This window comes from Pogona vitticeps, chromosome 2, assembly GCF_051106095.1.
Source record: "Pogona vitticeps strain Pit_001003342236 chromosome 2, PviZW2.1, whole genome shotgun sequence".
NCBI lineage: Eukaryota > Metazoa > Chordata > Lepidosauria > Squamata > Agamidae > Pogona > Pogona vitticeps.
The window spans coordinates 68992193-69064281 of NC_135784.1; the positions used below are offsets into that span (position 1 = coordinate 68992193).

Here is a 72089-nt window from a genome sequence, read left to right on the forward strand (position 1 = left end):
TTATACTACGAACTGGGATATTACCAATATATGAACATTTTTAATATCCCCAGTAAGGTAATCCTTTTTGTTTAAGATGATTAACTTTTTTGGGTAACCAAGGATTTATTTATATAATTTGTAAATACCACATGTTAAGCATTTTTTTTACAAAATTGATCTGAGACTTAGTCATCAGATTAATGCAGCTGTATAATTGAATTTGTTGCCAGTTTCCTTTTGTTTGCAAAAGTATTTATGTATGCAAATAAAAATCCATGCCATTGATTTCTGAGTCAGCTACTCAAAATACAGAAAGATTTAGGTTAGGGCTGGAGAACTAGTGGAACTCTAAATGGTGATGGACTACAATAGCCCAGCCATCACATCCATACCTTGGGATAATGGGAGATGCAGCCCAGCAACAGCTGGAGGGTCCCCAGTTTCCGAACCCTGATTTAGATGAACATCACAGGTGCAGAACATGTTCCTTGGAGTCCGTCATTTAGTCATACTGTCCTCCTGAATTTTATACCATCCTGTTCTTCCTTCCTCGCATGGGTTTGCCGTACCCAGCACAAGTTTCCACAGTTGGCTATGCCTTCCCAAACACCTTATGCTCTATCAGTCAAGACAAAATATCTCTTAAAATGAAGAGCCAAGATGAGAGAAAATAGTATGCCACCTTTTGCAATGTGGAATGGGGCAGCTGCCTGGTAGACATCTCTCTTACTGTTCTTTGAAGAGCAACCTTTTCTCAAGTGAGACAGAAGAAGGGAAAGGGGGGGGAGAGAGAATTGTGCAATGCTGTATATAGAATCATGTGGTCCTGAAGCCATGACACTTGTTGGGAAGATAAGCTGCTACTGGAGTAGATGGCTTATAGTGTACACTGCCACAGGCACGGAAAATTGGGCTTAAGCCATTTGTAGTCTGCAGTATGTATATGTAAGAAAAGTGAGGAGGTAAGCTTCTAAGTAGTGCTTCACAGGTGACAAAACCCAGCAGAAAACAGAAATTCATCCACCTCTTGTCAGAATTGTGTGTATTTTGGTTGTTTAATATAAATATGCTATATTAAATATACCAATTCTGTTTGAAGTGCCAGCAAATCTGATGAAGCATGCACATGAAAGATAGCACAATACATGGTGTTAGAAACATCACAACATTTTACTTTTATTAATTAGTCATTTTCCTTTGATGTTGGCAAATAATTTTACTGATACTTTCCACTACTGAATCCACACAAAATGTGAAAAGAACGTGAGAGTGGTTTTGTGATGAGTAGTGAATAATTTACTTCATTTGAGCATATGTAGGTGCCCTGAATAAGTCCAACAAAGCACAAAATAATTATTGATTTAAGCATTTACTTGAATGTACTAGATTTGTGAAATGTCCTATATGATTTAAAACATTGTGTGCAATAATGGATTCTACCTGCTTTTCAAAACACATCCCATTTTCAATGTATTTCTCCTGTTTTTTTTTTCTTTCTAGCATCTAAGTAGTTTATAGTTGAAGATTTTCAAATAGTACTGACCCATTTTTCCATTTTATAGTAGGATAGCTGTTTCTCCCATAGCTCAACCCACTCAGCTCTGTCCAAGAACAGGACCGTGGCATTGGTGATGGGAGGGAAGTGACTCTCTTATTATGTCATAGAGCTTCTACAAATGTTCATGCAGAATTTCATAGTACTACAAATTAAAATAAATGTGTAGCTGTTCTTTTCCCCACCTTTTAATGGTGTGTTTATGTGAAGACGAAATGATTGAACAACCCCCAAGGAAACACATGATAATTGTGTGCTGTCAAGTCACTTCTAGGGTTTCCTAGCTATGGAGTACTCAGACGGGGTTTATCATTGTGTTCTTTTTCTGGGACATACTAGGACTGTGAGCTGAACGCATGGTGGAAAATTGAATTCCTCAGCCAGATACCTAACTCACTGAGCTATCCAGTCAGCTCAAGAAAATACAGAAGTATAATAAATGGAAGATGGCAACGTCCATAAAATTGTGGGGTTTTTTTGGTTAATTAATTAATGAATGAATTCAATTTATATCCCACTTCTGTTAGTGCCAAGGCACTACTCTGAGCAGTTACAATAAATATAATACAAAACAAAAAATAAGCATTAAAAGCAACTACAATTAACCCTTAAAAACAGATGACACAAAGCAATCATGTAAACCCATAGTTGATGGAGGAAATAAGGAGGTGTGTGTGATCAGTTATTGTCAATGTGGAAAGCGTCTCTGAAAAGCAATGTTTTTTATTGCTTCCTAAATATCAACAGGGAGAGGGTTAGGCGGACGTCCTCTGGAAGCTGGTTCCATAAGGTTGGATCCATTGCACAATAGGCTAATACTATGGAGGGCTTTGTATGTAAGTATCAAAACCTTGAATGTGATCTGGGATGCAACGGGCAACCAGTGGAGGCAAGCCAAAACCAGAGTGATATGGTCAATTTTACTCATCCGTACCACCAGTCTGCCTGCCGCATTCTGGACCTACTGAAGTCTCTAGATCAGGCTCAAGGGAAGCCCACATAGATAGCATTGCAGTACAATAGTCAGTTCAGGAAATGGCCAGGGCCTACACCAAAGTCCATAGGAGGCCTCGTCTAGGTACGAGCAGAGCTGGGCAATCAGCCTAAACTGATTAAAGGTTGATCTGCACACAGCTGTAATCTGGGATTCTCAAGAAAGAGCTGGGTCCAGAAGAATGCTCATGTTGTACATTTGGTTCCTAAATGGGAGGGCAATGCAATACAGACTAGGGACCATCCCCCCCCAACCTTCTCTCTCCCCCCCCCCATGAGCCAAACTCTCTGCACTGGCTGGGTTCATTTTGAGCCTGTTAGCCCTGGTCCATTCCAATACTGAATCCAGGCAATGCTCAAGATAGAGGGAAACATTATTAGGCAAAGTATTTTTTCAAGGACATACAGTATGTGCTCCTCTCCCATGATTGTTTTCTGCACCTGTTTGATACTTTGGAGAAAATTAAGTTCCCAATACATAACAGCATCCCCTATGACATGTATCAGGAATGTGCAGAATCATAGCAATATTTAATCACACCCTCTTCTGTTCCAACAAGTGTTTTGTACTTCATAAAAGGAATCTGAAATCTCATCTGAGCTCTCTTTTATGCCCTAAAAATCTGTGAAAGAAAATTATTTGGGAATTGCAATTTCGAAATGTAACCAGTGGCATATTTAACCAGTGGGGGGGGGGGGAGAAGGAATCTTCTGTATAATATGCCGAACATCTTTGTCCATGCTTCAAACAGAAATGATACACCATAGCAGAGTCTGACATTAGATAAAGGGGGAGAGGAGAAGGGGAAAAGAAAATGTATAATGAGCCGTAAAGTTAGTTACTAGTTGCTTATATATTACAGAAAAGTCTTGTGAAATTAGTGGAATTCTATCTCCTGAAGACATACAAGAAGCTAGTAGTAGTAGGCATCCTTCAGTCTCGAGAGACTATGGTATCGTGCTCTGTATGGAGGACTGGGAACAGCGTCTAGTGTGGCTGAGGAGGCCAATTCGAGAGTGGCAATCTCTTCCACACTGAAGACAAATCCAATCTGTCCCCTGTCCAGCTCCCTGCTTTTGCTGCTTTTGTGACTTCCTCTTTGCCTCAGCCTGCTGGGCAAGGGTCTCTTCAAATTGGGAGAGGCCGTGATGCACCGCATGCCTCCAGGCTGAACGCTCAGATGTCAGAGTTTCCCATCTGTTGAGGTCTATTCCTAAGGTCTTCAGATCCTGCTTGCAGATGTCCTTGTATCGCAAGAAGTTAACGTACACAGTAAATAGGTCAAGGGTAGACATGCAATGTTAATCTGTTGTAGTAAAAGCAGCGAAAAGTACTTTGGCACCTTTATCAGGCATTAACATTTGTGGATTACAGCACTCATCAACAGATATATGAAGTGTCGTCTTAGCTGACAGACCACACACTCAGCTGACAGGTCGTACACACACATACACTGGAGTAGGAATGGAAAAAGTACCAGTAAGTTATGATATTAATCACAACTTACTGGTTGACAAGGGCATCCTCACATAGAAAAGCAGACTAACACCTGCTTGGTAAGCAGTGCATCTAGAACTGCAAAATAATAAAAATTGGGGATGAATGCAGTTTACATTGAACTATGGGGACACGGGTTTGCTTCACAGCAAATCAGAACATAGGTATTTCTAGCTCAGTATTGTCTCCTGGCTGTTTGTCATTCTCCAGAGTTTCACACTGGAGTTTCCTCCAGCAATATCCAGAGATACAGTGGCAGAATGCTGGGCCTTCAACTGCAAATCATGAACCTTTCTCGTACACATTTGTACCACAGTTGAATATACATTGACAGCTTACATTTAGGAAAGGTGACTAAAGAATGAGTTTCTATTGGCACGACAGGACTTTGCCTTCCTCTCTTTTTTCACAGACCACTCACAAATTGCTCCATAGGAGCTGAAGGAGAAATCTGTTCTGCTCCAGTAATACCTGGTCCTACTGCTGCATGGACACCACAAGATAGCAACACCAGTAAAGGCTACAATGGCCAGAATCCTGCTGTCAGCTTATAGTTGCATAAGGGAAATTGTGTAAATCTTGATGGCGAATTGATGAGGTGTTGGTTGCATTCCTGCATACTTGCTCAATTGCATGATTAGGTGTGGACTCCAAAATGCATCAGCATCTTGTGACAGAATGGCAATTTTCCACCAAATGTACACAATACCCCTGATTCATGCATAAACTGGCAATAATATTCTGGCTAATATCTACAGTATTACCTTTCTCTAAGAAGAAGACAATGGGTTGGATGCAGAATTTCTCATGAACAGAAGCGATGTTCTGTTTGCATAAATTACTGCAATCTAGCAGAGGGAAGACAGAACAAAGGAATCAGCAAAAAAAATCATACCTCTACCTTCCTTCATCTGGAGCAGAATTCTGTTAATGGGAACTCTAAATCAAACCTTGTTTGTTTATTTTTTAAAAAATATAAATCCATCCATTTAAAAGACACACCATGCAATAGGAGATTACAGTATGTACCTTTTGTTGCATTTTGAGTCAACCTGCCACTGATTTCTGCTATTCTCACAGACATTCTTCCTGTCCTTGAGGTTGAAAATTGCTGTTGAAACAACTGTATGGCAACATTTCCTTCTAATCCAGAACAGAATAAAAAGAAGAATCTCAGGCTGACCTTGGGGAAGAGCAGACCACCTGGGGACTGAACTGTCATCCTCTCTGAAGAAGAGAAACAATAGATCTATTCATTTGAAGCCCAAGTTGAAAGCCTTTCTCAGCTAAGAAACTTACTGGTTAGCCTTGGGCAAGCTACAGTTTCTCTACTGAATGTACCGTAGTTATGATGTTAAAAACAGTGCTTTGAGTTCCTCCAATGAAGAAGTCCCTAATATATAAATAAAAGCAAAAAAGAAATAAAAAGTTTTAAAAGACCAAAATGTGGTGGCACCTTAAAACATAACTTATATATTTTTTAATGTGAGTGTTTGTGGACAGATCAGCTTTATCAGATATACTTTTATTATAGTGGGAATGAGAGAAAGGCCTCTTCTGATTATCTTAATGCCCCAGCAAGCTCATCAACGGAGATGTGGTCTTTTAGATAGCTTGGACCCAAGTGGTTTAGGGCTTTGCTGTTAAAACCTGTTTAAGAGAAAGAGATTAAGCATGACAAACATTTATACATGGCATCAAAATATAGATATCAAAATACAGAGATCATGCTTGGTTGTCGGTGGGTGTCGGTGGGTGTTCAATGTTGTGGTGATAGCGTCTTTGATATGCAGGTCTTTCATTGAAGCTTGTGCTGTAAAGCAGTGGTCCCCAACCTTGGGCCTCCAGATGTTCTTGGACTACAACTCCCAGAAGCTTTCATCACCAACTCTGCTGGCCAGGATTTCTGGGAGTTGAATCCAAGAACATCTGGAGGCCCAAGGTTGGAGACCACTGCTGTAAAGAATGTTACTAAGGCTGTAATCAACTGTATACCAGCCCCGCTTAAAATAATGGGAGGTAAATGACTTTGGAGCAGACAGCAAGTTTCTAAGATTATTCATAACCAAGAGCTGTGTTTATTACAGACCTCCAGTCTTACATCCTCTCCAATCCTATGTCACAATTTGGCGCCAAATTAATTCTGTTAGCTACCACAAACCTTAAACCTTGCCTTCCGTCCTAAGTGCGGGCCACAACATGATATGGGTTTGTTAGTTAACACTGTCAAAACTTATGCCACAAACTCGAGTGTTTGGCCCCCAAATTCAAGAGTTCAAAATAACAAATTCCAGAGTGGGAATGGGGCCCCAATCCAATGGAAAAAAATCATTCACCTTATTTTGTAGGTGACCCCCCCCCCAACATTAACTAGAACATCTGCAAATTCAACTGGCACAAAACGTTGGCATAATTTTGGAGAGGATACAAGACTGGAGTTCAGACCCGACACACCAACTGGTACTCTTTAGTAGAGATGGGAGCTTCATTTTTGTCTCCGGGGGGGTGGGGTGGGGTGGGGACGAATGTGAAGCTCGCCAGTACAGGCAGTCAGTACAACCCTCACCCCCCCCCCGGAACTGGGCATCCATTTGCTGCTTGTAGCACAGTGCACACAGCCACCATCCTTCATGTCATGCCAATCGAAGAAGGTAGGCTGGCCGGGGCTTCCCTGTCTCTTTGTGCTGCTGACCAATCTGGCAAGGGGGCAGGATGACAGGCCTTCCTACTCAGCAGCAGATCTAGGCCAAGATCTCTGTGTGACCCAGGCGTCATAGATTCCCTCATCCTGATCTGGATAAATTATCTTTCTGCCTCTGGCGCCGGGACAGATGAAATAGGTTACTTCTTTGAACTCCATGGGCATCCACTTCCCAAATGGTCCAGAGTCTTTGCATGTGTTTACTGGTGTCTGAAAAAGTGGGATCTGAAGTTCAGTCCAAGAAACACAAATGGAGACACAGCATTACATGCGAGAGGTCATGCTTTGCAAATGCACAGTGGCTGGAAGGAGGAGGAGGAGGAAGAGGAGAATTAAAACTGCAGAGCTGGAAGGGCCCCTATGTATCACTGAGTCCAGCCCCTGTCATGGAGGCACAGTGGGGAATCACACGCCCAACCTCTGGCTCCCCAGCCAAAAACCTAACTTACTGAGCTACCCAGCTCCATATGCACAACAGGGATGATGCTAATGAGTAGTGACAAATGATCTCTGATCCAAGGCTTCTTTAACTGATTTCTTAGGGCACACAACTTCATTGCATTGTACACAAGCTGTGTGCACTCCCAGATAGCCTTTAATTGTCTTTAATCAGCGATAATTTGACATCATCCCCACTGCACACAAGGAGCTGCACAATAGGATTTCAGCTGTTGTGTAGGCCTTGATGAAAAAGAAATTTAACTGGCATGTATCAAACATGAGTCACCTTGTTGAGGATAAATGAGCAGTTCTACTGCTTACAGACAATGCATTATGCCTACTAGCTTAGATATGGGAAGAGCAGACAGGAAATTATTTTGAGACAGTTGGTGTGGTTTGTCTTAAACTATAGGCTCCTGAGGTAAAGTCTTGAGAAAGAAAATGCCACACCTAGAGGACCAGCATGAGTAGGAGGAAACCACACATCACGGATGTGTCATTACTGAGAAAAGAGAGCTGCAGCAAAAAGCATTGTTGCCAATAGGAAGGAGTAGAAGAACAACATTCCCTCACCGGATCAGGCCCAAATGATCTATCTAGTTCACAGTGTTCTGTGGCTAGTCGTGTGTCCCTTCCAAGCCCAGAATATATTTTGGCTGCACCTGGCACAAAAGCGGCTGCAACTTTTCCATCAATGTCTGTTTTTTTTTTAAAATTCATTCACACAACAAATCAGTACTGTATTTTTCTATTGTACTTATGTAGCTATGCCAAGTCCCTTCCAATGTATGGCATCCTAATAAGGTTTCAGTGTTATGTGAGATGGTCAAGGAGAGGTTTGCCATTGCTACGACCCTAGTGTGTTTCTATGTCTGAGTAGAGACTTAAATCCAGGTCTCCCGAGTCCTCGGCTGTCACTGTGTTCACTATACCACACTAGCTCTCAAGCATTTCATAATCACTCCCAAATTGTAAAATCTGCCTTTGAATAAAACACTTACAGTTATCTGTCTGAAATGTGGCAGACTTTTTTCTCACAGAACTGGCAACTACAGTGGCAAATGTCATCAAATTCTGTCACAAAACAGCACACTTATCAAAATGTTAAAGGAAGCTGCTAACCAAACCCTTGCACCTATTTTTCTAGAATCTGGCAGATTTCAGCCATCCATAAAATTCAGCCTCCAACTGGCCTTCCAAATTGCAGGTTGGGCTTCTGTCCTAAGTAAAACTGGAAAAGCTCCAGTGCAGTTCTGAGGTAAATTAGGGTGTTTTCTGAATTACCATATTTGGGCCTGAAGACTGGAACCTGCGTCCCATTTCCTACCTCTTTTAGATCATTAACTGTAATTTCCCCTCCAAAGATGTGAGTGTTAAAGCTTGGATGCTGAACATTAAGGATCATTATCAAACAAATTGGCCTCACAAAATATATGGCTGGCACAGCTTGGTCTGCAGGCCTAATCGTTTACATCTAGGTACATTACTTAGATATTTATTGCCTCCCTTTATGTAGATTTAAACGTATGCAAAATTGCAGGAAGCATCTTTAACTATTATTGGATGGCTAATATGTTACAAATAAGGCAACATATCAATAAACGGTCTTTTTGCAGACAAAAGCCTGTCTTGGGTCCTTGTAAGTTTTGTCTAAGGTCTTATGGGAAGGTTCAAGCTTAGACCAAAAAAAAAAAATGTGGAGAAAGGTATCATCAACAAAGCAGAAAATCAACTACAGTGGTGCCTCGCATAGCGGTCGCTCCATTTAATGAAGAAATCACTTTGTGACTATGTTTTTGCGATCGCTTAGCGACGGTCCCTATGGGGAAAATTCGCTTTGCGATGATCGCAGGGAAGCGATCATCGCAAAGCCCCCATTTTCGGCCTGCTGATCGGCGGTTCCAAAATGGCCGCTGGGTAAACGAAATGGCCGCCCGCTGTGTTGTCTCGCTTTAGAGGCACCGAAAATGGCCACCTCTATGGACGATTTTCGCTTAAGGTTAGTTTTTAAGCCCATAGGAATGCATTAATGCCGTTTTAATGCGTCTCTATGGGCTTTTTAATATCGCTTAGCGATTAAATCGCTTAGCAGCGATTTTTGCTGCATGGATTAACATCGCTAAGTGAGGCACCACTGTATCAGTTTTAGTAATGTGCTAGTTTTTTTTAAAGCCAGTTACAGCCAAATTGGTAAAACATAGCAAATGGAAGCTTCATTGAAGAACAGTCTCATGACAGCCTTTCCAGGAACATGATGACATGAGGTCACAGCCTCTAGTACTCAGGAAGCCCTGGGGTTTCAGCCCTGAGAGTCCTGGCTCCACTATGTCACTGGTCTTTTGGGACAGAGTTGGGGATAAAAGGCAGAGTGGTAGTCTCGCATTCCTCCGCCTCAAGTTGTCTCTCTATTTTATTCACTGAAAATTGTTTTAAATGACTTTGCAAGCCAACGCCTTCTCAAGTTGGATTCGAAACAAAAAATTTGAAATAATAATATATAAAATTTAACTTTTTACCTCCCTTTCTCCCTTCTTTCTCTTCACACCTAGCTAGTAGCTGAAATAATTAAAAACTGAAGTGCTCATTTGCGAAAAATAAAACATAACAACTGTTTATGTCTAGAGATGTTTGTCCCGGTTCCTTCACCAGCTAAATAGTTGTTCGATGCATCTAAGCCCCACCCCGTCTGGCAGGCACCCACTCAGAAGCAGAACCCAGTGGAGGTGGAGCAGGGAAGCTGGGGCATCGCCTCCGAGTGGGTGCCCACCAGAGAGGGTGGGGTTCCAAAGTACAGAACACCTTTTGGGCTGGTATACAAACCTGGAAGAATTGCCAAACTGCTCGTGTCTGCCCATCTCTCTCTCTCTCTCTCTCTCTTTCTCTCTCTCTCTCTCTCTCAAAAGAAACAGCACTGTTCTCGTGGTTGCATAGGACCACAGGAGCATACCGGATACAGCAAATGTTGCAAAGATTTGATGTTTAAAATCAAATATGAAAAACTTCAAAAATGATAAAAGAAATATGAGCCCTACCCCAAAAATAAGCCCCATTCAAGTGAAACCCCGCCCTCCACTCTTGTGCAGCAACCCGAAGAAGATGACATGATTGTATTTGAATAAATGTAGATTGTTGTGCATAAAAAAATAAAACATCCCCTGAAAATAAGCCCTAATGAGGTTATAGAGCAAAAAATAATATAAGACCCTGTCTTATTTTGGGGAAAACATTGTAACAATGTCCTTGTGGCTAGGATAGCCTACAGTCTGCCAGTCTGGAGTGCCCAGTTTTCTCTCAGAAGAAGAAAATAAAAGATATTTGGTCTGTTCTATCCTGTGTCCTACCATTGTATAAAAGTAGTCAGACAAATCAATTAAATGCTGCAAGCTGTCTCAGTTATCTTGGGACTGCTACTATTCTCCTGGACCTGACTGTACTGTAGTGAAACTGTCAGCCCACTGTATGAGGTCATCTAATTGAGCATACTCTAAAATCTAACTTAGGGAATTAAAAAAGGGGGGGATGCTCCAACATCAGTTTTTATAACCATGCATGCTACCTCTATTAGGTGTGAGTGTAAGGGACCTTTATGGGCTGGGATGACTGTCAATCTATCCAGCATTAACCAGTTGTTCCCTCCTGCCTCTGAATTCAAATAAAGCCCTGCCTCTCTGCTTTTGAGCTGTTTCCTTCTATAAAATCTGTTGAAGTCTGTTGTTGAAAGCACTCACGTTAATCAGTTTGATGTTTGATTTATTCAATTGTAAGTAATGAAACCTTTAACTCTTTCAGTCATTAATGTCTCAAGATGAGTTGAGACTGTAAGTGCTATTTGATGAGAAAAGCCAATGGACTATTCTGGAGAACTTGAAGCTATTCTGCTCTGTGGATCCCTGCACTTCTAAAGGAATTTAACTCTAAATTCAAAACTGTGTAACACCTGGGATTGCAGAAATGCTGGTTCCCTTCTTCCTTTAATACTATTAGTATTTCTACAACTTGTAATAGCAGAATGGGTTACATTTTCCTACCACAGTCTCATTCTCTGATCATCTCCTGTACCTCTATGTATCTATGCATCCTTGCCCCTTCCTCTCCTATCTGTCATGTCCTGCAGCTTTACACAAGTTTTCCATAACAAATGGGGCCAAAATTGCTCATACAGTCTATAAGCAAAGCTTATTGGTAGGCATTATATTACTTACGTATTCTATCCTAGCTTCCGTTCCTTGCTTTTATGTACCATGAAAGCTGCTGCTTTTCTAGCAGATTTTGTGACATGTTAAAACATTTTCTTCATCACTTTTTTTAATAGCCCTTTCAAATTCAGTGATCCATCCAACTGTTGTCAAATCATTCTCCTCAAAATGTGACAGCAAGGGGAACAGAAACGGGGCTGTTGTGATGACATGATTTTAAAGAAAAGTTGGAAGCTTTGGTTTAAAATATTTGATAACCTCAAATAACAGTGTCTTCCCTCAAAGCCTGATCTCATTCGGGGCTTCAGTATCGCTCTGCAGGGGCTAAATGTACATAATGAAAGGACAGGATATATGTGATTGAAAAGGTGGCTTATGGGCACACTTGGTGGCATCAAGAGCAACTAGGACCATAACTCTTCCTAGACAGTGGAAATAACAAAAGTTCCCCCTGTGTTTGATATTCCTTTCCCATTCTATCCACCACCCACCCCTATGCCACACTGAGAAAGAAATGATTCAGGATATTTGGGTGGGAGGGTGGATGGGCAAGGCCGTGTGTTGTGAATGCAAAGCTTTTAGTTACCCAGCCTTAAAGTTAACTCCAAAGCAAAGTGTTGTGAGTTCTGAAGAGTCCTTGAGGTTCTTAGGATTCTTTTTCAGCAGCCATAAGAATTATAACATGCAAATAAAAATGGACATCATCCTGTTATCCATGGGGTTTGCCCAGGCTTCAGTTCTGCGCTGCAGCTTTCTCTTACCTCTATATGTCCTCTAGTATTTCCCTGTCATTCTCATATACTGGGAGTTGTAGTCTAGTATATCATCTGTACAAAATAGCAGCATTAGTAGCAACAATGGATTTATATCTGAGTAGTTATATATAGAAGTGCCTTGCACTCCTTTTCCCAGCAAATGCACAACATATGTGCCAGTGCAAACCAGCCCATCCCCAGAGGTTAAGAAAATGAAAAGCTTTCCCTTTAAAGGGAAAGAAAACTTGATCATGCTAAACAGGGCCACTTGAGGTGCCCTGTGGTCTATCTTCACATACAGATGCAAATATCACCCCAAATGATACACCACACACTTCAAAGCAATGCAGTTTAGCACAAGCTGGGATAATTTGGCTGTCTCGTCACACCCGTAGTCTTCTCAAGTTGTATCATCCTGGTTTCCCATCCAATAATCTGAGAAATGTATTCGCGAAGGCTTTCACGGCTGGGATCTACTGGTTGTTGTGGGTTTCGCCAGTCTCTGTGGCCGGCATCTTCAGAGGACGGGAGTGCTGACTCCTGTCCTCTGAAGATGCCGGCCACAGAGACTGGTGAAACGTTAGGAAGAACAACCTTCAAACATGGCCAAAGAGCCCAAAAAACCCACAACAACCAATCTGAGAAATGTCCATGTAAGTAGTCCGGGAGAGTAATATTTTCTTTCCCTTTAATGTTTGGTTTATAATTGTTCCAGCCATTTTAGTTTATGAGTAATAATGAGTGGCAAACTAAATTGCTACCAATGTGAGCCAAATTTCTCCAAGTTCTTTCAAGTCCTTCAGTCAGATGCTTGCTTTCAAGAATGACCTCCAAGGTTGATGCCTATTTTTCCCCCAAAAGGAAAGGGAGGCAGCCAGGGTTAGAACAGCACTGAAGGATATAAGTCTTGTCAGAGTTCAAATTTCCTTTGTTGTACTGTAAAATATGGGATAAGCAACATTCAACCCACCTTATATAGCATCATTCCCAATATTAAGATGAAAAAAAAATTGGCTATTTTAGCTGGGCATGGGAAGGCAATTTGTCAAAGGTGACTATAGAGACCTACAAAGTTTATTACTTGACTATTTCCCAATGCCCGCTAGAAAATAACAGACACTCATGATAAGAGTAGTACATGCTGTAAAAATAAAAGGCAAACACTGCTTGAAACTGAACTATGGCCAGTAGGGAGATTAGTTTCAGTTTTAAGAATTGTTTTGCTCTTCCTTTTCTGGCATAAATTGTTGTCATGAGTGTTTGTCACTTACAGGAGCATCTCTCCTGTTATGAAAAGCTCACTCGGAAAACTTGATATTTAGAGTGAAGTTCCTGCGCTATACTTAAGATTTAATTTCTCAACTGCTGACATTTCCGTGTGTTCTGAGGAAGCTAGAGAAAGAGTCCTGTAACCTGAATTTCCGTAAATGTTACTGCTTGTGAATTCTGCTTGTGGATGTAGGATCCTTTCATGTTCAGTCTGTTTGCCATGGTTCCTGCAGGGATGTTAGATTGATTTGTTGGTCTCCTGGAACTACAGAAGAGAATTCTGGGGACCTCTTCAAACAAATTCCAGGATTACCTAGGTTGGTGCCATGACACTTGAAGCGGTATCAAAGCACTATAACTATGCAGTGTAGATCCAGGCATTGTCTTTGTAATGGTGTGGCCAGAAAACATCACGACCAACGCAGTGCCATACATTTTCCAGAATATGACCACTCAGAGCTACTTGGTGAGCTCACATGATTGTGACATCCAACACTGATGTCAAGACCAATTGACATGACTCAAGCACAGCAGCTGCAACAAACTATTTGGGTCTCAACCAGGCCACTTCTGACCTGACTTTATAAACTCTTTGGGACTATCTGTGTAGATAAATTTCCCCTCTGAGCAATCTTATAATTACTTGCAGGTCAAAATATCCACAATGCCTTATTTACACATACTGTACGAATTAACAACACCTGGGAGAAGGAGCATTTCCCCCGTTAACTAAACATAACAGAAAGGACTCTCTTTAGATCAATACATTCTTGCTACAGTCCGTGTAGAGTGCTTTGTAATTTTTCAGGCAGAGTGTTCCAAATAACCTGACAAAGCAGTGGGCCTTTATCCTTCAACAAATTTCTCTTTCATAAATAACTCACACTGAATTGAAATGCACTAGAACTGATACTTGATGACTGAAATTGTAGTTGTTGAATAACTCTGTGGTTTCGGTATCAGGCTGTGAAGCCGGAGGCTGAAAGTTCAACGCCCTACTGGGCCTCCTTGACAGGGGCTGGAGCCAATGATCCAAGGGGCCCCTTCCAGCTCTGCAGATATATTATTACCGCATACTGGAGGCAATGAACTATACATTAAGTCTTGCCCCCATCTGATTTCTTTTAGTCACTGATCTGCTATTGTTGTGGGCACCAATCTGAGAGGTAGATCTAAAATTCATTTTTCTTCTCATTTTTCCTTTGCCTTTAGAGTGCAGTTCAAGATTAAACATTGATTATGTATTAGAAGAAGGGATATTTCATTTCTTTAGAAAACTGTTCTGTGCCTGGAATTGTCTCCTGGAACACCTGCCCGATGCCTTTTCTCTGGCAAAACCTAAATCCACTTTGCACTCTGGCACGCCACAGGTACTGTACCTGTGACTAGAATAAATGCTTATGGTTCCCCAGATCACCTCAGTCTTCTTCCCCTCATCTTTTTTTTTCTTCTGGGGGACAGATTTTGGCCTATAAGATCCTAAGTGCTGGGACTTGTCCTCTTATACGTTGTGCAGTGCTGTTATATTGTTAGATGGCTGGATAGCTGAGTGGTTTAGGCAGAGCCAAAGGTTGAGAGTTTAATTCCCCACACGGCCTCCAGGAAGAAGAGCCAGACTTTGTGGTCCAGGCAAGTTCCAGAGAGTACCCAGAAGAGGAGAATGGGAAACCACTTCTGAGTACTTTCTACCTAGAAAGCCCTGAAAACCTGCCTTCTCTGTGGTGGCACCCTGATGGTTGAATTCCTCTAGCTGCACAACAGAAATGCGAGGACTCAAAGGGAAGAATAGCTTCAAGTTCCCCAGTTTAGTCAACCCCTTTTTCTCATCACCTGGCACTTGCAGCCTCAATAACTCACTCTGACACATTAGTAGTATAAAGAATAAAAACCACTTCTTTTACTTAGAGTAGAACAGAACAAGCAGCAAACTGACAAACCTGGCTGACTGACTGTCAACAACAGACCTCAACCGACTCACTAGTTCCAACAGACTACTGAGAGAGAAAAAAGATTGAAAGGATAGAAGGGGCATTCTCTTTGAATTTACAGGCAGGAAAGGAACAATTGGTTAGTGCTGGATAGATTGATAATCACCCCAGCCCAGAAAGGTCCCTCCCAGCCACATCCATTGCAGGCAGCATGCGAGGTTGCAAACAGAAGCATCACCAAAAACACAGATGCGGAGCAGAAAAAGATGGGGGGGAGGGGCAGATAGCATTTTCAAGGCTGGTTTTTTTCTGCTACTACAGCTTGTGCAACAAGAACATTCATGAGCTGAGCCCCTGGTTTTTCATCCCCGATATCCCTCTAAATCCCAGTGAACCAAACAGCCAAGAGAGAAAAGAGGGGATTGGGCAGAGAGGCAGCAGGTGTATGCGTTGGGGGGCCTGTCATGCCATCTGGAGCAACTTGCACACAAACACCTTGATGCTGAGCACATTTTAAAATCTAATCCTTTGTCCGATTATCTGATGAACATGCACACGTGCAACAGGCTGCCCTTCCCTTTGCACAGCCCCTTCTCCAGCCCTCTGAAAATGCTACACACAACCTTGGATGTTCCTGCTAAAAGGGGTGAACTTTGGGGGGGGAGGAAATCTCCCCATATCAGGTAGAGGGGCCTGCTGTGACCTATCTATGAAAGGTCATCCTAGCACCAGGGAGTGAATCCAACAGCACCCAACCCTTGACTTTTCTGCAGCACCTCACAGTTGCAAAGAATCAAGCCGAGGAAGGAGGCTGTGCTGTTAGGAAGAGCTTTTCTCCGCCCCTCCCACTACTTAGAGCACTACAGGTGCAGAAACTGGTGTATGTCTTACTGTATAGATTATTACTGTAATGCAAATAATAAATTAGTTCTGCATGACCTATCAGTACTGTTGAAAATACCTGATAATGTCTGTGCACAGAGTGATGTAAATGAATTGAAACTGATCTGTTGACAAAAGTGTAGCTTTGATCTGTACGAATGGAATTGCTAATGAAAAATCTGTAAACCAAATTATTTTGTGCTAAGAGTAAGTCTTTGGAAAATCTTTTTTTAAAAAAATCTGTTTATTATTCCTGGCTTGACCATGGAGCTTAGAAAAGTTAATGTTTGAACCATTTTAAACCAGCCAATCAAGCAACCAAACAACCACAATAATGGCTATACTCACTAGGAGATTCTGGGAGTAACTTGCCTAGGTTCCATACTAAAGTGGCATAATTGCCAACAGCTGGATTGCATAGTAGTAAATAGGCACAAACTATTTTTTCTTAGAACTAATCTATTCTATTCTTGGAACACTGTCAGTGGAAATGTGTTCAGTGTCTCAAGAAATGCTGCAGGAGGGCCGGCTCATGGTTACTACAGTTTTATTGATCTGTCAAGGAAAGGCTTGCTAAGTAAATCAAGAGGAATCAAAAGAATATTTGAGGAAAGCAACAACAGCAACATACAGAAGGGTTGTCAAACTGCTTTTTTGTAATGGGCTGCCATTTTCTGCCCTCTGTGTAATGCGACATTTTAAGACAGAGTGGATTGTAATATGTGAAGTTTCATGCTAAAATAAATTTGCTGGTCTTAAAGGTACCACAAGACTCTGGTTTTTCCTTTTGGTTGGTTGGTTGGTTCAATTTGTATCTCGCTCCCATTAGTGCTAAGGCACTATTCTGGGCAGTTACAACACGTATAATATTCATTCATTCATTCTTAAAAGAAACTTGTGCACCAGTGGCACGTAAGTTCCTTAAGTAAAAAGGCCAGCTCTACTATTAGGCAAAGTGAAGCTGCCTCTTCAGGCAGCAGACACCAGGATACAGGATGAGGTATTGGAGGGAGGGCAGAGTTGCATGTGCATCACACATCCTGGACTAAACTAGCCAAATTGCTGTTTCTAACAGCCAATTCAGAATTTGGTCATCTGAAGCATCGTGTATAGACTAGGACACCTCACAGTGATTAGCCCCATTTTATACTTAACCTCATTTTGAATCACACCTCAGGACCCGTCATTGCATATGAACAGCCTACCTCTCTCTGTAACACAATGGGTGTATCACTCTATTCACAGGTAAGTCCAGTTCCTATGAACCTTAATGACTAAAAAAATACTGAAGCATGTCCAAATAACCGTTTCACTGCAGATGTAATAAAAGATGATACATCTGCCCAGTGATGTTGCCTCCATACAAATCTTAAAGGTTCCCCTTGACATTTTCAGTCCAGTCGTGTTCGACTCTAGGGGGTGGTGCTCATCCCTGTTTCCAAGCCGTAGAGCCAGCGTTTTGTCTCAAGACAATCTTCCGTGGTCACATGGCCAGTGCGACTTAGACACGGAACGCTGTTACCTTCCCACCGAGGTGGTCCCTATTGATCTACTTGCATTTGCATGCTTTCGAACCGCTAGGTTCGAAATCTTATTGTTATAATAAAATAACAGTTTATTTTAGCTTCTCTATTAATGATAAAGAATACTAAGTGAGCATTATGTTAAAATTCACTGGCAGAAATCCTGTTGCACACCTGTAGCATGAAACCACCATTGATTAAAGGCTTTTTTTTTTGGCAATTTTGGGTGTGTGCAAATTTATCACACCCTATATGATTTGCATGCACCCTGAAATTGCCTTTAATCATTGGTGATTTTAATCAGCATTGACTTACCACTGCTGTAGTTCAGGTCTCTGGGCTGGGAGTTTGATTCCTCACTGTGCGTCCTTGACAGGGGCTGGACTCGATGATCCACTGGATCCCTTCTAGTTCTGCAGTTCTAAGACTATTATATCATCCCCATTGCACACACAGAGCAGCACAACAGGATTCCAGCCATTATAAGGTTGTCCATTTCTTCATCTCTATCAGAAGTCAGGAAATGTTTTGAGCAACTATATTTTCTATATAATTTGCAAAACTGGCTAGGGAACAAAATGCACCTTCACATCACTGAAACTCCACTGTTTGGTACCCAAATCAAGGTAATTAACTTTACAGCATCTCAGGTCACAAGCTGCCCTGTCTGAATTAGCAGTATGCATTGTCATTTCGTTAGAAATATTTTGTTTGTATACCTAGGTGTTTGTTCATGAGTCTGATTTGTAGTTGATACAGCAAAATATGGAATCTTCCATGGTAAAAATGTCCAGAGCTTTTTGTGTATGAAGAAGCTCAACTGGGAAGCATGGGACAAAGTGAACATCCATTTTGCTCCTGAAGGCATAGATTAACAAATCAATTAGCTGAACTTAATATTGTCATGGCACAATCTCAAAGTGAATATTTTTCTATTCCATTTGCAAGCCCAGAGTGAATGTGTAGAGATGGGTCCGTGGAGGCAAAGTGTGCTGGCTGTCAGGACTTGGGCCTTGATGGAACCTGGCAACCTTAGTGCAGGCAGGATCAGCCCCAAATCTCAGGGGAGAAGGGCTCTAAGGATTGCAGGACTGGGCCCTCTCCCTGCAGCTGTTGCCCAGATCCTCAGGAGTGCCACCTGAGGAAGCTGAAGATTAAGCTATATAAGAACAGGCCTTCCCCACAGATCTTTACTTCAGCAATGAAGATCTCTGGCCATGCTGTGGTGATGCTCCTATTCTGCCAGTCCTGCATCCCTAGACCCTGCTGCTTTGATATGGTTCCTCCTGGCTTTGATCCCTGGACTGTTGGAACATGTTTTGAATCATCCTTCTAATTGGCTACTACTTGGACTCAAAACCCAAGTTGGTTGGTCTATGTTTGGGCTGTGGGTTTGGCTCTACCTTTTTCCTTGCCCTGGACTGGGTCTGGTCTTGCCCTGGACTGGGTCCTGATGTTTCTCCTATGGAACCCTGACACTGGCTGACAAAAGGTAAAAAAGTGACAGTGACACATGGGTCATATTTAGTTCCCTGTGTCTTTTAATGGGATTGGATAACAGATTGTAAATCATAGGATATGGGTGGTATAATGTGGGTCCCTTTGGAGAAAAGTGAACTAGTTGTAGCATTTATTGTTGTGAATCCTTAACTTAATGTAGAAGATTCTGTCCTGGCTCTCTCCTCCCCCATCAGCAAGGATCTTTCACAACAATATGTGCTACTGCCTCTGAGTTCTGCTGCCATAATTCAGGTTACTTTACTACACAATGATCTAGCGCCTACAGGAAGTGGGAGCAGCTCCTAACCACATTTCCTGTAGTTGTTAGAGCATCACTTCTCAAGTAAAGCCACACAAATTCAGTGTCAGAGCAGAAACAAGGGCTGACAGAATCCCATCCTGTTTTGAGTGATGTGAGACCGTTGTTCAACAGTTTAAAAAATACAGCAACCCACTATCCCTACACAAAAATAAACCTAGCAAGTAAGGAAAGGGAGGGGTTCCTTACTACAGCAATAGGATTAACATGGGGGGTGGGGGAACTGTTTTATTCCCCTTTAAAACCAACATTAGTATCATCCAGTCAGAAAAATTATCAGTTGCAACTAACAGTGTTACTGTGAACATGTCACTTCCTTAAGTCCAGTTGGAGACTTGTTAAGTCCAGCTGTGTGGGGGCATTCATATATGAATACCCACATCTCTAGTCTCAATGAATAGTCCTTGGTTTGAATATTATGAGAGAGGAAGAAATGTTCTCTATTCATTTTTTTACACTCTGTTCAACATTTGAAAATAATCTATCATGTTTCCTCCTGTACTGTACTAAAAAAGAGTCCCAATAAGTGATGTTTCCAGATGTCAAGTCCTGATTTGGATTACTGATTGCCCTAGGAGTCCTGTAAGATTTACAGACCTCCCAGATAAAAAGAACAGTTTGCTGTTAGCCGCCTAGAGTGGTCTTAACCGACTAGATAGGGGGATATAAAATAAATAAATAAATAAATAAATTCTATGATTTGTCACAGCTGACATTATCTGAGTAAAGGGTTAATACCGGAATGAAACCAAATAATGAGTCACAAGCTGTTTCTAAACTCACCTGGGTTTTTCATTATAAGTGTCCTCATTTTTGCAATAATTCTAGACCACTCCAGAACTTGTTAATTCTATGCCTGGCATATATGGAAACATTATTTCACAAGCCACTTCTAAAGATCACTGAGAAATAAAACATTTGATGAAAATGTGGATGAAAACCTGCAGAAGACCCAGATTCTACTTCTCTATTATCTAATGACTCATGTGATCTTAGGTAAGTCACTGTCTTTTACGCCTCATCCACCAGGATTTAAAAAAAAACTTTAGTACTAAACAAACTGTTGGGTATTTTCTGATCCCCAGGAATATTCCACTGTGTTGAGGCCTAGTGGTGGGGATAAGGTTTAATGTACATGTCTTGTATTTCCCACATCCAATAAAAATTTTAAATCTTCCACCTCAGATAGGGCCAATACACTAAAAACCAAATGTTACTTTTGCTTCTTGGCATCTTTGCACATTGAAAAATGGCATAGAATGTTTTAATCTCATTATGGTACATATGTTGGTTGGGAAGAGGGAAGTACTGCAGCTAGCTGAGTGGTTTAGGTATTCAGCTGCAAAGCCAGATGTTGGGAGTTTGATTCCCCATTGTGCCTCCTGCGAATAGAGCCAGTCTGTGTCATCTTGGGTGGGTTGCGTGGTCTCGGGTTACCCCCAGAAGGGAATGGTAAACTCCTTTTGAGTATTCTCTTCCTCAAAAATCCTGAAAAGGGTCACCATAGGTCAGAACTGACCTGATGACACATGATCATTATATTAATGACAAAATATAAAAGTTGGGATAATTTTTATCCCAGTGAGTTGTTGTTGTTGTTGTTTAATATTAAGAAACCTCAGGCATGACAAGTGGCTGAAATCTGAGAACAATATTTAGAATTGTGCAGGTGGTAACTGAGTAAAATACCTATATTGTAGGCCTAGTTGTATGTGAATTCTGCAACAAAATGACTTCTAATGTGTATAAAATGTACTGACCTGTTATATGAGAGTTAATTTGAACCAGTGATAAGCATTATATGCTATGTTGTTGTATATTTTTGTTCTAAACCGCCCAGAGTAGATGTAGTCTAGACGGGCGGGATATAAATAAATAAATAAATAAACAAATAAATCTAGGTTTGGCATTTTTAATTTTCCAGCTGGTGTAGCTTTGGCTTTAATAGCAATTTGATGCATAGAACTTACTGTGTTTCCCCCGGTATTAAGACAGGGTCTTATATTAATTTTTGTTCCAAAAAATGCATTGGGGCTTATTTTCAGGGGATCTTTTCTTTTACAGTCATGTCATCATCTTCTGGTTGCTGCACAATGTAGCACAATGGTGGAGGATGGGATTTCACCTAACTGGGGCTTATTTTGGGGTAGGGCTTATATTACGAGCATCCTGAAAAATCATACTAGGGCTTATTTTCAGGTTAGGTCTTATTTTCAGGAAACAGGGTAGCAAATATATTCACCTGTATTTTATGAAAAGCTTTTGTAACTACTAACTGCAAATTAAGCTACTATAAAAGGCACAAGAACACACCAATTAGTTTTGTTTCTTATCAAGTAGCAATCCTATTTAAATGATGACTGTGAGAAAGCAGAATAAAAACAAATTTTTGAATCCAAAGTTTTAAAAATTAAGTTTGTTTACAAGTTAAGTGTTCTCTAAGTGTTACTGTTTTTTTCCACTCAAAAGTACATTCTGAATACTAAAAGCTTTTGTCAGCCCGGCTGAGCAATGTCTAACCGATTACTGCCATCCCCATAGCTCTCCATAAACACTAAGCAGGGGCTTGGACCTGATGGTCTTATAGGCCCCTTCCAACTCAACTCTTCTAAGATTCTATGATAATACATCTGTGATATAAAGATTACTTTTGTAAACATCATGTGGTGTTTGCAAAGCTTATCCTTCTTTTTTCCCCAACATAAGATTTAAAAACATAGATATATAGCACAATATGCATTTAAACAGTAAACATAAAGTGTAAGGATCTCTAATCATCGAACAATAAACAAAGATAAGCTAAATGCAAAAAAGAAAAAAAAAGCCTAAGGCCCTAGAAGCAATCTTGTATATTTGAATAATTCTTCTGATGAGATCCTATTCCTGACATCCCATTTTTTATTCATTTTCTGTTCCTTTACTTCGGGATTTTTACTTTCCACCAATTATAAAATAAATTCCAACTTAAATAAAAAGATGATTCTTCTTGTCCCTTTAGCCTCTTAGTTAATCTATTCATTGTTGTACTTTCTAATATTTTTTAATGATCATGTTATCATTTGGTGGATATGCATCTTTCCAAACCTGTGCCCGTAATAAATGAGCTGCTGTCAAAACATGTGGTATTAAATAATAGCTTTGTATATCTACAGTATTTGGTAGCAATCCTAACAAAAATATTTCCGGTTTAAATTCTATTTCCAGTTTTGACATTTGCTTAATCCACATGTGGATTTTAGGCAAGGCTTATCCTTCTATAGCCAGTGGTTGCAATGTAATGGGAGTTGTGGTTGAAACCACCTGCCAGTCACCACCTGAGGAAAGTGCATTCTACATCGTAGCCCAGACTTCCGTTTAATCTCCGGTAGCTGCTCCCTTGCAGGTAACATGCACACAGTATTACATGTTTTTCAGCCACTCATAAATCAAGGTCATACTGTAATTATATAGTATGAAACAAACAGTTGGCAAGGTTAAATTGATATTGTTCAGAAAACTATGTGAGTGCTATTTTAAGTGTGTTGTCAAGGTAAAGGAGATTTGTAATTAACAGGAATATTTTTTTTTCTTTATAAAAATAAGAACGTTGTCTTCATTCAGGCTGAACTGGTATTTGGCTGCCACACCATGCATTTGCAGAATAAATCACATTCTTTCTGTTTCGTCAGGTGAGGTGGGCTGCAATTGATGCCCCCATAAATCTGTTATGGGGCTCTTGAGTGTCGCAAGACCCTGTTGCTATTTGTATATGCACAGTAGATAACATGAAACTCTAATGAGGCAATCAGGCAGGAAGCTGCCCTTCTTCCACCTGACTGCCCTTTTATGCTCTCCATACATCCATCTCTTTGGGATGCTGGAGTCCCCAGCACAGCCAAGGAGGCCCTGTGTAAGGACTTGAATTACCATAAATAAGCCATATTTTTTCATCACTTTAATGTGAAGCTGTGCTATTTGCATAATGTTGCATTGCCTGTATTTTCAAGAAACAACCTTGAGCCAGAGAAGACAGTAAGGGTGTGATCATCTGGCGTTGGATTGCACTGGAAAGAGTTATTTTGCTGGGTGGGATCTCCCTTAAAACCAATTCTTTTGTGTACATATAACCCAGTCCAGATCACTCCAGCCCTGTTCCAGAAGAAAGTGGCCTTGCTGCTCGGTCAAAAAAGTCTGGACTGGGCAGGGAGCAGGGTTGGGCTGGCTCATGATTTCCCACATGTCGTCTGGTCGCTGTGACAAATTGCTTGCACTGAACTGTGCCATGGGCGATCCAAAACACAAGCTATATTATCATCAGATCACACCCTAAGAATATGCCAGCCTTGTCCAAAACATTTCAGGACATCTTATCTAGAACATCTGATATCTGAAAAGCTGCAAGAACATTCGATGGAAGTTTATGGAGAAATGAACGTTAGAAGCCATGGGCAACCAGGGAATTCTGGGAGTTGTAGTCCAGGGGAACAAAAAATCATTTCCCCAGACTCTGGTAAATGTACAGTACATATGTAAAATTACTGGAACCCGCATCAGAAGAATATGTTTACATTTCTGCTTCAGATATCTCTATGGAGCATCATATGCAAGACAACCCAATTAGTAATCTGATCTCAGATTTTAAAATAAAATTATACATCCTGTATCTGCAGGAGATTGGTTCCAGGCCCCCCTGTGGATGCTGAAAAATTCAGATTATAGCAAACACTATTATAATCGGGCATGCTATACATAGCATGGTCTCTGGCTTCCTCTAGTGGCCAGTTCTGGGAACTTCAACATTAGAAATGTATGGTATTTTTGGGGGATGTCTTTTAATATTTTTAAAATTTTCAGTGTGTGGATAAGTGAATTAGTGGATACTGATCCCATGGATAAGGAAGTCCTATTGTAATTGCAGGTAGATATGAACTGGAGCTTTATTCCTCTCAGCGAGCTTGGCTGGCTGTGATATTTTGTGGTAGTCCAAATGGACATTCAGAAAGATCTTTTCTCCCTCTGTGGATGGAAGCAACACCAGCTACAAGTGCAAGAACTGTATTATCTAATCCAGGCTTGTCCAACCTGCGGCCCGAGGGCCGCATGCGGCCCAGGTCAGCTTGTAATGCGGCCCAGTGGCACTTGTGGCTGGAATATGTCACAATGGTAGAAGGGGAGAGAGGGAAGGAAGAAAGGAGTGGGAGGGGAGGGGAGGGGAGAGGAGAGCTGCGTGACTGCATTGCGCTGTCCCCATCAATAGGTGGACCCCCTCCCGGCCCCATAAAGCCACCGGAGTCGAAGCTGGCAGCCTCTTCTGTCTGAGATCGCAGTTGCCAGGAAGCACGCTTGGAGCGGGGCTGTGGAGGATGGCTAGGGCTGCTCCCCCATGCGGCCCAAACCAAATTTATGTGCGGCCCAAACCAAATTTTCATCTACTAATGTGGCCCAGGGAAGGTGAAAGGTTGGACACCCCTGATCTAATCACTTTAAAAATTAAAAGAAAACACAAAATAGATATTGTGGAAATTTGCTGCAGGGGCACAGATGTTAACTATTATTTTACCAATAAATCAGTGTAGATGCATTCTGGCACTACGTTTTCCTTCCCATTGGCCCAAACCATAAAGATCTTCACTTTTATATCAGCTTTACAAAAATGCATTTTATGATACTGATAGGCTAGAAATAGGTTAGCGTACATTGTGCCTAGCAGTTAAAGAGACACTTGTGGCACTTCCTTTTAAAGGAAAAATAACCTTCCCTGAACCATTCCATTGGATAATTTCCAGCCAGTGTCCCGTGTTCTCCTCTTGGATCAGGTGCTGCTGCTGCTGCATGGGGTGACACTCAGCATCTCTGACAACCATTTCAACCTTCAGGTTTAGCTGCAGGACCCAGACCGCTCGGTCACTCTGTTAAGCAACCTAGATTAGGAACAGGACAAGGCTGTGCATTCTTGTGGGTTTTGCCAGACCTCAAGGCAACTTGATGGCAGTCTTCTGTGCGGAAAATATGTTTGATGGACTGCTAGATCTCAGCTGTGCTGTCCTTCTGAGTCATCTGTCTGGGCTGTGATTTTTAAACAAGGACCTAGATGATAGCACGGTGATCCTGTGTTCTCTGTTACTGAGTTGCCGTTTCATAAGCCTCCAACACTTGGTGATTCTGTCTCCCACCTCAAACACAATTGCAGGCACTAGGTTGCCCAGATGTGGCTTGGCAGTTTGCAATCCTGGGTTTTTTGCCCCAACTGTGGTGCCTCCACTTAGAACATTCCTCCTCGTGTCTTCAGCTCCCAAATGGATTTCAATGCAGCAGTAGCACTGTTGCTTAATTATCTTTAAATTGGCCCTTAATTAGTTGCTATTCCCAGTCTTTGACTGGGTTAATTACTGCTGTCCATCTGTTATTTTTTTTTCCTTTGAAAGGGATTAAAAACCTCATTCCACATAGAAAACTGGACCTGACTAATTAAGGGGCAGGCCATTTGTAATGAATGGTCAAATGCGCAGAACAGGAAACAATCAGAAACAGAAGCCACACGGAGGAATTGTGTAATGGAAGCCTTTGCTCAAAGGACTTGTTTGTGAGTAAACGTTATAGAAGGATTTTGGTTGTGGGAATGGCATTGTTGAGCACAGAACTACAGGAAACACTCTGCAGAATCTCCATTTTAATCCTTTTTCTAGAAGGCTGCAGAAGGCCTCCCCCCCCCAAAAAAGGAGCATATCAATAGAGTTAGAGCAGGGGTCAGGGAACTTTTTTACCTTTTACCCCCTAAAAAATTCATCCACCGTGGCTCAGTTGCAGCTGGGCTGCAGAAGGGGGTGAATAGGGGGTGATCGGGCAGCCGGGAACCCCCCCCCTCCAGGCAGAGTAGGAGGAGGAAGGAAGGGGGTTAGGGTTGCGTCCTCATTACCCCCAGGATTTTCATTTTTACCCCATTTGGGGTAATTTACCCCTGTTCCCTGACCACTGAGTTAGAGGATAGTGGGAGAATCCACACCACCTCCCATACTCATCAAGGCTTGTTACTGAAAAATGCAGTTAAAATTGTGTGACCCAGTTAAACAGAGCAGTGTGTGTGTTTAAATCCATGTCAAACTTGTGAATCACTGTGCGCCGGGTGGTCCACATTACTGTTGTGTCCTCTCCAGCTTGGCACCAGTGCTTCCCTGCCAAAGGGGTGTTCAAGGCAAATACCACCCTTTCACTCTCCTTTTGTCTTGCCCATGAAATGTTAGAAACAACAGTGATGGGGAACTGGCATGCTGCTGCAGACAAGTACAGTGGCTGCCGGGATTTCTTCTACTTCTTCTTGTCTTTTCCTTCTTTTCCCCTCCTCTTTGAGCCCTAACTGTGAGGGACCAGGAGAAGGTATCCAGAATGCCCTTTCCCCAAGAAAACAAACAAATATTAAACAGATGGTCTAATTTTTCCGTAATGCACAGCTATACCACCTCCCATAATGGGATTTGCCTTTACTTGCCCCAACAGGGCATCTAAGCAGAGGAAACAACCAGTTGTTGAATTTTAGTTCCAGAGAGAAAAATGGCACCTTAACCTCACAGATCCTCTGTCAAGTTGAGGCATGTGTCCTTTTAATTCCGAATGAACAAGCCAAACGCTGTGCTCTCAAACAGCAGTGGGAAGGAAGATATAGACCCCCATGTGGATTCCCTCAGTGAAGGTCAGTATTTTCTATGGCCACTATCTTACCGTGTGGAAAATAGTAATGCAGGATCATGCTCCTTGAGCAAGCATTGCTGTTGCGCAAGTAGACAGCCGGTTTTCTTAATGAAGACCGCCACTTGTGCAACAGCAAGGCTTGGGCAAGCAGACAGATCATGCGTTCCTACGCTGGCAGGGCTGTCCACTCAGTGTCAGGTCAGCAGGACCTGAGCCTATGAGTTTGATGAAGCAGAAGGGTTTGTGAAAAGAGTGCAGGTTTCAGGAACAGAAATACAGAGCCATGTCATTAGGAGAACTGGAGCTATCTGTGGTTGAGGTGTTCTCTCTGCATGTCTAGCTCTCTGCATCAGGGTTTCTCAAGAACTACATAGTGGGTGGATTGATACAAGCTGCATTCCTTGTCTGGGGCTGCCATTAGACCATACCTCTACTATCAAGAGATGAGACACACATTTTGGGTGCTCCATAAGTAACTTTGTAGGGGATCTGTAGTGAAGAGACTGAGGCAGAGGAACTTCAGTGGGTGACACACCTACCCACCCCCTGGATCTGGGCCAGCGGGTCATCTTTCTCCTGCCCATGTCTTATTGTCGTCACCAGCTCAGTGTGGTAAAAAGTTCTGCCCTGTCTGTCAAGGAGTTGGATATGGGGGAAGGGAAAGCCACTTCTGATATATTATGTTTCATTGATAAAAGAAATAACATGACTGTTCTGTCTTTCTACCTCTGAAACTATATGTGATTCTTGGGATTCTTTTTAGGAAATATTGTTAATAGAAAGATGATACCTGGCTGGAAATGAGAAGTACAACTAAGCAGGGAAAAAAAGCTCAGGTTTTGAAATCAGGGCTCCCTGGCACATTTCCACTTGTTGGACAAATTGCATCATGCCAACTCTCCTTTGCTGATTCAGGCACTTCATGGACATTTCTACTTCTATGTCTGTTGTTATAAATCAGTCATTTCAAAGCCGCTTAATTATCTTGCCCATTTTTACCACCCTTTGAAATACTGAGCATTCTTCCCCGTCATCTCTGGTGCCTGCCAGACAAAATGTGATGTGTTTATTCACTGAAGCATGCACCACTTCCTGCTCTAGGAGAGAGAAGTGAACGGTGTCTATGAGAAGTGGATCAGTTTCATAGCTTAGAGCAACACGCCGGCGTTCTGCTTTGCCGGTAGGTGCGTCGTGCAGCAGAGGCCTCTCCCTGCCAAAGAAAACTGATGAGAAAGGAGTCCTTCAGGTGCAACACTGTAGACTCTTATACAGGCTTTAGCTGGGACTTTGTACTCCATGGTGGCTGACACTGACAGTTTACAGACCTGAGAACCCATCATCTTCCACACAAAGTATCAGAAGGGAAGGGAATCACTGAAGGAACAGAATTAACAGTCAAACTGAACAGGACCTTCTGAAGCTGATTCACTGACTTGCAAATCAATGGGGAGTTCACCTCCCAGGAACTAGTGACAAATCAAAGGAAGCTAGTTTTGAGGAGGTTATTGCTATGTTCCATCAAGTGGCTTCTCCCTTCTGTGACATTAATGACTTTTTGACCTCCAAAACGTCCTGCTGTTGACAGCCTTGCTCAGATCTGGCAAACTCAAAGCCATGGCTTCCTTTTTTGGGGTCAATAAATCTCAAATACTGTATGATCTTCCTCTTTTTCTGCTGACCTCAACTTTTTTCAGCATTGCTGATATTTTCAGGGACTCTTTTCTTCTCATGATGTGCCCAAAGAATGACTGCCTCAATTTAGTCATTTTTTAGCTTCTAGGGAGCGTTCAGGCTTGATTTGATCTAGCATCCACTTATTTGTTCTTCTGGCAGCCCATGATTATCCATAAAGCTCTCCTCTAACATCACATTTCAAATAAATTGATTTTTTTTCTTGTCTGCCTTCTTCACTGTACAATTTTTACATCCATATGAGTGATCTTGACCTTCATCTCCAGTGACATGTATTTACACTCTCAGATCTTTTCTAGTTCCTTCATCACTGCCCTTCCAAATCTCAGTCTTCTTGTGATGTTTTTTACCTGCAGACTCCATTTGGATTGATGATTCAACCACAGTATGTTATGTTATGGAGGCATTCAAGAAAAACTTAGATAATCACCTGGCAGATATGCTTTGATTGTATTCCTGCACTGAGCAGGTGGTTGGACTTGAAGGCCTTGTAGGCCACTTCCAACTTCACTCTATGTGCCATCTAATCACTTTCTGCGTATGGTAACCTATGAATTAGTGACCTTCAAAAACCTAATTGTAAATAGCCTTCCTCTGCTCTTGGAAACTCAAGGCTGTGGATTCCTTTTTTTCAGTCAGAACCGAGGAATACGGACAATATTGTCAACACTGAAATTACACCATTTTTCTGTAATCATGATTTTTGTCTTCTTCACGTTCAATTGTAATCCTGGTTTTGCACATCTTTCTTTCACCATCAGCAGTTTTTTCAAGTCATTGCTGCTTTCTGCCAGTAATATACTGCCATCAACATATTTTAAATTATCGATGATTCCTCCACCAATGTTCATTCCTTTTTCATAGTCCCCTTAAGAACAAGAAGCAATGGTGGCAATCTTGTTGCACAGCTGCACATATGTTATGGTAATGATGTCATCAACAGCAGTAAGTTGCCACTGATTAAAGATTTCCTTTGGTGATATCTGCATGCATGTGACTTTACTGCATCATGTATGAGTCATGTGTGCCCCAAAATCACCTTTGATAAGCAGCGATTTGCCTTTAATCAGCTGCCATTTGCTGCCAATGATGATGTCATTCCCATTGTGGGCAAGGAGATGTGCAACAGGATTCTGTCACTGAGTTCTGCTTAAACAATCTAGCCCCTGAAGGAGAAAGTTAGACATTAAAGGAAAGATCACTGACACAAGCTAAGGTCCTCAATATTACAAGTATCTTCCACATTTCCACTACAAAACTGCTCTGTTTAGTAGCTCCAGTGTCAAGTTATAGATTTTTATCATAATGCCTAGTGCTAGGACTTCATGTTGACAAAATTACGTATCACAGCTGATAATTTCTCATTTATATTCTCATTCAGTCCTCTGCCTGTCTCTCACATGCAATCACATGTACTAGCTAAATATTTTGGAGCTCCAGATTCCTCAGCTGATAGCTGAGGAAGTGGGCTGTGTGCCCATGAATCCTCATGCTGAAATAAATTTGGTAGACTTAAAGTTACCACATGCCTCATTTGTTATGTTAGTGCAACAGACTCTCATGGATACACCTGCAAGTGGTGTGTCTGTTGTTTTTAATAACTTATCTTAGTGGGGCTCATAATTTATGGCTCCTGGAAGCAAACAGCTAATACCTCATCACTGGTGGAGAACTGAAATATAAATACAACCTCTTATTTCTCAGTTCCCTTTTTTGTTTCTCTTCTTCTTCTCCTTTTTTTTACCCAAGGCTGACTGAAGACATTTTACTGCCTGAGGGGAAACACTGAATGAGATACCCCTCCCAAGTCAAGGTACAGAGCAACTAAAGCCAGCCAAGTTATTTTGGCATATGAAGCAGAAAAATCTCACAAGCAAGTCTTCCCTTCCCCAACAGGAGCAAATTAACTAACTAACAAAATTGGCTATGTACAATTTGCTGTCCTTGCATGACATCCAGTATCTTTCTCCCAAAGCATCTGTCTCATTCCGCCTAATGGTAGGGTTGACTCTGTTTTTATAGTCTATAGCAAAGAGTCACAGGAAACTCACACATATGGAAATTTTCTCTGCCTCTGCCTGACTCTCTCACACATACTACACAAAGAAAACAGCCTGACTCCATGCCTGTTTCAGAGATAACACTCAAACAGGATGGTGCACAGTTCTACCCACACATACACACAGAGAGAGATTTCCTCAGACATTTCTCTGCCTGAGGTGAATCAGCAAATTTCCTGACTGGATGACCATCGGCCAAACATTACCTCTCATAGGATTACTGTGAAGATAGAAATTGGGATAAATTTATAAAATATAAAACAAAGGTTTATGTACATAGCAAAGAAAGAAAGAAAGAAAGAAAGAAAGAAAGAAAGAAAGAAAGAAAGAAAGAAAGAAAGAAAGAAAGAAAGAAAGAAAGAAAGAAAGAAAGAAAGAAAGAAAGAAAGAAAGAAAGAAAGAAAGAAAGAAAGAAAGAAAGAAAGAAAGAAAGAAAGAAAGAAAGAAAGAAAGAAAGAAAGAAAGAAAGAAAGAAAGAAAGAAAGAATCGTACATCAATGTGAACATCCCTAAAATTCAAAACAGTTGGTTGTGTATTGCATGGTGATTTACTGTGTGCATACATTTACCTCATGTACACTGGAGACATGTTTCCTCTACTAACCAGGCAGCTAGTACTGCTCCCCAAAGGTCAATTATACCAGTGGCTTAACACATTGATTTAACAGATTAAAAGCTGCTTAATTTCCCCACAATCAAACAAAATATGCCTGGATATTTTGTCTTGAATCTGAAGTTCTGCAAGGACTATAGATTTCTTTGCTGATGGCTTAGATTCTGGCCAAGGTAGTAGTCCCCATTAGATGGTGAGCTGTGGGCGATAACCCGTTAGCACACTCATTTATCGTCTTTGAGCTAATGTGGTGGATTGACTTGTTGATTAAACCAATGAAGTGGTGTAGTCTTATAAAGGACCTTTGATACGAGCTGTTACAATCACTCAGCAGTACATAGAACTGGGCTCCAAAGGTCTCAATGCCATGACAAGTTTACCAATTATATGAGATTCTGACAGTCTTTTTTTTTTGGGGGGGGGGGGAAATCATACTGGAGTTATGGAAGCTAAGGGTCAAACTTGATGATTAGTTATGTTGTTAAAAGTGGCATTTCCTTTTGAGATAAAAGTTGTTTATCTTAGTACAAGCCTGCACTACTCCGCATGCTGGATATTAGCTTGTTTTATTCTCTATCTGGCCATCAGAGGTAAATACAGGATTTATTTGCGGACCTGATTGCTCAAGCACAGAGTCTTGAATGAAATACATGCTTGGAGAGAGAGCATACTAGCAGGAGATACGTACTTCTCTTAATGTGTAATTTGGCCCTCAGAGAACAAGCACCTCTTTCTGATGCTAGCAGAATTTAATGCTGAAATTTTTACTTGGCAGGGCATCAAACCTGCTGGACTGTTCAACCCCATTGGTAGAAATGGGTTGCCATGGTACTTACAGCAGTGCAAGCTCTTGGCTTAGCTGGCTGTTAAAATGGGAACAAAACTATATACTCTACACAGGAATTTTAAATTATGTTTCTGCTTGTCTGTTGAATCCTGTCCATTTTAATATCTGCACATCAACCTGTCGTTGACCTCACACCTTTCTACACATTGTCCTTGATTGACTGGTCCATGTAATCAAACCCCAGCTAACTTTAACTGAAGTTTAATTGTGACAGCAATAAAGTGTCATCATAAACTGTCCCTCTCACTCCTGGGCAATCAATTGAGTTAGTTTGCTTGGGAAATCAAATTGCATACCCTGTCATTAACTATACTGAATAACAGAGCTATTATGCAAGAAAGCTGTTCTTTGAAGTCCAGTGTCAGAATGCCTAATAATGGGAAGCAGCAGTCTGTGACACAGTGGGGTTGCTGGCATGTCAAGATTGCAACTTTCCCATATTTCACCCACATGAAAATCCTCTCACCACTGAATTTCATTGCAAAAGGCTGGAGCAGGGAGCAGAGTTGCTGGAGGTTGTCTACATTTACATGGGCTCTACACCAATCTTTTAAAAGAGTTCCTCCATTAATAGAAAAGCTGGTGGGAAATGTAGATGCCTTCTTGCTAAGAGTTCCAAGTTCACTTTATTATTTGTGGCATTAATTAAAGCAATAGATGTGGTGGCTCTGCGGGCTAAACTGCAGAAGCCTGTGCTGCAGGGTCAGAAGACCAGCAGTCATAAGATCGAATCCACACGACGGAGTGAGCTCCCGTCGCTTGTCCCAGCTTCTGCCAACCTAGCGGTTCGAAAGCATGCAAATGCAAGTAGATAAATAGGGACCACCTAGGTGGGAAGGTAACAGCGTTCCGTGTCTAAGTCGCACTGGCCATGTGACCACGGAAAGATTGTCCTCGGACAAAACGCTGGCTCTATGGCTTGGAAACGGGGATGAGCACCGTCCCCTAGAGTTGAACACGACTGGACAAAAATTGTCAAGGGGAACCTTTACCTTTACCTTTACTATACATCAGTTCCTAGTCATTTTCAAGTTATTAATATAAGCTATTTTATATAGCAGCATGGACTACAGTGACACTGAGGATTAAAACACAGCAGTATGCACTAAAGAAAAGGAATCCAAATGTTCTGCCTTTGACACATACTATAACTTGCCATACTAATCTATAATACAGAATTAACTTTGATTTGCTGTCATGCTATCAATGAATGTGCTTTAATTTCAGACTATAAATATGTTCTGTGTCCAAATTTCTTTCTTTCTTTCTTTCTTTCTTTCTTTCTTTCTTTCTTTCTTTCTTAACTCTTTCTCTAACTCCTGCTGGAGAAGAATACTACAATGAATACTGTTTTGAAAACAAAAGCACAAGAAGGGTTGCCTTAGGACCAGCATTCCAGATGTTGCTGGACTAAAACTTTCATCAGCCGTGATAGCTAGACATGCTGGGAGTTGTAGTCCACTCTTTATATCAGGCACCAAGCTGGGGAAGGCTACAGTCAGAATATATATCTATATCTGACAACAGTAATTGTTGCCCCCAGTAATGGGAGATCTGTGGAGCTGCTTCGCTAGATCACAAGATCAAAGTTCATAGTAGCCTTTTGGTTTTGAACTCTGCTCAACCTACTTGTGCTGGGGCTAAGGCGCCCTGCCAGCTGTCCCTCTACTGTTACTTCTTGGGGCCAACTTCCTTGCACAGCAGTGGGTACCTTGGCAATCTATCCCAGATTCCACAGAAATTGTGATAACAAATTTCCACATTTGGTGGATGGCAAATTATCTTCCAGAACTGAAAGATCAAGTTTCATTTTCCTAGGGACCAAGTATGTTGTTTAAAAAGGAGATTGTGACTGATTAGAGATGCTCTAAAGGAGAATTTATAAAGTGGAAGCAATCCAAGCCAGATCTACAGCTGGTGCAACATGGCAGAGTTCCACTTAAATCAGCCCAGATGATTCATGCTTGCTAAAGTTCTGGACCAAACTGTGTACATAGATCAAAGTGGCACATCTGAAGATTGTGAATCAACACCCTTGACAGCCTTGGCAGCAGCATCACTGGAATTCAACATAACCTGCAACATAGCAGTCTGATTAAACAATTGTTCAGGGGCAAATGGAAGCTATAAAGATAGCTGACTGGAGTACTCACATCTGGGAAAATAATCAGTGCAGCTTCACTCCCCTTTATTGGGACTGACTTTTCATTCCCTGGCTTAGATTTTACATTGTTTATTTAATAAATTTTCTCAAACACTAGGAGAATCTACCTAGAAGTATTTGGGATTAATTCATACAAAAATGGAACGGGAAAAATCATCCCACATTAAAGCAGCAGCAGCAGATGATGATAATAATAATAATGATAATGATAATAATAGCACACTGTCAAGTCAATTCTGACTTATGGCGACCCTTTTCAGGATTTTCCAGGTATAGATTACACAGAAGTAGTTTGCCACTCCCTTCTTCTGTGGCACCCTGGGACTGTGCAGCTTGCTCAAAGCCACATGGGCTGACTCTTCTCCTAGGAGACACAGTGGGGAATTGAACTCCCAACCTCTGGCTCCACAGCCAGATACCTTAACCAGAGCTATTCAGCCAGCTACAGTCATGTAATGTGACAAAATTCCAAATGAAGTTAATATGTACATGGAATGGAAGGCATTCTCATCAAATTCAAGGTGTTTTTCATGAGCGACTTTTGCCTTCTGATGCTTCACTTCACCTTCATAGAAGTACTGTCAGATCACTGTTAGATAGTTTAGGTATCTGGCTGTGGAGCCTGAGGGTGGGAATTTGTATCCTTCTTGACAGGTATTGAACTCAGTTAGCCATAGGGTCCCTTCTAGCAATCCAATTCTAAGATTATGATCATGAGGATTGGTCTAAAATGACTATGGGCTTAAAATCCAGTGTTTGTCCCTTTTGAATCCACTGAAATCAATAGGACATATAAATGGTAACAAAAGCAACAATGTGCTCTTAAGTCAGTTCTGCCTTATGATGACATTTTCTAGGATTTTCTGGTAGGGAATACTTAGAAGTGGTTTATCATTCACTTCTGGGGTTGCCTGGGACTGTGCAGCTTGCCCAAGGCTACACAGGTTGGCTGTACTCGCAGGAGACACAGTGGGGAATCAAACTCACAATTTGTTACAATGGAAGGTAAAACAGTTTTGGGGAGCGGTGGTTAAAGTGCCAGGAATGAAAGAGGTGAATCATCACCCCCCCACCCCCTGTAAGCTGACAGCGCCTTCAATGTGGCAGAAATTCTGCCACAGACTCCCACATCTACCCTAAAGGAGCTTGTAAATTTATTTTTAGAAGAGTGTAATGGATAACATGACTGGAGTCCTATGGCCGAGGTGTGGAGCAGTAGGGAAAACAACTGAAGTCCCTGCAGGCTCCCAATCACGTGCCTGTTCTCACACACTGGTTTTGAGATCACTCATGTGACTGGGCAAATGATAGACTTCCAGAACTGGGGAGGGGGGGACACTACATAATTTCCCTTCTGCCCCATGTTTAGGCAAGAGGTTACTGGCCAATGACATTCTAAAACCACCCTTAATTAAGCAAATATAGCTTCAACATGACAGTAAAACAGTGGCATGCCAGTCTGTGCCCCCAGGTAAATTTGTACTGTGAGAAAAATTAAAATATATTTGCCTGATGCCAAAGAAATGTCAGATTAGGTGCTGGTGAAGACAAGTTGCCAAGCAGATGGCATTTCAAGGACAGGGAGCCACCCCTGAAAAGGATTCTTAGGGATGTGAAGCTAATTTTCTCCTGGTGGTCTTGACTCTATCATTCAACTAAGTCACTTCCCTCTGTTGTCAGATCTATGTCAAAACTTAAGGATCAACATCACTAAGCAAGGACTTCTCTGTTCTGTTTTCCCCAAGCTAATCACTCTGTAATCAATGGAAATCAGCATATCAGCATTAATTAACTATCTTACACAGCTTTCTTGTACCTATTTTGACTGCTTTCAGAAACAGGGCTGCAAATTTAAAGACATTGTGTTGTTTCACAAGGCAGAATAACTGTAATCACCTGAAAAGCTGGTAAAGGGCTTTTTAAAAATTAACAACCTCTTCTGCAGAGTGTCCTAATGTCCAGTAGAAATCAGGCCACTGCTGAGCATACTCATCCATCTATACAGGGAAGAAGGTGAAAAGTATTCAGCTTTGCCTGGGATTTAGAAGAGCCTGAAAAGGTTTTGGGACTGATGCTGAGTTAATTGCCTGTGATCTCTTTCTTTCTCATCTGGAGACCCAGGTGACCCTCGGCTGCTTTGGAATACAAATTGCCTTCTAAAAATATATTACACTAGCTCCCCATTCCTTCCTCAACTCAAGTTCCATATCACAGCCACCCCTCTTAGGCTAGAGTTTTATGTAATACAGTTGTTTGGGGGCAGATTTCAAAACTTCTGTGGTATGTTTAGTGGAGGGCATTTAGATGGGGGATGGGGGTGGAGAGAGAGAGAGAGAGAGAGAGAAAGACAGAGTGAGAAGGAAGAAGAAAAAGGCAGAGGAGCAGAATGGCAGAAAGAAATGGCAACAGAGAAGAGACTTAAGAAAAAAGGAAAATTTTTAAAAAGAAAGAATGTTGTTGGAAATCAAGGTCAAAATCATCCATACTATATGAAAGAAAGACAGTGAAGAAAGACAGGCTCAAACTCAACTCATTTGAAATGCACTATTGGAGGCAACCAAAAAGGCAGAAAAGTGGGTGCTCAATCAAGTCAAGACTGAGCTCTCGCTAGAGCAAAAATGAGTCAACTGAGCCCATCCTATCATGCACATAAGGGAAAAGGGCACGTCCCTGCTTACTGCCAGCTTTGTCCCTTCTTTTGGCTTCAGCCTAATCCATTTTGAATTTAGCCCTGTCTACCTTCTGTAATGAGGGTGAAAGAGGAGAGTGCAAAAATGGTCTGAAGCTCAACATCAAAAAACAAACAAACAAAAAAACTAATATCATGGCCACTGGTCCCATCACCTCCTGGCAAATAGAAGGGGAAGATATGGAGGCAGTGACAGATTTTACTTTCTGGGGCTCCATGATCACTGCAGATGGTGACAGCATCGACGAAATTAAAAGACGCCTGCTTCTTGGGAGGAAAGCGATGACAAGCCTCGACAGTATCTTAAAAAGCAGAGACATCACCTTGCCAACAAAAGTCCGAATAGTCAAAGCTATGGCAGTAGTGATGTATGGAAGTGAGAGCTGGACCATAAAGAAGACTGACCACCGAAGAATTGATGCTTTTGAATTGTGGTGCTGGAGGAGACTCTTGAGAGTCCCCTGGACTGCAAGGAGAACAAACCTATCCATTTTGAAAGAAATCAACTCTGAGTGCTCACTGGAAGGGCAGATCCTGAAGCTGAGGCTCCATACTTTGGCCATTTCATGAGAAGAGAAGACTCCCTGGAAAAGACGCTGATGTTAGTGTAAAAGTGTAAAGACAGGAGGAGAAGGGGACAACAGAGGATGAGATGACTGGACAGTGTCATCGAAGCTACCAACATGAATCTGACCCAACTCCGGGAGGCAGTGGAAGACAGGAGGGCCTGGCGTGCTCTGGTCCATGGGGTCACGAAGGGTCAGACACGACTTAATGACTAAACAACAAACCTTTTGGTGTCTGGGTTCCTGAGAGGCTGCCCCTATACAAATGCCTCCTTTGAAGTCAAAGTCTGTCTAAGGCCTTGATTACACAGCCAAAAGAAACCCATTTTAAATTGTATTTACTTTCAAATAAATTGACATTTACAGGAATGTCTTCCTTACAGAAATGCAAGCCTGGATTACTGAAGGGCATAAATGGGATGGGTAGAGGGAGAAAAAGGTGGAGGGGGGAAAGAAGCACATCTCAGCCAGAATGCCACCCTGGCCCTACCATAACGGCAGGCAGTAGGAAAGTGTAAAGGGTGAGGAAGTTGACTTGAGAAGCAAGGATTTATTACCGATCTGTCTCTATGCTTTTGGGGGCAGGGAAACACACAACCCCATACAGCAACTGCTGTTGCCATCTGTCTCCCTGGCGGGAATACAAACAGTGTTTCAAATAGTCACATGGTTTCAAATCAAATACATTTAGAATAGAGTTTCAATCCCAAAACCTTTGAGTCCATGCCCCTAAAATTTTTTTTACTGGGAAGAGTGAAGTCCTTTACCAACTCGACAAGAACTCATAGGGGTGCCAGGTACAGTGTGCCACAACAGGGGCGCTATATGCAGTCAGCTGTCCTTGCTGGCATGTGGCAAAGCCTCTTTGTCTTCCTATACCCCCATAGTCTCCGTTGGCAGCTGCTATCTGACAAGTATGATAGTCCTCTCAGGACGCATGGCCAAACTCTACTCTGACCTGCCTGGTCTCTCCCATGTAGCAGGGCATGGAGTGAGGGGCAATGAGAGGTCGTCCTTCAGGATGTTTGTAGGTAGTAGGAGCGGTGTGTCTCTGTGGTGGGGCCACTTCCCCCTGCTGCCTCTTCTTTCAGCAGTGGGCTCACTCCTGATTTGCAAGCCTCCGGGCTTTCCAGCACTTGGCCTGTTCCTGATGGACTTGGGCTACTTCTTCCGGCAGCACTAGCAGCTTGACCCAGTGACCAGTCTTGAGATCATGGCTGAAAGTCTCTCATCCACCTCAATAGTGGCAGTACCTCCTATGCACACTTTCCAGTCCATGACATCTGCCCAACAGTCATCCTCTCCTGCATCACTCTGCTCCTTAAATCCCAGTCCTGTCATGGCTACACCTGTGGCCTTGACGGCACTTTCCACCTCTCCCTTGCCAACACCTCAGTCCACAGGTAAACTACAAGTCATGACCCCCTTACTGTTGGGGAGCTGGAGAGCCCACTCTTGTGTGCAGGGGATCTTTGCTGGTCCCGCAGATCACCAACTTTGTGTCTCAAGATGTTCTTGGACTACAGCTCCCAGAAATCCTGGCTAGCACAGCTAGTAGTGAAGGCTTCTGGGAGTTTTAGTTGAAACATTTGGGGACCCAAGGTTGGGAACCGTTGTTCTGGGGGACAGGCCCTTCTGCTGTCTTATCCCCCTCCAGTGCTGTTCGCCATGAGAGTTCTCTCCCTGCCTGGGAACCTACAGAAGCACAGCAAGTCCCTGAGGCCTCAGCTGATCTCCTGAAACCTGGTAAGTCTGTTTCCCAGTTGTCACACTTGCCTTGGAAAGCAAGAATTCTTTAATCAGGTCTGATTGAGAAGATAAATTGGGGGGGGGGTGTGTGTTTCCTAGTGCAGGGTTAAGAAGAAGCATGAGGTGCGAGGACACAATAAAGCAGTACCTCTTTGATCAATCTATTATAAAAACTCTTGAGAATAAAAGTTGACTTTTCAAAACAATAGCTTAAAGGCTAGAAAATGCAACGAGGCAAATCCATTGTAGATGAACCAGGAAGGACAGCTTTAATGGGGACAAAATGGCAGCTTCAGAATTCAGTAAAGATATGTGAGGAACATTTTTTTTTACTCCTTGTAGGGGATTATTTTTTATCATTTCTTTCCTTCAGAAAATGATTCCTTCGCCTCCAATGACCCTCATGAAGGGAAATAAAAGCTATACTTTGAAAATGGTTCTTGGACCCTGATGCCTCAAGAGTCTCCACTGATTTGTATGGGAGGGAACAAGCACAGGGGTGGGTGGGTGGGCACATTATGGAGAAGTCAACACTTTGCTATGGATTTAAGGGGGCAATAACATTCTTGATTTTGGCAAATGTCTGCACCTTTTTCTGGTGTGTTCATTGATCTACTCTACGAGAAGCCTAGGAAAAACAATCTCTCAGCAAGGGCCCTTAGTGAAGGATGTCGGTTTTCACTGAGACACAATGAGGTTGGGAAAAGAAGTTCAGCTGTTTCTGTCCCTACCACAGTCCCAGCAATAATCATCCCTAAAGCTTCCTTTTGATAGTTGTTGTGGGTTTTTCGGGCTCTTTGGCCGTGTTCTGAAGGTTGTTCTTCCTAACGTTTTGCCAGTCTCTGTGGCCGGCATCTTCCTTTTGATAGTTCTTACTTTTCAGTTGTCATTTGGTTGTCAAATGTTTCCTGGCCCAATTCAAGGTGTTAATTTTAATCTTTAATGCCCCAAATGCTTTTGGACTTGGTTATCTATGGGGGGGGGGGTCATCACTGGTTCCCTGGACAGGCCATCTTCCCTTTGCCCTGCTGCCCCTTGAGAGCCTGGGGAAGCTGTCAGGACAGGTGTCTACCGAAGAGCAGGCTGATAGAAGATGGAAGGGGATGAGTGAGAAAATAGAGGATGAGCAACAGGAACGATCAAGGGCTTCTGGAGTGGCACTGACTGGTAAGGAAACGTCAGGCTAGGAGGAAACTTGGGAGGCTGTCCAAGAGTGTGCCTCTGGGAAGGTGGAGTGCAACTGGGAAGAGGGCCCCTGGCAGGAAACTCCCAAGGAAGTGAGGAGAACATGAGGAGAAGGGTTCGCAGAAGAGGACCCCCAACTCCTAGGTGCTCCAAAGAGACCTCCACTGGCTGCAAACCTCTAGCACCCATGACAGCTGACTACAGCAGTGCCACCCCAATACAATTGTGGTCCTGGTGGCACAAATGCCAGTGCAAGAAACAGAGGAGATGCTGGGAGGAGCAAAAGAGCTCACCCAGGTACCCATCACCCTGCTAGACTAGCCATCCCTGAACTTCCTGTTTTTCTGTGCCTTAACTACCAGGGCCACCAATATAGTCAACCAGGATGGTTAAAAATGTAATAAATGAATAAAATAAATACAAGCTCAAGGAAGCCTCTGTGGTTTAAAAATGCAAATAACCATTCAAAGAGGCAATATTGTGTCTAGTCTGTAGAGAGTGAAAGCATTTTGCCCTCCCTCTTCAACCCCTTGATCTTGGGGCTTCTGGGGCTTCCCTGCAGCAGCTGCTATTTACATAGCTAAAATATGCACTGCAACTGCATTCACATAGTTAACATCATGTTGAGTCCCCCACTACACCCCCCACTACACACACACACACACACACACACACACTACACACACACACACACACACAGAGCACACACATACACAAATAAAAGCATTTTGAAGAGAGTCCTGCAGCTCATTGTTCTGCTTTTGTCTGGAAACATATCATCCACTTCAGGTCAACCCTTCAACACATTTTTATCCTCATGCCTACTTTATCTGCTGTCATTTGGAAGCACGCCCCTCAATATTTCATCTTCACTGTGCAATGTTATCCTGATAATACCATCCTTTATGAAGTGAAGGAAAAGTATGACTATTGGAACATCATAATCTATCAGTGACACTTGGACCGAATCCAATTGCTGCTGATGTCTGATGTGGCCTTTAATATGAATTGGCTTGTGGGCTGTGATTTAAAACAACAAAACACATTTCTTTTTAAAACTCTCTGGGCTCATAGTTCTCTCTCATATGGATCCCCGTACATAACTTGAAACTAGTACAAATTCTTTGAGGAATAAAAATGATGGTGACCAAATGACCCACCTGGGTGGGAGGGATTCCTCATCTGATCCCTAAAGATATGGCTACACCAGCAGCAGGGAGTGAGCTAGTGTGGGCCACTTAGGAATGGTTGAGCTTGATTAGAATTATCTAATCAAACCTGACCATTCACACGAAAATGGCGTCTGCCCATATCATGGCTTAAGTGACTCATTTATTCAGGCTATTTGCAAATTAGTTACTGGCTGGGGGCTGCCCAGCTTAAGGTGGGCGGTATCTACCTAGTGAGGTGCAATGACCTCTCCCACCGCCAGAAGTAGCCCCTGGCATCATGCTCTACGCCAATTGCGCAAAGACTTATAACCGGTAACTGCTACTTCCCGTGTTGTTTCGATGCTGTATGCGAAGCTGGAATGTCCTCTCCAGAGCACGAAGCCTGGGTAAAATAATATGGAGGATAGGCTGTTACCCAAGCAGCAAATCCCCCCTCTCCATGTCACTGAAATAGTTCAGTGGAAAGGCAAGAAAAGTGAAATATATATTTACTATATATAGTCTATAGATGAAAACTTTTTTATAGTTGATGTAGAGCATAAGTGATACAGTAGTTTGTGTGTGTGTGTGTGTGTGTACACACACACATACATATACACACACGCACACATATATAGTCTATATATACACTATAAATAGTCTATAGACGAAAACATTTATATAGCTGATGTAGAGCAAAAGTGATAGTTTATGTAAAGTTTTTTGTATTGCTTTTTTAAAAATTCACTTCCTCTGCCCTCTGCTGAGCAAGGAAAATGTCTAATTTGCCAATATTGGGAAGTGGCTTGCTTATTAAGTCACTTCATAATACTGGCAAATTAAACAAGAAAGGCTTGCTTTGAATTGGTTCTACCAGTCATGTTCACTGGAATCAATTCAACCCAGCATCATCCTACCTGCACCAGAAAAAGTACAAGCCCCTTGGCAGGGATCAGAAAGGTGGAAGTATGAACAATCTGGGGGTGGGCTGGTGGGCTCTAGCAAAGACATCATCTGATCAATGTCTTTAAGAGCACACTTGCCCATCCAGCACTCCAAACATCAGGCTAAACAGCCCATTATTTCCTTCTATTATTATCTCTGGTGTTTTTCATAGGTAGGCTGGAAAACTGTTGCAATGGGACGTATTCTTTGGTAAAGATGATTAACATTGAATGGAGCTCTGTATACTTGCTGTGGCTTTTTTTTTCCAAATTGCCAAAAATCATACCTTGCCATGCCCACTCAGTTCTTGGTCCTGACCCATAGTCCTGTCCACTGCTGGAAACAGAAGTATCTTCCCAAATTGGAATAGAGCTCCCTAGAAAAAAAGGTTCCTCTAAACTTTAGAATGTGTGATCCAGAAGACTGAAGGAACTAGAAAAGATCATCAAGTGTAAGGATGTGTCACTCAAGACCAAGACCAAGATCACCACCCTCTTGTATGTCCGATTACCGTGCATGGGTGTGAAAGCTGAACAGTTAAGAAAGGTGACAGGAAGAAAATTGATTTGTTTGAAATGTTGTGCTGGGGGAGAGCTTCATGAATACTATGGATTGCTAGAAAGCTGAACAAATGAGTCTTAGATCAAATCAAGCCTGAAATATTTCTGGAGGGGAAAATGTTGAAACTAGGAATGTCCAACTTTGGGCACATCATGAGAAGGCAGGGTTCTTTGGGAAAGACAATGATGCTGGGAAAGGTTGAGGACTGCAGGAAAAGAGGAAGACCTAATATGAGGTGGATCAACTCCCTAAGGAACCCCCACAGGCTTGAGTTTGCAAAAGCTGAGCAGGGCTATTGAACACAGGACAGTTTGAAGATAGCTATTCATGGGGGTGAAATAAGAATAACAAGTCAAAGCCAACTTGTTGTGACCCTAATTGGGCTTTAAAGGTAAGCAAGATATTTTAGGAGTGGCTTTACCAGGTCCATCTCTAGTGACCTTCCATGGCTGAGTGAGGATTTGAACTCAGGCTTCCTGAGTCCTTAGTCCATCACCCTATCCACTACACCACACGGGATATCTTCACTATTCTTTACAGCACCAAAATAGAAGCAAACAATGGCTGTAATAATAGAAGTAAATAATCTGCAGTAATTATTCAGACTGTGAGATAAGTGATAGATTTCCTAAAAAGTATTTTAACTTCTTGCACAATAGATAAACTAATGCATTAGGATAGCCTCAACAGCCTGTAATGCGCTGTCGTTATTAATTATCATGGTTGCCATTAGGAAATAATTCTCCATATGTTTATCAGATTTTTTTTGTTTCTTCTTCTTCTTCTTCTCAGCTTTCTATCTGGATTATGCTGTAAAGCACACATTTGATTGCACTAGTGCCTTCTGAAAGTAAACCTATATTTCTAATCATATTTATTATGCAGGGTGTAAGTTCCATTGAATGCAGTGGATTTATTTCTCAGTAAACATTGATAGGATTGTATCATTTCAGAAATCTGGTACAACCAATTTGGCACCTTGTGTTTCTTTGGTGTTAGCTAACATGTGGCAACGGTGGTAGTTGTGATGATGAAGATGCAAAATGCAGGATTACTAAATTTTGGGCATGTTTACTGAGAAATACATCCACTGCATTCAATGTTCCACCAGGTTTCCAAAATGAAATTCTTGTGTCTGTTGTTTTTCTACACTTCCTTGCAATTTTGATTTCTCACCCCCTATTGGTTTGAAACACTAGTAGGAAGAGAATTAGCATTCATAGTTTGAGAAAAGAATCACCAAACACATACATCTTTAATATTTATACTTGATGTTTAATAAAGCAGATAAAAAGTAATGATTCTGTTTTCTTGTCTTTTGGGAGAAGTAATGGGGCTAAGCTATCAATAATAAATTACAAAAACCACTGTTTGCTTTGAAAAATTGATATACAATCAGTCACCTGCAGCAATGACGCTCAGCATCTTCCAAGTTATAGTAATGCAAGTTTACATATATATATTTGGTATACACATAGCAAATTTCTAGGATCTCTGAGCTGAGCATAGATAAAAGTTAGGAAGGCCACTGTGCGGTGTGGTTGAAGACAATCTGCTCATCTCCTTTAACTCCTGGCTGACTGTACTCTCAGTCTGCCTGACGTCCTTCTTCTGGATCACACATGAACAATGAGCTAAATTCAACATTGATATGTCCAGGCATTGTGCTGGAGAAGGTGAGACAGAGTAACAGGAACAGAATACTGGAGGAGAAAGTTCTGAGGTGGTGGAGGAGCTTGGTGTTGAGAAACACAACGTTTTTGGTGGAGAAACCAAAGTAATGATTCTGTTTTCTTGTCTTTTGGGAGAAGTACTATATGGAACACACATTAAACAGGTGGAAGGTACCAAATCTTTGGGAGCTTGAGTACCTAGCTACATGGCAGTGAACATGATATTGTTCAGATTTTCCTTCCTCTTTCAGGCTCTGCCAATTGTGGCCTTGCTTCCTTACTTCCAGAAATGATTTTTAAAAAATACTGGAAACATTTGCAAGCACTAGAAAACACAAACATACCAAACTCCCTTTACCAACTAGGATCAAAAGAAACATCTGGAGCACCATACACTGCTGGATTCCAAGCCTAAAGGGATGCCGATGCCATCTTTCTGCCTTACAGAAGCCCCATCACCACACCCCCAAAATCTGTCTGAGAGGGCTGAAAAAACCCAGAAAGCAAATTTGGGGCCATCAGAGAGGACTACAGTGGGGAGGAAGAGAGACTAAAAATCACGACATTTCTGTGAGCATCAATTAGGAGTTAGCTTCTTGGGATCAAGTGCACAGTTTTATCTTGCCAATGATGGGTCAATTCATTTCTGTGGAGCTTTGTTGATGCAAAAAGCCTAAGGACCTAATCTCACTGTTCTCTCTTGCTGTGTACCTGGAGACTCCACAAGGTGATAAAACACTCGATGTTCAATATACACCAGTTATGTACAGCCAACGGTGTTCTTGTAGAAATGGATACCTAACCTAAGAATAGCTAAAGGAGATTTAAATTTTTTAAACATTTTGTGTCCCTTTTGTATTTGTATTGCAATTGTATTGTGATTTGTGTATTTTATGTTTATGTTTTAGTTAATAAAAACATTTTTAAAAAGAAGCCTCTTGATGCTGAAAGTTTTGTCACTCTATTCTGTTTCACTGTTTGTGAAACAGAACTTGGATGTAAGTCAATAATCCAAACCAAAAGATTCTAATAGGTCAAGTAAATGCTGGAAGTTTCATAAAAAAACTGGTACTTATTATCACCTCTGGTGGACTTGCGAAAAAGCAAAAAAAAAAATTGGAACAAAATATATACATGGCTTGTTAAAATAATCATAAAGCATGTAGATTTTAGGCCAGAGTTATTTCTGTTAGGTATAATACCAGAAAGTGTTGATAAACAAAATGTATATTTAATACTGCATATTTTAACAGCCACGAGGATTATATTTGCACAGTTCTGGAAAAATGAAGAAACACCTACAGATCAAGAAATAATCAAAAAGATATTGGACTGTGGCGAAATGGATAGACTAACACTGAAAATCAAGGGAAAGGAAGATACAAAATATTATCAAACATGGGACTTGTTCTATCAATGGTTAGAAGGACGTTGTATAGATTAGGAATGTAATGTGTATTGTAATTGTTTTAACAAATGATTATAAGCTGTACCCAGGTCGCACAATCAGCATGGATGGATTTTATAAATTTTAATTTAAAAATAATAACAATCCACACCAAAAGAGAAATGTTGTTGAGAACGAAAGACATGCCTGTGACACACTCTGACATGTTATGGGGGACGGTCACAAGAATGAAGGTGTTCTGGTGTCTGTATTCTGTTTGTGGACTTCTGGTAGGTATACAGTTGTCTACTACAAGAACGCTTCTGGGATAAGACAGACTTTTGATCTGATCCAGCTTTGCTCAACAGATGGTTTTACATTCTTATGGCCAAATTTAGGAGGTATTTTACTAGGCAAACTGATTTCTTGAATGACAAGAGCAGATAATAAGTAAGCTATAGCATAGAGGGAAAATATACAGTACAAGTAATTCAAAGTCCTAGATGGGAGATGTCCTGAAACATCCCATGAACCTTGGCTAGCTGAGCTTCATCTGAAAGTTGGTGAGAAAATGTCACATTATAGAATTTAACTGTAATCTACCACTTTGTCCAAGGGAACGGAAAAGGTTCTGTATTAACACAGCTACATATTGAGATATGTTTGGGTAAACTGAGCTGGCTACATCTTGTTTGTCCTGAGACAAAAGAGTTTTCTTACAGATAGCGCATTTATGATAAAACAGCTTTCAGAAGGAAATGTCCAGAAAAGGACATTTCCTTCTGAAAGCTGAGCTAACATCATAAAAGTTTATTTGATTAATTCCAGAACAGTGACATGAAAAGTACATTTCAATTCAATATGCAGACATCCTTGGTTTTAGATTGTAGCTGTTAAAAGAGGAGGGAGCATGACCAGAGCAGGTGTTCTTTTGCTGTCTCCAGTTGGTTTAGTTTAAGGTGGCACATATTTTGGAATTCACTGTATTGCCACTGAACTGCTGGCCCTGGCTGCCAGATGGGCTGTACATAAATCAAATAAATAAATAAATAAACCGGATGTCAAAAGTATTCCGCTTGCCTCCAGGCAAAAGATGCAGCATGGAACTTTGGGAGAATAGCTTCAGCTACTTCCATTGAACCTTGCTTTGTCTTATTCAGTTGTTTCTGCTAAATTTTGGTTACAATATAGCTCGATGAATTGGGTACCTGTCTGAAAAACCAGAGATCAAGAGCTCGATTTCCCTGCAAGTCCAGCCAATCTGTTGTAGCCTTGGGCAAACTGCACAGTCCCAGAAGTGGCCCCAGAAGAAGGGAATGGTCAACAACTTCTGAATACTGTCTACCTAGAAAACTGTGGAAAGGGTCCCCCTAGATTGGAATCAACTTGATGGCATGCAGTTATATTACATGGATGTTCAACCCTATTATTATAAAAGCTGTTCTACATTTTAATTTGCCCCTTGTCACTAGAAGCTTTATAGATATGTTGTTTAAAAAGCATTAATAAAACCATTGAAAATCTTGAAATACATTTTGGGTTTTTATACAGTGGTGCCTTGCTTAATGATGACAATCCGTTCCAGGAAAATCGCCGTTAAGTGAAAATATCGTAAAGCGAAATTTAAAACCCCATTGAAACGCATTGAAACCCCTTCAATGTATTCCAATGGGGTAAAAACTCACAGTCCAGCGAAGATCCTCCATACGGTGGCCATTTTCACTGCCTGTATAGCGAGGAATCCATCCCTAAGCACAGCGGGGAGCCATTTTAAGCACCCGGCAGCCATTTTGAAAACCCAATGATGAGCTGTAAAATGAAAATCGGTTCCCGAAGCAAGGAACCGATTGTCGCTAAGCGAAATTCCCCCATTTAGACCATTGTTTTGCGATCACAATTGCGATCGCAAAAAGATCGTTGTAAAGCAGATTCGTTGTAATGGGGCAATCGTTAAGCGAGGCACCACTGTATTTGGTTTTCTGTCATATTTTGACAACTGCATTGTCAAGCACAAGATACACTGAGAGTGAAAGGGCACAAGTGTTTTCTCTCTCTCTCTCTCTCTCTCTCTCTCTCCAGCAGGCTCCCCAGTGCATGGGCAATCATACAACCAGTCATGTGACCAATCTTGCAACCAGCACAAGATCCAAGTGCAAAGGAAAGCTTGCAAGGACTTGAAACATTATTACACAATCACCCTTCTGTGGTCACTTAACAAAGCAAGACGATGGCTGTTGTGTTTTAGATGCCTGACATTTTCATGCCACTCTGCTGTCTCCTTGTCCTTTGCATTCCTTGCCTTGAATCTGACAATGACCTACTGCATGCAGCAAATGCCATTTCAAATGTGATTTTCATCTCCCTGATTTCAGTTTCCTCAATAGGACTGGATCCTCTTGAATCCTGATATATGCCCCTTCAGGAGGTGCAGGTAGCACCATCTAGGAATCCATCTACAAGCTGAATGGTGCTCATGATTCTTAAAAATTCAGACATAGACTCTTAATCCATTGAAGCAGCATTCGCATATTCCCAGCCGTGAATCCTATTCCACCCTGAGGTAGGAATCATAGTCTTGATAAACATGTGGATATGACCAGTTCTTATTCTTGACTAGTGTAGGGTCACCAAAGCTTCTGCAGTGCAGAAATTCTACAACCATTCAAACCTTCAATGCCACCCATTTTCAATAACTAATATTTATAGTTCTATAGATTTCATCTCTATGTTGAAGCACAGGGTGGGAAATTCTTCAGCACTATTGTGTCTTTTTTATAGAGAGGGATATTTATTTTATTTGTAGCTGCCAATAAGTGGAACTGTTGTCGGATTATTGTTGTTAGGGTACTAGACAGCCATGGCCACTTGGTGAGGAGAGCCCTCCGCAAATGAATCTGCTCCTCCTGAAACAACAATGAATCAGGCTCTCAAATTACATCCTCTAGTACTCTACTCAGATGGCAGATTTGAGAGAAGACATTTATTGTCTCCTCCTGAACAAGGTATAATATTTCATAGTTAAAACAAATGAACGAGAGTCCATGTTTCTTAACAATCCTTGTTAATATGATTTGACAGCCATGGGGATCCCACCACATAATCCTGACAGATTTTCAATTCAGGAAAAATATTTTAATGATACCCGTGCCAGCCCTTATTCCTTCTCTCTAGCTCTGGTCTGTGATAGGTTCTAATAAATAAGCCACTACAGAAAACTGCCTACATGAAGTAGGTTTAATGAAACACAACTGCATTTTATTTGGATTTACAAGCCAAAGTGAAATGGGATCTGTCTGACCTCTTCTAGCCACTGGGAAAAGTATAGGCCATGCTTTTAAGAAGTTGCTGATGTGTCCGTTTGCTTCTGAACCCAGGAATAAGTTTCTTTCTTCAGCGACTATCATGAGCAACAAGCTAATGATTTCGTGGAGCATCTAAGTGTCATAAAATTAGGGGAGCCATGGAAATTTAAAAAAAAACATTACTAACAGTGATGGGTGGGATGCCAGCACTCTTTGGCATGCTGCCAAATAAAAAATGTGGTTCTGGGGAGCAAGGAAGTCAGGATTTGGTTTGTGGTGGGAATAGAAGTTAGCATAAACATCCTGCTAATTGCTTTCCTTGTGTATTAAATTGCACTGGAGGGTCTCGCGGGAAGGGAAATAACTCGTTTGAAAGGGACTTTTAGAAGGTTGTGATCACAATATTTAGTTTTGCTGACACAAATTTGAACTTTCAAAGATACTGTGCTTCTTCTTCAGCAATTTATAATTGTTCTGTGCAAATGAAAAGACAGCACAACTCTTAGGTCATTAAAAAGGTGAAACCTCAGGGAAATAGAGAAATATATTGCCTTGGCCTCTGGGTTGAAACCAGTTCTAGGAAAATTTTCTGCTTATCTCTAAAATAAGTTGACTAGAAAATCAAGGGGAGCTACACAAGTGTACTGTGACTTGGAACAGAGTTTGACAAGACTGTTGGTGGCCACTCAGACAGGACTAGAAAAGGCGGGAACAAGGGTGAAGGAGCAACCATTGTTAGAGGCGGGGCATGGGGGAATGAGACAACATACCAGGGGGGTTGGGAATTAATATGGGTTGAGGATCCCTGGACAGGAAGGTGCAAAAAAGGAAGAGTGCCTCGAGAGGAGGCTGATTACAGGCGAAGAAGGGCTGTCCTATTGGGGGAAATCTGAAGCCAGAGAGTGGCAGAGACGCTTGAGGGAAGAGAAGGAAGCGGTGGAAAGGGAGGAATGGGAAAGAAGAGCATGGGGTCTGGAGGAGGCTCGCCGGAGGAGGTATTTACCGGACTTTGGGACCCCTATGCAGAGGGAATCGACCTCTTCGACCATGAGAGGGGAGATGAAGAGACATTATCCCTGATTGAGGTGGACATTGACACTAAGGACCAGGGTGAGACTAACCCTTTCTCTAAAGGAACCTCGTAAGATCCAAGTTAGAACTCTTTTTTTCAAGATTTATGGACACCCTCGTTTGACCCGTTGGGGACGAGAGAAAAGAACAATGACAAGTTTAATGTTGATACTTCTTTATTTGATGTTCCAATAAACCCTAGTTCTGTTTTTCAAAAAACTGAGCATCCTGTATTCGTGTCCAATCAGCCTGAGGTTAATCTTGAACCCTCACATATCCACCCTGCAATCATTTAAATCAATTTGATTTAAATTAAATCCACCCTGATTAAATGTAACACAGCTGGCAGCAGTGGCAAGTGGTTGTGAGAGGCAGCTAGCGCAAAGGTAGGTGAGGAGCACAGGATAAGGCCTCAAATGCAATGAATTTCTGGTCCTCACCTGTCCTCGTGCTACCAGCAGTGTTATTTTTAATATTTTTAGGGTTTTTATTTCTTTCAAACTGGGATAGCACTAGTTCGCTATTACAGATAGGAAACAAAATAACAAGACTGCAAGGGTTATTAAATAAATAAATAAATAAATAAACAAACAAATAAACAAATAAACAAATAAACAAACAAACAAACAAACAAATAAATAAATAAATAAATAAATAAATAAATAAATAAGGTTTCCCGGCAGCCCAAAATCTGTGATCCTGGCATCCATTACTTGACAAACCCCACACATGCCAACATGAGGGCATGCAGGTGCATGACAAAGCCTCAAATAAAATAATTTTAAATGTCCATGTAGCCCCCCTCTCAACATATATACAACACAGCTTAAAAATGGAATAAAGGTTGTTCCAAGAGGACATACACACTGAACCAAAAATCATGTGACTACCAGATGACTTTAAACCAACTTCAAAAACTCTGATCTATCACCTGATTTATTTCAATAATGTAACGATGCCTTCAGTCTTTGTAAAGTACTGACATGAGGGAGGTTGCATTTAAGCTCTGCTACAGGCAGCAAAATGTCTTCAGCAGCACAGTAAGATGCCCTCACCCTCTTGTTTTGATACTGCTGTGCCCTTAATATTGCCCACCAATAAAGAGGCATGCTCTCTAAGTAGCTATGTCACCAACAAAAAGCAATAGATACTACTTTCAGTACTGCTGATGCCCAAATACTTTGCTCTTATGGGCCTTTCTTTGGAGCCTGGCATTATGGGGAGAGGAGAATTCAGAGGTCTGTCAGGCAGCTGCTCCAGGAAGCCTTGCCCTAAAAAAATTAATAATAATAACCCAATTTACTGTAGCAGAAGAACCCAGTAATCCCCACTGTGTTGCTTCATTGTGTTGCCCTTCCAGTGGTGGGCAGCAGGGGCTCAACCTGTCTCATAAGAAATCCAGGCTTTGTCCTAAACTGTGACTGTCCAGATTTTCAGGGGACACAGCTATAGCAGAGCTATCTTAACAAGCTACAAAGTACTGAATAGCAATTCCCTCCTCTCTCTGTGCTGACTCCTTGCTCCCCCACCCCTGGTCTCCTATGCCTTAGCACAATGGCACTAAGCTTTTACAAATAAGAGAAATGAAACATGAAGGAAAGAGGAAAAAGAAGCAGACCCAGGCACCAGGTTTGAAGAGGATAAGATTCAAATGGCAGCCACTTTTCCTATGTGAATGGGTTTACTGTTCTGTCTTTCTGCTGTTTTATAAGGTTGCAGTGACAAAATAGAAAGTTTACAACTACCACCATAGAAAGATCAAATTGAATGCATTGGTAGAAGTGATCACACTTCCTTGCTGATGTGAATGCATTTGATGCTAAAAAAATATTAGAAGCCCTAGCAGCAGAGGAAAATAATTTGGATAAGAGAAGAAAAACTGCAGGCACATTGACTTGTATATTGTGTAGTCAATGGAAAATAATATAAATCCCAATCTCAGAGCAATTCTCATATTATTTTCCAATGTAGTTGCCCACTGATATTGTTGATTTCCCCTTTATCATCCAAGGAGTCTGCTGTATGAGGACTACCTTCGCTTTGTTACTCTAAAATGTCTTAGGGCTGATTCAGACAGAGCTTTTTTCTCTCTGAAATGCATCTTATTGGTCACTGAACTTCTCTGTTCCCTGCTGGCCAGATAGCATATGGCTTGACTAATGAATGATGGGCAAATCATGAGAAGACTCAGTGGAAAAGACAATGATGCTGAGAAAAACTGAAGACAACAGGGAAAAAGGAAGATCAGGTATGAAATGGATTGACTCAGTAGAAGAAGTCACATTTGTAAGATATAAGCAGGGTTAGTAATGACAAGACCATTTGGAGTTCACTAATTCATAAGGTCGTCATACGTCAGAACCTACTTGATGGCACATAAACAATATGTGTGTTTTGAAGATAACAGCATTGGATAGCTCTATAGGAGAAGAAATGTCTCACTGAGATATTCTATGTAAGAAACACATTTTCTTGATCATTTAGTGGTAAAATCTGCAAACTTGCTGATAATTCAAAAATGCAGAGAAACTGGATTTTTAAAGGAAGCTTTTCCTACCTTGTGTCCTCATTGCCAGCTAGAAGTCACTGAATGTCAAACCATTTGCTTTTGGCAAGTGTAACAATGCAACAAGATTTCAGCCATTAGCAGCACTCGGTTGGAGACTGGATGTAGCCTGTGCACATACAGACAAAAAACTGTGCTTTGACTAATTGTGACATACTTTTTTAGTGGAATTTACATTTTAAATTCATTCTGACTTGTATTTTCTTCAGTGTATGAAAGAAAGTGGGTTCCATAGATCTCTTGAAAGAGACATACTATTTTCTGCAAGTCCCACATTCCTTTCCTTTTAGGTATTGTATCTTTCTCAAGCTGCAAGCTTTAAACTGCAACAGCTCAGCACATTGCCAGCCATTGATTAAGAAATATGCCTCTCTTCAAGGTCACAATGATTTTCTCTGTCTATTTACCCACTGATCCACCCCCAGCTCCCAGTGGGGCATTCTCTGTGAGAAACAAATCCTCTTGATCATCTGATGGTAGAATCTGCTAACTTGCGGATAATCCTAGAATACAGAGAATACTGGATTTCTGAAGGAAGCTCCTTGACTCCACAGAGTTTGATAGGCGATCAGGTTTCAAGGAGAATGAGCTCCTGGACTGGCCCAGTTTGCATTTTCTATTTTAGAATATTTACTGAGGTCTAGTGGTCGAGAACAGATAAGCTTTTTTTTCCAGAACAAAATGGAAAAGGAAGAAGAAAATGATCTTATCAAAGGTGGCAACAAAAATGACAGGAACTGCAAGTAGAAACAAGAAATGTAGAAAGTAATGTATACCTGTTGTGCATTAAATGGAAATGTGTGAGCAGTGCTGGTGAATAAATAATTCACCAGAAATTCTAACATGAATCTATTCACAAACCCTGTTCAGGAGGGATAGTATTTCCAAATTCCTTGGATAACAAAATCAATGATTGTCCATTCTGGGAGTTTTACCCGACAGATATCTGAATGTGATTCACCTGAGAAAAAAGGCCTCAACTGGCAGGCTCTAATGCTGAGCTAGGCCCAGCTCTGCCCAAGCTTCCTGTTCCTGACCCAGTGCTAGCTGCCAACTTTCTAAACAGGAAGCCAGGTAGAGCTAGGCCTAGCTCAGCCTCAAAGCCTTCCAACTGAGGCCTTTCCTCAGATGAGACACACTTAGGTATCTGTCTGTCAGGCAGAACTCCCAGAATGGAGAATTATGGGATTGGGAATCCAAGAAATCTGAAAAGCCCCATCCCTACTATTCAATAGTTCAATACCCAGGTGGAAGAAATGCATGTCCGCTCACATGAAGGAACAGGTTTTGAAAGGGTGGGATGTGGAGACACTCTTCAGTCTGTAAAGTCTCTCCACACCAGCCAGAACCTTGATTTGCACTTGTTCTGGAAAGCCTTCCCAGCCTGATGAGTCTTCCTTCTTCAGATGCATTATTTTGTGCAAGTAAAAAGACAACAGAGGAGATGTGCCAACCTGATTCTCCGTCCATGAATGTTTACCTTAGTTCCCCATTCCATATTCACCCACTTAATTGAATTATACACATCTCTGGGATTATACACCTTGTTACTTACATATTTATTCTATTTCTATTCTGTTTTCCTTTCAAAAAGAGACCAAAGGCAGTGTTTTCAGCAGCATAAATATGCTTCAAAGATCTTCAAGTGTATCAGCCTCTTTCCTTCTTTATATCCATCTCACTGCCTGAAACGCTGTTCTGTCAGTGTGACAAGCAGTAGGAACTTTGGGACATCTGGTTTTCCTCAAGCATTGGATGCTTACATTAAGAGCAACAGATACCCTGACAAAAGTACATTCCCTGGGGGTCGCCTGATACCTGCACTGCTCCTGTAGCAGGCAGGGACACATTCCTTTCCACCACCAAACCCAAACTTTCGTCCCAGCCTCTGGCATCCCTACCTGCTGCCAGACTCCTCTAACTCGAGCGGTTTTCACAGGAGCCATAAAGTTTAGAGGCTAACAATGGGGCCTTGTGAGAGACAGGTGTTCAGAAGGTGGTCATCATGAGTGTAATGAGAACTTTTGAAATGTTGCCAAACAAGTATGAAAGTGTCCCATTCTCATGCCTCTGTGTCAAAGAGCAGGCATGACTTCCTGACCTCAGGTATGGCTTTACTCCAAGATTTTGGTCTGTGTCCAGAGGTTTCTGGGAGAGTTACTCTTTGAGTCAATGAGACCAAAGCAGACAAAATCTGATTAGGGCTAGAGTGTAGAGTTAGGAGTCCTTCTCTTTGTTCTTATCTGGAAGAACAGCATTTTATTTCCTCCACTCCTGCTAAAACTCAAGCGTTTTGGTTTTGGACTACAACTTCTAGAATCCCCCAGACCAGCATGGATGAACTTTTAGGAACCTACAGGATGGGGGTGGGAGGAATTATTGTGATAAGGATACTGACCTCTTGTAAAGGCTTCTGTAAGAACAGCTAAGCTAGTGAGTGAGGTCAAGTGACTGAATCACTTCAAATGTCATATGTAAATGCTAAGTGGTAGTACAGTACTGGGAAAAAGCGAGCAGGCTTATAATAATAGCATCTCTTGTGTTGATGAAGGGGCCATGCAGCAGAGCAGGCAAAGGGAGATGAGTGAAGACAGAGGCAAAATGGGGGTGAAGGCAATACTGAGGCTGTGGCTGGAAACGAAATGGAGGATGCTCTGTGTTGTGCTATTGCTAGTCAACGTACAGTATACAACTTTGCCTGGATTCAGGTCCTCAGCACTCCAGTGCCACTTGTCTTTTCCTTTTCTTTTTCTTTCCCCCAGGTTTTCCTCCTCCTCTAACTAAGGACTCATTTGGATGGTATTAGGTTTTCCTGGTTAAAAACCCTTCCTGGTTTGCTTTAGTAACCTTTGCCTGGCTGAAAACCCTATGCTTTTCTGTTTCGTGTTTCACCCTGTCTTGTCCCCAAACCAAAGTCTTCCTTTCCTGCTAGTCTTTTTCTCTTCCTTCCCGCTGCCTCTAGTCATTCAGCTTTCTCCAGTTTAGTATACAACATTTAGATATTCAAAGCAGAATTGTCAGGTCTATTCCTTTTAACTTATCAGTTGCACAGCAAGTATTCTTTTTTAAAAGGCTGGGAGAACAAGAGGAATCAAACGTGGTCTTATACTTTCTTCAAAAAACTGAGGGCACACTGAAAAGCTTTTATTTCCCTCCAAGTACTAACTCTGAAGGTAAACATCTCTGTGAAAATGCTGTATCTCTCAGTGCCAGCTCTGTGAGGAGTGCCATGCAATGAGTCCAGCCGCACTGTGGTAGAAGCAATACAGATGGGAGAGTGATCTGACTTAAGGCTCCAAACAGCACCGAGTCTCTGATGGTTATAAAGAACACCCTGAACAAAAGGTTTTTTTTCATTGCCATAATAAAAGCAATTGGTATCTTCCATCTTGGAAGTAGAGACAGTTTGAGCCTAAAGCAAACTTTGAGAGGTGTGTGCTTTTATCACAGTTTGGAAAACTCTAAAAACCTCTCTGTATCTCATTAATCAGTGTATTGGCTGCTGTTGTAAAGATCTTATCTCAATGGTAAATTTCTTTGCCCAGATAATATGTAAATCGCCAAATCAATCAATCAATCAATCAATCAATCAATCAATCTATCTATCTATCTATCTATCTATCTATCTATCTATCTATCTATCTATCTATCTATCTATCTATCTATCTATCTATCTATCTATCTAATACCAGAGTGTTGCATAATTTAAAGTTATAGATTACCGTATATGAAACATAGGCAAAAGTAGAAACAAATGAAAAGTTAAGATAATTAAATTGTTTTTGACCATAAGCAGGCTACTTTTCTCTACCACCCACTTATTATTCTTGCAGAGTTATTGTCCTTTTAAAAAATATTGTATTTTTAGGGATAATACCATGTATGCTGCCTTTTCTGTATTTCTATTGATGTTCTTATGATTATTATATTATGTTATGTTATTTTGATCTTGATTTTTTATCTCACCAGAACAGTGGCTTTGCCATTAGTTGGGCAGGAAGGAAATAGCATTATCCCAGCCATTTGCTAGATTTTCTTTTGCACATGTGCTGAGGCATAAATTGGACGCACAGACAATTACTTGGATGATGGGAGATCCCAGACACATAGCTGAGGTCTTCCAGTCCCTTTCTCACTTTGACATTCAATGCCAGTCTATGGGGCTGAGGGAGAATGAAGGAGATATGGAATATCATGAAGCTCTTCCTGCCTAACAGATTCCACTTTGGGATATTGCAGTCCACGGGTCCTGCCCTCTGATGATGATAGGAAAGCCAAGGGGCACATTCAATGCATATTCCAAGGTGTGCCATATTTCAGCTTTTTGAAGAGAGTCCAGGATTTGACAGGCACTATAAAACTCAGCTCAGCTCATAGTTTCAAACAAATATTAATGATCAACAAAAATAGAGAGCTGCTTTATTTATGTGCATGAATAAATAAACAATGATGCAAATAAATGGTTCACCAGCTCTTAAAAGAAAATATACTCCACGAGGCAGCAAAGTGATGCATCAGCTTCTTATCTCTTCAAGGTCAAAAGAGAAAGGAAAGGTTCAAACCTTTCTTGTATTCCAGGAGATAGGTTCTGCCTAGTAGGATTGTCTCTAGACCATCTCTTGGGGCTCTTTGTTGCGTTCATTTGCTCAAGGCCTAGATTTATGGTTTGGGGTTTTCAATCCACCTCTGATAGCCTCCACAAATCAACTATCTAGTTAGTGAGATGTGCAAGTTCTACAAAGTTTGGTCCTGTCCCAAAGAAGAAGAGCTTTTCTACAGACCACAAGGCAAACAAGACTGTTACTTGTCAGATACTTCTCAGAGCATCTATTCAAAATAATAATAATAATAAAACAACAACAACAACAACAACTAGTTGTTTCACTCATTCTTCCCTTGCTACTGGCCATATCAAGAGAGGTGAGAAGAGTGTCAATGAAGCATCAGACCTTCTCGATGGTGGCCACATCTTTATGGAATAAACTGTCAGGTCCTCTCCCTTCAAGTACTTAGAATTTTAGTAAAAGCTGAACTCTTTAAAATATCTTTAAAGAACATAACCCCACAGGTAGGGATCTAACAACGCACCACACATTATACTTTACAGTTTATTACTTTTCTTTTTGGTCGTCACTTTGTTGTTATTTCATTGTTACTGTTATGATTTATATTGTTTTAGAAGACAGAAACTAGACTGGTGAGTAGGGTGGATGCAGATTTGTTGTTTTGTTATCTGCAATGCCCAGAGTAGTATTTTTTTTCTTAATTGGGTTGTACAAAGATCCAGTGAATGAATGAACGAACAATACTGCCTCAGATTCCATTCTTTTTTGAGGTCAACCTGTACATTCAAGAGTGGTCAGTGAGTTCAGAACAATCAAGTAATGTACAAACAACAAGCCTGTCTCTGCTTAAAACTTTCTCCATTTAATGTAAAACAGGCAGTACCTTTCTGTAAGTTTTGGGTGCTCAGGGGAGGGGAACATACTCTTTCCCTGAAAAGGACATGACACTCTATTAGGCAGAGCTCCCATTAATCTGAGTTGCTTTTTTGCGTGTGATAATATTAATCCCAGCTGTGCTGTGATCTATGAAAAATGCCACTTCGTTGGAGAGTTCAAGATCAAACTGTAAAACCTTGCTCCCTCACAAATCACAACTAGTCCAGCTAAATCCAGTGAGATTTGTTAGAGTTACAGAGTTCGCCTCAAACAAGCTTTGAGCCAGCCCCTGTGGCTTATTTCCTATTTCTTGTGTAGTTCTTGGCAGGTGAATAAAACTCAAATGCTCTCAGGATCTCCCCACAACTGGTACTCTTAAACGATTGTTCCATATTCTCAGAGGTTGCTTGGGTGCCTTAAGAGATCAACCAAAGAATGGGTATTTCCTTCAAAGCTGCCTATGGAAGCGTAGAGGGTTTCTAGAAGGGATTTTAATTGTAACCCTTTTTTACTTAAAATTGATAGAATAAAACAAGTAAAGAACAGGAGGAAAGAAAAAAAATCAGGCACGAAGACAAAAACTTCTTGCACATCTGCCTTGTTAAGTGTATTAAAAGATCCTTTTCTAAATATGTGGATTAAATGTTTGCTCCTATTTATGAATTAGTTTGTGGGTATTATTTTTATTAACATGGCACTACTATAATGTATGTTTCTATACATACTGTAATATATGTACAGGCTAAATCCAATGGTATAATTTAATGTTTAGTTTCCTGCTAACACGGACTCACTGAACCAACAGGATTTATTTCTTTATTCATTCATTTAACTTATATGCCACTCAAACTACCCATAGGACTCTGGGCAGGTTACAACAATTTAAATAAAATAAAAGATATAAAGATAAAACAATTAAAATACAATTAAAAATACAGTACTCTAAAATTGCCATTAGGACCCAAAGGTGATATTATTTCAATTAAAAATCTTCTTGAATAGGATTGACATATGTGGATTTACCAAGTTTCCATTGATTCAGTGAGGCTACTCTAGTTAAGACTAAGAATTAGATCTAGGCTACTCTGTTTCCCTGAAAATAAGACCTAGCCTGAAAATAAGCCCTAGTATGATTTTTCAGGATGCTTGTAATATAAGCCCTACCCCCAAAATAAGCCCAATTTAAGTGAAACCCCACCCTCCACCATTGTGCAACAAGCAGAAGAAGATGACGTGACTGTATTTGAATAAATGTAGATTGTTGTACATGAAAAAAATGAAACATCCCTGAAAATAAGCACTAATGCATTTTTGAGCAAAATTTAATATAAGACCCTGTCTTATTTTTGGGGAAACACGGTACTATTCTGCTTAGAGCAGACCCACAGAAAAAATGGGACTTTTGGTACAACCAACTTACATTCCATTGATTTCATAAAGTCTAGTCACAGAGGGACTAATCTGAATTCAGTCGTATGTTAAGAAGATAATAACCATAGTTTAGAATATGTGCTGTAATAAGGCAACCACGATGCATTGTATTTTCCATGCACAACTGTTCTCCTCTTGGATTCAGGTCAGATTACTTGGGTGATGGGAGATCCCAGACACATAGCTGAGGTCTTCCAGTCCTTTTCTCACTTTGACAGAATTATCAGCATTAATTAGAGCATTTCAAGGGTCAATCACTGTCACTCTGTTTTCCTTCCTCTTTTCCTTTATTTGTTTTTATGTAGGTCCTTGGCTTGACTTTTGAGAAAACAAAGCACTTTATATGTTTAATTCCACATTCTACCTTCCTCCAATATCAGGATCTGAGTGGATAAAAATCAAAGATTTTTTTTAATTAAATTGATTTAAATTATGATTTTAACTTTAAAAAATGAATTTTTAATTTAAATAATCAAAAAATGATTTTAAAAAAATTTAAATCGTGATTTAAATCAAATCCACTGTGATCAGAATAGTGTTCTGTTATTAAAACAGCCCTATATTAATTAGGCACAAGGACATTCTTGGGCAGATGAGGGCCTGCCTATGTTGCGGGAAACCCTTTCGCAGTTGTGGGCATAGTGTTATGGCTGGCCCTCTGTCTACTCAGAAGATGCTAAGCTGAGTTTAATGGGACTTACCTCCAGGTATTCGGACACAGAATTACAGCCTAAGACATTTTATTATGATGAATTGGGACTGTCTTTTGGTTGATTTTTCGAAGGAAAGAAAATACATTTTCATAGAAGGTCACTCAGAGAAATTTAAAAAGTAGTAACAGCCACATGCACAACATAACAGAAAACTGTATAACATTAGCTTGCTCATCATTCTGACTGTGAAGTGATTTCTGCCTTCCTCTGAGTCTCCTAGCAGGTGTTCATTCTGCCTATCGAGTGCCATAACTATGCAATGGTTATAATCCCTGAGCATTCTTGAGACAAGCTTTTGAGTGATGGATCTACAGAGAGAAAAGACCTCAGAGAGTCCTAACTAATTCATAGGCTGAAGTACCAAAGGGTTAAAATTGTAAGCATTTCACTCCTCTATGCATAGAGTAGTGGTTAATTTCATTTCTAAATTTCCACAAAGATAAAACAATGTGCATCCAAGCAATACGTGAAGCCTAATCTCACTCTCTTTTTAGAATAATGCCCCAGTCATTGAAAAAGAAAAAGCAGAAGGGGATGCTCTAGCTGTCCCCAGTGGGCTGTCTACCTCCCTCTGTCCATCTCCACACCCTCTGGTGGAGTGAGGAACTGTGAATTCCATTCAGTTCTGGCACTTGAAAGAGTTTTCTGATAATTCTTTACATCGGAATGCATGGGTCTTGTAATGGGTTTCCGCTGGTGGTACATAGGATTTTTGAATAAAATAAAATAAAATTGCAAATCTAAGGGTTGCCCAACTCTTAGAGGAATCATCAGCAACATCATCTTGGAAGTGCAGAGCTGGAAAGGACCCTATGTATCATCAACTCCAGCCCATGTCAAGAAGGCATAGTGGGGAGTCAAACTCCCAACCTCTAGCTCCACAGCCAGATGCCTATTACAATGCAGTTTGGAAATCTTTTTTGAATAATATTTTTTTTAATTTATTTTGCAGAAAAAATATATTCACATGATTGCCCTTCACTTCTTTTACTCTAGTGAGCCACTCTAACCACTGTACCACACCATCTCTTCTTATAAACGTGAAAATGTTATTATCAGCAATATTCAGCCTTGCAGTCATACCTCTTCAAAGGCTCAAAGTGTAACATAATTGACAAATCTATGCACGTTCGCTCCATGGGGCTTCCTCCCACATAAGTATGGGCCGAAACATAGCAACACTACTTTTCTGTGTGCATTAGCAATGCAGCCCCCTATGTATTGCTGCAGCTAATCTTCTTTCTCAACATATGTAAAGATGTGAGATGGGACAGTCATAGGATCATTCTGTGAGAACTCATTTTAGAATACAATGCTGTCGATCCTTCATAGTCACATGTGAAAGAACAAACCTTTGATCAGTTGGCTAGTCTCGCATTGTTCTACGAAAAAAGAAGGCAAGACTATCACTTTCATACTGCTGAAAACAGCGGCTGATACCCCAGGAATGCTCAATATTAATAAGGTCACTATTATTGGAGAGAAAAAATGACAGCTCAGGTCTTTGAAATTATGCAGAACTGCATCATTATAAGTTAAAAGCAAAAAAATTGGGACTTGGGCAAGAGAAGAAACACTTCTACCCTTTGCCTCCACAGCAGTTAAGTCCTGTTGAGTTCAGTGAACAGAATCTCACATAACTGCTATGGGACTGCAGCCTAAGTATGCATCCCACGCAGTCGTGTTATTTACAAGCACAGTACTATTCCATTTCCACCAAAGATTCCGGTCCTTTCTTCTAATTTCACAGGTATTATTTTACTTATCTCAGTTCACCACTTACAACTCAACCCAACAACAATCATTGCACACCACCACAATTTGTTTGAAACAGCCTTTTCGGCAGAGGGGAACAGTGGATTTCTTTTAAGCTAAGATACTTAAGAATTAAACAATAAGGCTTTCCCCATTAGACAGCTGCAGTTCTCCTAATTCTGTATGGATTCATTCAAAATTACAACTAAGTCTGGTACTGAGCTGAAAACAGAAGTTATATGCTCTCCAGGAATGTACGATCCTCTTTTTTGAAGGTGCTGCTTCCCTTCTTTACATGTTACTAAATGGATTTCCAACTGAAATGGGCTTACAGCTTGGTTTCATCTGTATTGTGAAAATCTATTTTCCATCCCATTACTGAAAAGTCTCACTGTCCAGGAATAAGGTATAAAATTGCATGTTATGTTCAATGTGTAGTTAGCAATTATACCTGAAGTGGAAGTACTGTATATATAATTCTAGCTGCTCCTCCCATCTTGATCAGGACTACACTGTGTGGTATGGCCACTGTGTGCTTTAACCCTTGTCCTCCAAGGGACAATCTTGAGAAAACTGTTCTTATTCAGTATGCTCTGAGAACAGTCATATGAACTCCCTACCTAACCAGCCGCCCACCAACTGCATAATTTCCTAAATGCCAGGCTATATGCCCAATCACCTCCCTGCCAGCTGCGCTGCTCCCCCCCAGTTGCCAGCCCAATTGCCCTCCCACTGGCTCACCTGCAACCACCCACATTACCCATGGCTGACCTTTTATTTTTCTGACAGACATTAGTGGGGGCAGCATGTGTGGGCACACACTCACCAACACAAAACTTTTGTATTCAGGCTGAAGTCCGCCTGACTTTAGTTCCAACCTAAAAATCTGCTGGATTATTCCCCCTAACAGGACTTTCTGACTGAATCTTAGACTTAGGGTGGGCTGGGTGAACTGAGATAAGAATGATTTCAGCCAAGTCTGGTCTTTAGCTGCCAAATCATAGAATCGTCTTTGGGTTTGAAGGGAGTTTGGAGGTCTTCTAGTCCTACCCCCTGCCCAAGACAGGATACCTCATACCATTCTAGACAGATGGCTGCCCAATCTTTTCTTGAAAACCTCCAGCGATGGGGCACCCACAGCCTCGGGAGGCGAGCTGTCCCACTGCTTAATGGTTCTCACCGCCAGGAAATTCCTCCTTATTTCCAGGTTGGATCTCCACCCATTGGTTCTTGTCCTACACTCAGGCACAATGGAGAATACAGTAAATTGATGCCCTCTTCCCTGTGGCAACCCTCCAGATAATGGAAGATGGCTATCATGTCTCCCTTCAGTCTTCTCTTCATTAAGCTAGACATACCTAGTTCTAGGGATGTGGTGGCGCTGCGGGATAAACCGCAGAAGCCTGTGCTGCAGGGTCAGAAGACCAAGCAGTCGTAAGATCGAATCCACGCGACAGAATGAGCGCCCGGCGCTTGTCCCAGCTCCCGCCAACCTAGCGGTTCGAAAGCATGCAAATGCAAGTAGATCAATAGGGACCACCTCGGTGGGAAGGTAACAGCGTTCCGTGTCTAAGTCGCACTGGCCATGTGACCACGGAAGATTGTCTTCGGACAAAAATGCTGGCTCTATGGCTTGGAAACGGGTATGAGCACCACCCCCTAGAGTCGAACACAACTGGACAAAAATTGTCAAGGGGAACCTTTACCTTTACCTAGTTCTTTTAATCATTCTTCACAGGATTTAGCCTCCAGTCCCCTTATCATCTTTGTTGCTCTTCTCTGTACCCCTTCCAGGGCCTCACCGTGTTTTTTGTATTGCGGTGACCAAAAATGGACACAGCCTTGGACCCCTTTAAGGAGAAAGACAGGATAAAAATATGTTAAATACACAAAATAATAAACTCGGGAGACTTCAGGCCCTTAGCAAGTTCAGCTCAAAAGGCAGTATTATTTCTGTAGTGCTTCACCATGAGGCACCCAGGGGGGAAAAAAGGCAGGAAACTTCAGGCAGGCCCAGGCCGAGAATGAATCTATGCCAAACTCGGGCCCCTTACATTTTTTTAACAAGACTTGTATGTGGTCTATCCACTTCCAAATCAATTCCTAGGGTAGTCATTGCTAGCTTGCTGGAGGTAGAATAGATGTATAGTATAAACCCAGTGTGGTGTAGTAGATATAGCGACAGACTAGAACTCTCAAAAAGTGGGTTTGAATCCATGTTTGGCTGTGGAAACTCATTAGGGGAGTGGAACTGGTAAAACCACTCCTTAAGTATCTCTTTTACCTGGCAAGTAATTCCAATTGATTGATTGATTGATTGATTTCACAATCTTTAATAAAATATATAAATTTCTTCATTCGATTGTCTGGATTTTGGGCTATGAGGGTTTGTGGTACTTAAAATCAGGTCTTGCGTTGAGCAGCTTCCAGGAATCTGCATTTTTGTGGGTGTGGTGGCAGTTCCACCTTTGCAACATTGACAAAACAATCTTAAGCACTTAACTTTGTGAATTTTTAGAACTTCCTGAAAGCACTGCTTAATTAAATCAGTGATGGGAGGTAATGGCAAGTTCCTTTAGCCATCACTGCATTGAACTGTCCTGAGTTCACCCACTCCAGTATCGATAGATAGTGTGGCTAAGTGGTTAGAGCAAGACTCCCTGTACCAGGTGGTTTGTCTTACTGAACCCTTGAAAAATTCCCTTGAGAAGCCTTCTGTTACTATGGCACCTGTCTTGTTAGAACTGCGAGAACTGGGGTTTATTTTTAAAGCATGATTCAAATCCCTGTGATTGCTGAGAAAAAAATTCTGTTTGCTCCGGTTCCAGAAGGTTCCTATTAATTAATCGCCATTAAAATTCATCTACTCTTCTTAATCATAGAATAATTGAGTTGGGAGGGGCCTATAAGGTCATCGAGTCCATCTCCCTGCTCAGTGCATTGGCATTGGCAATTCCAAAAATTTTGGCTGCTATCCAGAGCAGAAACTATGTGCTACACCTACAGTCCCAATATGTTGGTTATCATACTTTCTAATTCAGCCAGAATGTATATACATTTCATAATATATGCTTGTTACAAGACAGAATTGGTTTGTTTTCCCCATGGACTGTAGTGTTGAGTTTTTGTAATTCTAAAATACATTTTATTTTATTTTATTTTTTAAAAAGTTTATTAATTTAATTCTTCGCTTACTGCCTTCTTGGACAAAATGTTGCCTCAGGGCAGCTTGCAGGCTTTAAAATAGAAGCTGTCGCCAGAGTGTGAACATCCTTTTTTTTTTTTAAAGGGACACTTCCTATTGTTCATTGCTTCTTAGCAGCAGGTTGTCATTATTCCATGGCTCTGATTGTACACATTACTAATAAGTGCCACTTTGTCATTAAGCGGACAAAGACATTGCAGGGAAATAGTCTCTAGTTCCGATTACGATTCGACCTACAGACTTTTCGACTTACAGCCACCGTTCCAATACGGATTAATTCCTTAAGTAGAGGGTCCACTGTAGTAGTTATGAAGCTCCAGGTCTTCCATGTGGAGGGAAATGTGGAAGGACTCTGGGGGCACAGATGTAGGAGCCACTCTCTGCTATGAACTTAACAAACAATTTTCTCTTCAGCTGCAAGGATACAGAGTAGCTGCTTGGTGATATATAAGGTGATATAATCCAACACATCTTAGCCTCCGCAATAGTATTCTTGGTGAAAAGTCTAGGAGCCGTTCCATTCACTCTTCCAAGCTAGGTCCAGTCTTCCTGGTCAATTACTGTACTACACTCCTCCTTCAGTTCTGAACTTGGCAGAGGCTACAAGCCTATTGTCTTTCTCCTCTTACTCCTCTTTTGTGTTGGGGTGGGCCATACATTTTGCTGGGTGAGGTGTTTTTTTAGGATATACGCAGGGTCTTGGCACAAAGGGTGGGATTGGGGGACATCTGCCTAAGTGGAGTCGATGTTCTGTCAGCCCTGGATAACCTGGGGGGGCATCTACCTGCCTCAAATCTCTGACCCTCTCCCTTTTTATTCCCTCCAGTTCACATTATTCTGGCCCCACCCCTCCAAGTGGCAGGTAGCTTTTCTGCTAAAGCACCTCGTCCTGTAGAGTCACTTCCTGCAAGGGAAGAGCCCTCCCAACAAGGTACAGCAACTCTGTGCAGTTCCTCCTTCAGTGGGGCCACAGAGAAAGCCAATAGTAGAGTTGCACAGTAGGAGACACTGGGGCAAGTCCAACTCCTCTGACTCCATCACAGTGATCAACACAGATATTGCATCTTGGAAAAGTTTGGATGAAAAGTCAGAGTGGATTTGCTAGCCCACTGTCAATAGAGCCATCTGCCTCATTTAAAGTAGATTCAAAGAAGCAGTTCTTAACACTCCATTAAAAACTAGCCAGCATGGGTGCCGGACACAATTCTTGAGAGAGGTCCAAAATTGGACAGCCAACACAAAGGAGGCCCTGTCTCTCATGCCAGCCAACCTGCCCAGAACAGTAAATGTAGTTGTCTGGTATATATCAGTAAAAATATCAGTTTCCATGAGAAGCAGAAGTACAGTATGTGTGCATGAAGACCAATGCTATGTATTCCTGTACCTAAAATATGTTGCTATACCTTCTTGACTAGGTCTTTCAGAGCTAAAATTAGGACAATTAGTCACAAAAACAATACAAATGCAGGAACAGGTGATACCTTTATTGGACTATTAAGAAAAGAAAGCAAAAAGCAAAAAATAAAGCAAGCTGTTGTAGTGAATGCTGCTCATCTGTTCCTATAATCTTGGCCTTTATATATGTCTGCGGTATATTTGGTACATTCATATATACATGCAATGCAAACACTCACTTGCTATATATGTTCCAAGTAAAGAAAGATTAACATTTGAGATACTTTCTTCTGAAGAGAGGAAGTATCTCAATAACTAGCTTTTCAATAACTAGCTCTTCTCAGGATTAATTCTGCTTCCCTTTGGCTGTCGAAAACAGGGGCAGGGGGCCTCATCTGGCTGGGCCAAACATCTAAAATACTCTCTGTCGTATCATGGAGTTAGCCTCACACGAGGGTCTCTGTGGGAGCAATTTGTGAGAAACAAAGGCTGATGACCCAAGGCTGAAATAAGCTGACTGGTCCTTTGGGACATTGATTTCAGTCAGCAGTCTGTAGAAATTTACAAATGCTTGGACTGTGATCAACAAACCCCAAATAAATATAGTGACCATACAGTTAACAAATGGGGTTTTAAAGGTAATTAATTTTAGAACCATATTTATTTCCCTTAGGAAGTCATACCTGAGGATATTCCTATCAGCAGGAGATGACCTCGAATTCAAATACCTACCTCTTTATCCCTTTAGCACTGTATGTAACTTTTGTTTAATCACTATTTCTCAAATAGGCCCCCTTCCAAGTCTGATATGGAGGTAAACTGTGGAAATCTCCCACCTCCTGTATTCTGCTTTGAACTCCAAATAGAATATTTATAATAATGCCTTGCCACGTAGTGAGCTGAAATACCTGGCTACAGAGCTAGAGGTTGGGAATTTCATCTCTCTCTCTCTCTCTCTCTCTCTCTCTCACACACACACACACACACACACACACACACACACACACACACAGAGAGAGAGAGAGAGAGAGACAGACAGACAGAGAGAGAGAGAGAGAGAGAGAACTCTTCCTGGGAAAACAGCCAGCCTATGTGGCCTTGGGTATGCTGCTCAGTCCTGAGGTGACCCAAAAGTACTCACTTTTGAGTACTCAATACCTAGAAAACCCAGGCAAGGATTGCCATAAGTTGTAATTGATTTTATGGTATGCAATTATCATTTGAAGTGTTCTTGTAATATAGTGGGTTGGATCCAGCACAGCGATGCCTCCTAGACTGCAGTTTTAACATGGCCTCAGGATGGCCCATCACTGAACTTTGGCAGCAGGGGGAGGAGGTGGGGGGGAAGTATCAATTTGAAACACCCTGATGGGTTCTACTGGTCACAGTTAATAGCATCTTCCAGCTTCTCTGTCTTTTGTCCTGAGTCGGTTTTCTCTGGTAACAAAAAAGACCACGGAAACACAGGAGAAGCACATGTAAACCAAAGACAAGACTGCCTAGTTTCCCTGTAATCTTCAGCAAATGGGGCATTTCAAGACCAAGATAAAAGTGGAGTATAGAAACACTGTCAGTTTACAACCAGTCATGGATGGCAGGCTCCTGAATCTGTGAAATAAATGGGTGTGGGGTTGTCTTTTGTTGGTTGCCCCTTAAAAATTCTACCATGGAGGATTTTGGACCCACCGCATCTAGAGAAGGGTAGGAATTGATGCTGGGAACTATAGTCCCATAATGGCTGTGAACCAAGTACTACTGGTATGGTTGGATAAAAGTGAAATTTCAAACAAATAACTGTTGTACTTCCCTTGCTGACAATATACAAAGCAAATCCAAAGGAAAACAAATCCAGTGTTAAGCAAATTTTGCAAACTCGTTTATTATATCCTTCTGCAAATTGAACAGTTCAGGCAGATTTGACCCCACTTCCCAGGACTTACGAATGCATGATATCAGATGAAGTCCTGGCTAGGCTGGAACCGTAGGCATACTTATTGAAAAGGAAGCACCACTTTCATCAGTGAGGATTGCTCCCAAGTAATTATGCATGGGATCGGTCTTGACCTCTTATGTATTTCTGGAGAAGACTTAAGTGTGTGAAGGCTATGCAGGAGAGGCTTTGACTGCAGTTAGGACAGAAGGGTTAAAAGGCAGGGCACAGACTCTTAATGAATTTGTCATTATTAATCTATGGCCTCCAAAGCGATAACATAATCCCCCTCTAGTGGCTTTCCCCACCACTTGATTGGCTGACAGACAGGCTGCAAAGCTGCTCTGGGCTGGGCTAAGTCTGGAAGGGCCATCTGTTTATATTACTGAAGCCTGAGCTGCAGGGAGCCCGGATCAGCTAAGGCAAGGCATAATAACCATATTATAGAAAAGACTAAATACTTAAGTGAAACTAACAAATACTGCCAGAAACATAAAGGGAAGATACATTGTGTGCATGCCTCCATGACTATATGCTTATCTATACATGTATAACATAAAGCACAGATATGTTCATTTGCAAATACAGGCAAAGTAATCAGAGACTTGTGGTGCATGTTGGATTTGGCTGCTGACAGGTTCTCAATGAGACTTTTAAGATGATCAAAACAAAAAGGGGAAATGTCCCACTTTGTCCCCTCAGGAGGGGACAATAGGGGGCATTTCCCCCTTTTCCCCAGGAGAAAGTCTTCTATTTATTTATTTATTTATTTATTTATTTATTTATTTATTTATTTATTTATTTATTTATTTATTTATTTATTTATTTATTTATTTATTTATTTATCATTATGTGATGCAATGCATCTGCACTGCCCTAAGGAAATCTTTCTTTCAGCCACATTAGGACAGATGATTGGTAATATAAGGTCCAGTCCGGTAAACCGAAGCCTCCTTTTTCCTTGGATTCTTGGAGCATTTTCATTTTCACTGGCACTGTTTGAAACAGAAAGAGTAGCTTTGTCAAGATGTTCATTTTGATTGTTGCAATTCTTCTTAATAATGATAGTTGTAGATTTTTCCATTTTTCCATTTTTCTAGGTCTATTTTTATTTGGTTAAGTAGTTTTATATAATTATCTTCTTTTATAGTTACACATCTGGCAGTTAGATATATTCTGAGGTACTTAACTTTTTAAACTATTTGTAGGTATGATTAGAATTTTTTTTAGCACATGAAATTTTCATAATTGTCAAAAGTTCTCAGAGGAAGGAAGGTACCTGAATTTCAACTGGAAGATTCTGATGGTGAAATAGTAGTGGGTGGATTCTACCCATAGGAATTACAGAAAGTGAATCCCCAGGAAAACAGGGTGTACCACATTGAAAAAATTATAGCTACATAAACACGGAGGAAGAAAAAAATGTTGTAAGGCCAAGTGGTTAGGATGGCCTGATAAATCTAACAGTTGAGTGGCAGCCTCAAACATTAGTGACCTTAAAAGGGGTAAGATTTGATTTGATTTGATTTGATTTATATGCCACCCATCTGGCAGATCGGGCCACTCTGAGCGGTTTACAACAGACATGACTAGTATGGATTTTACATCATGATCCTCAGCAACTCTTGAATGGAAATCTTTCCCCAAAATACAAACTTTACAACACTGCTACCCCACCCCTTAGATTTGAAGGGAGTTTGGGAAATTGGCTTAGTTAAGATACAGCGTCCTTGCAATTGGTACACAATCACTAAAAATGCTGTTTTACATTTCGTGGGGTATAAATAAATGGGGGCTTCTGCTGCAAAAGTGATATTACAGGGATATTCAAAATGTTTTGGACAATATGAATAATAATATAAAAGATGTCATAGATCCACCAGAAATATGCCTATCTGTGACTCAGTAATGGGTAAAGTTATATTCACAGGTCCTGGAATTTACAATTTTCAGCCACCAGTGATTCAGCCCACATTTTGGAGGTTAGCTCCAAATCAACCCATCTGTCTCATGCTTTGGACATTATTGGAGATTTCACCTCTTTGTGCATATATACAGATATCATAGAACATTTGTGGGAGACTCTACCTCTGCTATGATGTATGCTTGTCAGGAGGGAAACCTGTGAATGTGTTACTGTTACCTACAGTAACGCCCATTACATGCTAATAAGTAAGAACCACATTGTGGTGTTCACCCTTATTATGTTAAATAGTCATGCATTATTCATGTTGTAGGCTAATGTTGTTGAGAGGCGGAGCCGAGAGAGAAGTAAAAAAAGCGGAGCCGAGAGTGAACAATAGGTCTGAGTGGAGAGAAGAATCAGAGTCAGAGTGAGAGGGGAGAGTGTTGAGTCAGGAGATATAGAGAGATATTTGGGAGATCTGGGGTATGATTAGACAGAAGAGTATAAAAACTGCAAGATCAAATAGAAGATTGTTATTGTTGATTTAGAAACCTGAAGAAGATACATATGAATTATTATCAAAACATCTGTAATCAATAAACCTGTTTTATTTAAAAGACAGTGATGAATGGACCCTCATCTTCCTTTAGAAAAGTATGTTGATTTAGTAATCAACTGGTGGCAGCATGTGAAGAGGAGTTTGGTTTGCCTTCAAGTGCTCTGTGGTAGGAAGATAACGAGGGATAACTAGGGGCAAACGCTCCAGATCAACCCATCAGAAAAATATATCATGCTGTGGACATTACTGGAGATTTCAGCTCTTTGTACATATATACAGATATCATAGAACATTTGTGGGAGACTACTCAACCTCTCCCCTTCACG

At 41.2% G+C, this 72089-nt stretch overlaps 1 protein-coding gene and 1 long non-coding RNA gene across 6 annotated transcripts in view; both read left to right on the top strand.

Annotated features, from left to right (window-relative positions):
- FGD3 (FYVE, RhoGEF and PH domain containing 3) overlaps positions 1 to 267 on the top strand; it is a 137602-nt gene extending 137335 nt beyond the window's left edge. For all 4 annotated transcript variants that reach the window (XM_072989649.2, XM_078385341.1, XM_078385342.1 and 1 more), the window contains exon 19: positions 1 to 267. This exon is cut by the window's left edge and continues 989 nt beyond it. The gene's annotated coding sequence lies outside the window, so the exon portion shown is untranslated.
- Positions 268 to 13893: 13626 nt separating this feature from the next.
- Positions 13894 to 52431, top strand: LOC140704380 (uncharacterized). 2 transcript variants are annotated; one of them, XR_012083549.2, is made up of 4 exons: positions 13894 to 19215; positions 20371 to 20538; positions 39496 to 39584; positions 45354 to 52431. It is a non-coding gene; the product is annotated as an uncharacterized LOC140704380 (long non-coding RNA). The 2 variants fall into 2 exon arrangements; XR_012083548.2 differs by lacking the exon at positions 39496 to 39584 and having other exon boundaries at positions 13905 to 19215.
- Positions 52432 to 72089: the final 19658 nt, after the last annotated feature.